This window comes from Aquarana catesbeiana, linkage group LG13 (genome assembly GCF_042186555.1).
Source record: "Aquarana catesbeiana isolate 2022-GZ linkage group LG13, ASM4218655v1, whole genome shotgun sequence".
NCBI lineage: Eukaryota > Metazoa > Chordata > Amphibia > Anura > Ranidae > Aquarana > Aquarana catesbeiana.
In genome coordinates, this window is record NC_133336.1 from 165,779,236 (window position 1) to 165,851,324 (window position 72,089).

At 43.2% G+C, this 72,089-nt stretch overlaps 1 pseudogene; it reads left to right on the plus strand.

Moving 5' to 3' along the window:
* The first annotated feature begins 1,708 nt into the window (after positions 1 to 1,708).
* LOC141116572 (C-reactive protein-like) lies at positions 1,709 to 36,926 on the plus strand (annotated as a pseudogene).
* The last annotated feature ends 35,163 nt before the right edge of the window (positions 36,927 to 72,089 follow it).

Sequence of the window (72,089 nt, forward strand, 5' to 3'; positions counted from 1 at the left end):
TGAGTGTACAGTTTGTATAACAGTGTAAATTTGCTGTCCCCTCAAAATAACTCAACACACAGATATTAATGTCTAAACCGCTGGCAACAAAAGTGAGTACACCCCTTGGTGAAAATGTCCAAATTGGTCCCAATTAGCCATTTTCCTTCCCCAGTATCATGTGACTCATTAGTGTTACAGGGTCTCAGGTGTGAACAGGGAGCAGGTGTGTTAAATTTGGTGTTATCGCTCTCACTCTCTCTTACTGGTCACTGGAAGTTCAACATGGCACCTCATGGCAAAGAACTCTCTGAGGATCTGAAAAAAAGAATTGTTGCTCTACATAAAGATGGCTTAGGCTATAAGAAGATTTCCAAGATCCTGAAACTGAGCTGCAGCACGGTGGCCAAGGTAATACAGCGGTTTAACAGGACAGGCTCCACGTAGATAGAACAGGCCTCGCCACGGTCGACCAAAGAAGTTGAGTGCACGTGCTCAGCGTCATATCCAGAGGTAGTCTTTGGGAAATAGACATATGAGTGCTGCCAGCATTGCTGCAGAGGTTGAAGGGGTGGGGGGGTCAGCCTGTCAGTGCTCAGACCATACGCCGCACACTGCATCAAATTGGTCTGCATGGCTGTCATCCCAGAAGGAAGCCTCTTCTAAAGATGATGCACAAGAAAACCCGCAAACAGTTTGCTGAAGACAAGCAGACTAAGGACATGGATTACTGGAACCATGTCCTGTGGTCTGATGAGACCAAGATAAACGTATTTGGTTCAGATGGTGTCAAGCGTGTGTGGAGGCAACCAGGTGAGGAGTACAAAGACAAGTGTGTCTTGCCTACAGTCAAGCATGGTGGTGGGAGTGTCATGGTCTGGGGCTGCATGAGTGCTGCCAGCACTGGGGAGCTACAGTTCATTGGGGGAACCATGAATGCCAACATATTCTGTTGAATACTGAAGCAGAGCATTATCCCCATCTTCGGAGACTGGGCCACAGGGCAGTATTCCAACATGATAACGACCCCAAACACACCTCCAAGACGATCACTGCCTTGCTAAAGAAGCTGAGGGTAAAGGTGATGGACTGGCCAAGCATGTCTCCAGACCTAAACCCTATTGAGCATCTGTGGGACATCCTCAAACAGAAGGTGGAAGAGTGCAAGGTCTCTAACATCCACCAGCTCCGTGATGTCATCATGGAGGAGTGGAAGAGTACTCCAGTGGTAACCTGTGAAGCTCTGGTGAACTCCATGACAAAGAGGGTTAAGGCAGTGCTGGAAAATAATGGTGGCCACACAAAATATTAACATTTTGGGACCAATTTGGACATTTTCACTTAGGGGTGTACTCACTTTTGTTGCCAGCGGTTTAGACATTAATGGCTGTGTGTTGAGTTATTTTGAGGGGGCAGCAAATTTACACTGTTATACAAGCTGTACACTCACTACTTTAAATTGTAGCAAAGTGTCATTTCTTCAGTGTTGTCACATGAAAAGATCGAATAAAATATTTTTAAAAATGTGAGGGATATACTCACATTTGTGAGATACTTTATATATATATCTTAAGAAAGTTGTTTATTACCATTGAAACAAAAACATGTAAATACCAGCAAACAAAAAAACACAAGTGAACCATAACCAAATGACAAAATAACTAACAAACAACCTAAGTAACAAAAAGCCTAACTTGCAAACTAACTATACATACAAAATTTATACAAAATGGAGAACACGGATCAACAGGGTAATACTGGAGGAGATGCAATCAAGGTGGGAACCAGGCCTGGGATCAGGAAAAAGGAGAGCAGATACAAGGCAGAAGGGTACAAGATGCAGAGTAAGAGCAAGATCAACAGCAGGGTCAGGATAAATTAGCAAGCAGTATCTGGCTAGAAGATTAAAAAATACTGAAGCATGAGGTGCTAGTACAGGGGTGTCAAACTCAATTTTATCATGGGCCGCATCAGCATTATGACTACCCTCAAAGGGCTGGCTGTATCTGAAAGACTAGATGTCCAGAGCACCCCACCCCTCCTTAAATCAGATGTCAAGAGCACCCCCACCATCAGAAGTCAAGAGTCCTCCACCCTCCCTTACATCACAGCTCTCCTCACTTACCTTGTGCTGCTGTTGGGAAGAAGCTGAGGGCACTGCTGGGAAGCAGAAAGTGCAAGTTCTGGAGGATGACCAGAGGAGGGCTTGAGATGTCCTGCAGCTGCAGGAGAGGTGCGAGGGCCACATGAGATGGCCTGGAGGGCCGGATATGGCCCGTGGGCCTTGTGTTTGACATATGTGTGCTAGTAGAAGAGGGGCTAAAAAACCTCCCAGCAGCCAGCATATAGTGAAGACTTATTACTGGAATCTGCTGGCTGGGAGACACCCGCTGGTGGACACCAGAACTACAACCTTTCACTCTGGGAACCACATGCTGCCTGTGCATTCCGGCACAGGTGAGAAAAGGATTTTGAAACTAAAGAGCAACTGTCTAGATGTGGGATTACCGTCATTAGAGGTAACTTGTTTGTATAAAGCACAAGTCAAAAATGTTTTTGTCCTAGCCACTTTATTAGATCCACCTAGTACTGGGGTTGGACCCCATTTTGCGTTCAGAACTGCCTTAATTTTTCATGACATACATTCAACAAGGTGTTGGAAACATTCCTCAGAGATTTTGGTCCATATTGACGTGATAGCTGAACACAGTTGCTGCAGATTTGTTGGCTGGGCATCCATGATGCGAATCTCCCATTATATCACACCCCAAAGGTGCTCTATTGAATTGAGATCTGGTGCGTGTGGAGGCCATTAGAGTACAGCAAACTCATTGTCATGTTCAAGAAACCAGTTTGAGCTGTGTGACAAGAAAATATCCCCCACATCATTACACCACCAGCCTGAACCGCTGATACAGGCAGGATGGATCCATTCTTTCATGTTGTTTACGCAAAATTTTGACCCTATCATCAATGTCACAGCTGAAATCAAGACTCATCAGACCAGGCAATGTTTTTCCAATTTTCTATTGTTCAATTTTGGTGAGCCTGTGCTAATTGTAGCCTCAGTTTTCTGTTCTTAGCTGCCAGGAGTGGCACCCGATGCGCTCAATGTGCTCAATGTGCTCAACCCGATGATCAACGAGAAGCCCTAGCCTTTTACTTCCTAGGTATCTGGTAACCCTGCACATCTACAGATTTGCTTCAGTGTAATTACTTCTAGTACAGATACTATTAGTTACTGTTCCTATGTATCCTAAACTGTTTGTACCGTATATTTTGTGAAGTTACTGCATTATTGTATGTCGCATACCACTAAATAAATAATTAAAAAAAAAAAAGAAATAATTTCTCATGATATTTTTTTTCTCAACAACTAAACTAGTCCTAGTTAGCATGCCTTATGCTCCCAATACACAGTGGAGTAGGAGGAAAAGAAGCTGGAGATAAATTGGAGATCTGGTGGGCTGGTGCTAGGTTTGGGAGCTGAAAATGTACCTTGAAACTTGTAGGTGGAAGAGGAGATTGTGGTCTTGTTGATGTTAGGTTGTGTGAGCCTGTAAGTAGCAGTAGGTAACATAAACTTCTAGCTAGGCTAGGTGCTGCCCTTGGCAGTCATGCCATTCTAGGCCATGGCTTAGGTAGCCTAGTAAGGAATGTGGCCATGGCCACTTCCTGTCTTATTGTGCTTGCTTTAGCACTCACTGTACATCGTTGCTTTGGATTGGCTTCATGATGGTAGACCATGACTGGGCAATTTGTACTGGTGCATCTACTTGCAGAAGCAGAATTTTCACTCTTTTACCCCAGTAGCAGGAAGTACCTCGAAAGGACCTTAACTGCAGGTTAATCAGATATTCTTTTAATGAAGGCTCAGATTTATAAAGACTGAAAACTTTTTTTGGAAATAATATCAACATATCTTATAAGATATTAGTGCTTCAGCCCCGGAAGATTTTACCCCCTTCCTGACCAGAACACTTTTTGCAAATCGGCACTGCGTCGCTTTAACTGACAATTGCGCAGCCATGCAACGTTGCACCCAAACAAATTGACGTCTTTTTTTCCCACAAACAGAGCTTTCTTTTTTTTTTTTAGTTCTGAGGCTCCATGACGCGATCGCCGGGAGACCGGTGGACATCGAGTCCACCAGTCCTGCGGGCACGGTTACACTGTACGCGGAAAGCAGTTGAAACCTAATAGTGGTTCTAGCCCTTTCTTATTCTACTAAAAACTAAAAAAAGTTTTGGCTCGCGTTACACTTTAAAGAAGTATAGCCAAAGCTTGTTTGGCTGTACTTCTCCTGTGGATCACAGAAGTTCAATTTGCTCTGTACTCCCGTAAACCGTTTTCAGCAGACAGCAGGCTGAAGCTGTTGGCTGATGTTACAGAGCTGGTCCAGGCTTGGGAAAGATCGTGACCATATGGTCCGGATCAGCCCACATGCAGGATTGGCACCTAGCTCAGCCTCTCAGCAGGCCACTGAGAGCCTGAGCTGGCTGCTCCTGCCCCCTCCACAGCCCAGCACTTCAGTGAGCACAGGGGAGCAGAGCAGAGAGCCAATGACGGACAGTCACCAGCTCTCTGCTTAGGGGGCTCAGAGAACCTAGCAGTCACTGTTGTTTGATCACTCGGTTCTTGACCTTAGAGCATGGGACCGATCCACCTAGGTAAGTATAATAAAAAAAAAATTAAATCTTTTAAACTCATTAATATAGTAACTTTATATAATGATGATGGAGTCGGTAAAAAATGACAGCAATAATCATGATTCTACTGATGAATCTAAATGTATGGATTATTATGTTTACATGGTTTTTAACTAATAAAATATAATTGTTTTACATTTTTTTATAGATATGAGTGGTAAAGTGTTCTTTTTCTCAAAACCAACTGCAACTGTTACTTTGAAACCTTTGTAACGATCCGAGGGGGATTAAGCTCTAGTGGTGCATCCGAGTTGAAGAAATCTGCATTTTCGAGGGCATGGCACCCCATTTTTATTCAAAAGAAACAAAGTTCAAAAATAAACATCAGATTCCCTCACAGGGGTATTCAACACCACAGGCCTTACACCTTAGGCCTTGGTCTATCTTCCCCAGACCTTACATTCAGCACCTCTGTGCTTGCAGCTTTGTGCTGCACTTTCTCCCTCCTGACCAGTGGTGGCTGGTGCTCAAAATTTTTGGGGGGGCTCAAACAAACTGAAAAAATAGGAAAAATAGCTAAAAAAAACCCCACAATTGCAGCCTCAATGTGTCTATCAAATTCAGCCACTTTGCCCATCAAATGCAACCGCTGTGCCCATCAAATGCAACCACTGTGCCCATCAAATGCAGCCACTGTGCCCAGCAAATACAGGCACTGTGCCCAGCAAATGCAGCCACTGTGCCCATCAAATACAGCCACTATGCCATCAAATGCAGCCACTGTGCCTATCATATGCAGCTACTGGGCTCACCAAAAACAGCCACTGTGCCATTAAATGCAGCCACTGTGCCATCAAATGCAGCCCCCTGTGCCCATCATATGCAGCCACTGTGCCCATCATATGCAGCCACTGTGCCCATCATATTCAGCCACTGTGCCTATCAAATTCAGCCACTGTGCCCATCATATGCAGCCATTGTGCCCATCAAATATAGCCACTCTGCTATGAAATGCAGCCCCTGTGCCCATCATATACAGCCACTGTGCCCAGCATATACAGCCACTGTGCCCAGCAAATACAGCCACTGTGCCCATCATGTGCAGCCACTGTGCCCACCAAATACAGTCACTGTGCCCACCGAATACAGCCACTGTGCCCATCATGCGAGCCACTGTGCCCATCAAATACAGTCACTGTGCCCAGCATATGCAGCCACTGTGCCCACCAAATACAGTCACTGTGCCCATGATATGCAGCCACTGTGCCCAGCATTTGCAGCCACTGTGCCCACCAAATACAGTCACTGTGCCCATCATATGCAGCCACTGTGCCCACCAACCTCCCCACTCACGGGCTCTCGGCTCTGGCAGCACCCCCAACCCCCCCATGTGCAGCTCTGACAGACCCCACAACGTCACACAATTGGGTGGGATCAGGGCACACCCTGCGCCCCAAACCCACCCTATTTTGAAGCCTATTGGAGCCTCTGGCTCTAATCAGGTGCTTCAAAAATGACCACCCCCTCCTGCCCCCACCATAGGAATCCATGCGTCCGGCATCATGAAAGGTCCAGGTGCATGGATGGTGGGGCGGCGCCCATGCGCCCACAATGCACGGGCCGCCGCTGCTCCTGACTCCTAGGCCAGAACTCCTGTCTGCCGGGTGGAGTTGTCTCCAAGGATGAGCACTGACTTCTATTCATGGGATGATTATGAAGCCAGCGCACAGGTGTGCAATTAGCAAGCCTAACAAAATCAGGCATACACTGCTCATAAGCACCTGTGACATGGGGTTGCATCTCCACACCTGACATAAGTAAACCAATAGAAAAAGTCAGTATCTGCTTGAGATCTTACACAGAGCTTACACAGCACCATAGTCTCTTTTCTCTGGCAATGAGTTATGTTAGGTACAACACTTTTCAAATTTTTCCAAATCCGCCAAATGCCTACAATGTGTATGTTAATGAGGACGAAACTACATTCAGGATAGAAACTGAGATGCTACACTGGAAGCAAACCTGTGTGACCTGGGATTCCACTGCTGAAGTCATTCAAGTAACTTTGGATCAATGGAAAACTCTACCCTAGACAAGTTTCAAAAAAAGGTTTTACTATTGGTCCTGAAACAAGTATAGTTTTGGGACAGGAGCAAGACTCATTTGGGGAGGCAATAAAGAAAAATCAAGGCAGAAAAAAAACAGAAAGAACACCACATCCCAATAAACGTATATAGTAAAAAGGAGGGGAGGAGGGGTAACAAGCCCCGGGACTTTAACCACTTCAATACCAGGCACTTAGACACCTTCCCGCCCAGGGCAATTTCAGCTTTCAGCACTGTCGCAATTTGAATGACAATTGCGCGGTCATGCTACACTGTACTCAAACTATTTTTTCATCATTTTGTTCCCACAAATAGAGCTTTCTTTTGGTGGTATTTAATCACCTCTGTGGTTTTTATTTTTGAAAATTTTGAAAAAAAACAAGTTTTTCTTTGTTTCTGTAAAAAATTTTTGTGAATAAGTACGTTTTTTTTTAAACAATAAGCTTTTTATTGATGTTAAAATATAGCATTTGTACAATCATACTAACATTTGTACATGAGTATCATATAAAAATATAACTGTAAATAATTGAATTGAGTATTTTACTAGCGAAACCAACAAGATGGCTTTGTAATCAGCCTATCTTCACATCAATTGTTTATTTGAAATACTCTGAATTTATGTATCAAAATCTATTATTTAGGTGTCCTTTTATGAAAGTGCGGTAAAATACCGCTTTTCAGTTCTCAGGCATTCTCAGAGGAGATCGCTCTCCTCTGAGTGCCTGTTTATGAAAGTGTGTAGATCGCTTCTCATGTTGAGTTGAGGAGCGATCTACAAACGCCGGGAACTCCTGAGAATGGCTCCTCTCACTGTAATCTCGTGTGATATAGCGGGATTACAGTATGAGGAACCATAAAATACAAAAGTTTAACACAAATCAGCACACATTATTCCCCAACATATTAATAAAATAATAAAGATAAATTCCCCCTACATTAACCTAATTATAAAAAAAACATTGTTTTTATCAATATTTAAAGATCATACATGTTCCTATTTAAATGTGAATGGTGTATAGTAAATGAATGTAATGCACATATGTAATGCAGCTATACACCATTCATATAAATGCAAAATACATTTATAATCATTAAAAAAATAATTTTAATAAAGTATACAAGTATAAATATTTATTAATAAATTAAAATAAAATATATTTCATTATAGATAAACATAAAAATTGATAAACTGGTGCGATGCGAGAACACTGCGAATCCACTGCGGGCTCCTGCATCGCACCGACTCGCATGTCAGTTCACACTGCCATATGCGAATCGCTGGGGAGTGTCAATACATTGTTAAGGACACCCCCAGATCAGCTTGCATATCGCACTGCAAACTGACAGTTCGGACATGAATCGGATCGCATATGTGTGAACACACATGCGATCCGATTCTGGTCCGAACAGAAAAAAGGGTCCTGTGCGTGTTTGCACCGAATGCGGTGCGATATCAGCCATACTATCTGTACAGCTGATATCGCACCGCACAGACATCGCATGTAATGTGAATGGCAGTGTGCTGCAAATAACATGCGATGCCTGTGCGATGTCCGGCATCGCACAAGTGTGAACTGGGCCTAAAAGTTAACACCCCCAAATCAGTTCGCATATCGCAGTGCGATCTGCAAACTCGGACAGTAATCGAATCGCATGGGTGTGAACACCCATGCAATCCGATTCTGCTGTGGACCAAAAAAAGGGTCCTGTAAGAGTTTGGTCCGAGGGCAATGCAAATTTAGCAATACTATCTGTATGGCTGAAATCGCATCGCACAGAGATCGGATGTGATTTTGCACTGCGGTGCGAATCACATCCGATCTCGGACACCGCAGCAGTGGGAACTGGCCCTAAATCATATTGCATTTGCACCAAAATGGTACAGGACCCTTTATTTGGTCCGCACTGGAATCGGATCGCATGGGTGTGAACACCCATGCGATCCGATTCCTGCACCATTACATAGTTCGCACTGCGATCTGTGAAATGATCTGGGGGTGTCATTAACTTTACATTGACACCCGCAGTGGTGCGCAGATGTCAATGTAGGTGCGATGTGAAAACCCGCACAGGAATCACGCTGGTTCACGCATCGCACAAGTGTGAACCCAGCCAGAGACGTGAACATCTAAAAAAAAATATATATATATATATCTATATATAGATACATATATAGATATATATATATCTATATATGTATCTATATATAGCTATATATATATATATATATATAGATGTATATTTACATCTATATATATATATATATATATATATATATATATATATATATATATGTATGTATATATATATATATATATATATATATATATATATATATATATATATATATATATATATATATATATATATATATATACACTATAAATTCCTATCCTGCTGGTTTTGGGGTGTGTAATGGTGGGGAAGGTGTGCTCTGACTGTTTGGTGAAAGAAAGAAGTCAAAAGACTTCTTTCTTTCTCCAGAATATCAGCCAGTTTCAGGCTTCTCACTCTGATTCTCCACTTCTGAAATGGTGAATCAGAAAGTGAGAATTCTGTCACAGATCGCCAGTGAGGTGTGGAGATCGCACCTTCATAAACTGGCCGTTTCTGTGAATTCTCACTGTGCTGAGATAATCAGCGGAGAACATGTTCTCCGCTGATTATCTCAGTTTCATAAACTGGTAAAGTGCTGAGATCAGCGGTGAGACTCGGGATCGCCGCTGATCTCAGTTTCATAAAAGGACACCTTAATTCAAGAGAAAAAATAGGTCTCTAAAAATACCCTTCTAAATATATATAGTAACAGAAATGAAAAGTAAAGAGAGGAAAAGCAGAGTAAATAAAATATAAGAGAGATGTAATTATTCACATTTCTTTATGTTAAGAGGTATATCCCTATGTGAAATTGTTATAAGAATCAGAAAATTTAAAGATGATCCACGGCTGCCATATTTTATTTAAATTTTCTGTATTCCCTTGTGCTGTTGCCCTGATCTCCTTCATACCTTTGAGGAGATGTATCTCTTCCAACCATTCTTTATTTGTAGGTGCGGCGGTGTTTCTCCAGTGTCTTGGTATTACTGTTTTTGCTGTTGTGATTAAGAATCTGGTCAGGGAGTTTTTGTATTTTTTTAGGGTGCAATTGGTAATATTTATAAGACAGCAAGCAGCGTCTAAATGAATGTTCGTTTTTGTGATGTGTTTTATGATCTTGATTACTTGGTTCCAAAAGGGTTTAGGTGTCCGTTTATGAAGCAGTGAAATCTATTCACTGCTTCGTTCTCCGGCATTCACAGTGAAGAATCTTCTCCTCTGTGTGCCAGTTTATGAAGCGGTGTAGATCGCTTCACCTTTGGAGGAGTGAAGTGATCTACAAATGCTTCAAATAGTGGAGAACGTCCCCTGATACTGGAATCTCGTGAGACTTTACGAGATTACAGCACCAGATGTCAGTTTATCAAGCAGTGATAAATTATCACTGCTCAACGGCGTGGATTAATGTTAATAAAATAATGTGTCCCCCTACATTATACACATATGTATACACACACACACACTATATATACATGTATATACACACACATGATATATATATACATATACACATTATATGTATATATGTATAAATATGTATACACATAAATATGACAGGGGGACATGCTTACAGTGTTGGGGGGTCTGAACGAGGCATAAGGAAGTTAAAAATCTTCCTCCTTCCCTCTCAGATCCCCCCAGATTTCCTCTTCACTCCCCGATTCACCATCTCTGAGCTGGTGAACCTGGGAGTGTGAATTCTGACTCAGATCACCAGTGAAGCGGTGAGATCACCGCTTCATAAACTGGCCGTTACTGTGTCATTCAATGAGGATTCTCCGTGTGTAGAGATAATCGGCGGGAGAACAAGTTCAAACATGTTCTCCCCCGATTATCACTGTTTCATAAACTGTTTATGGACTGTGATCAGCGGTGATCCTCGGGATCACCGCTGATCACTGCTTCATAAACGGACACCTTAATCAAATCACATTCCCACCAGATGTGGTATAGTGTGCCTTCTTCCCGATTGCAGCGCCAGCAATGTCCAGGTATTGTCAGAAACCATTTGTGTAATTTATTTGGTGTAATATACCAATTTGTTAGGATTTTGAATGAAGTTTCCTGTAATTTCACACTGATTGCACACTTGTGTGCGAACACACATGCTTGTAGCCGTTGGTCTTTTGTAATGGGTTTGTTCAGTGTTGATTCCCAGAAAGTTTTGTGTCTGTTAGATTCCTGTAAATCGCTGGACTGCAACCAAGTATATGTTAATGAAATGTTCTTAGTGGTCGTACTAGCCAAAAAACATATAGTTTCAAAGGGTGTTAAGGGTCTAAAGAAATGTTTTTGTCTCTGAGTGTTCATGATGAAGTCATGTATTTGTTGGTATTCCTTGAAATGTAGTGGTGTTTGTCCTATTTCTTTTTGTAGATCTGCTTGAAACTTGATTTTGTTGTTCTTTAAACAATGTGCGACTAGAAGTGGCGTGTTTCTGTTGTAAAGTGATTGGATGGAACCATCCATTCCTGAGGGGAAGTCAGGGTTTGTTGTCAATGGAGTTAGTGGCCCTAGTGAGGAAGTAAGTAAATGTCTCTGATTAATTGTTTGTAGGGTTTTTAATGTAGCCCCTATGAGAGGATGTTGTTTTAATTGTTTCGGACACAGGTTCCAAGGAATCCATGGAGCATATGATATCGGAATAGGTCCTATGTTATTTTCCAGTCCCACCCAATCTTTATTCTCTTTGTGGCATGTCCAATCTATGATTCTAGTTAATTGTGTAGCTAGGTAATTATTTTTAAAATTAGGAAAACCCATGCCTCCATTTTGTTTGTTCATAGTAAGTAAATTTAGACTGATTCTAGGTTTTTTGGAGTTCCAAAGGAATTTTCTTAGCAGGGAGTGTAGGGATTTAAAGAAGCTTGAAGGTAGTATTATGGGTACTGTTTGGAAGAAGTATAGTATTCTGGGTAAAACTGTCATTTTAATTATAGCTGCTCTACCAAACCACGAGAAGTACTTCATTGTCCATTTTTCTAAATCTTTGGTGATATTTTTTAAAAGTGGTTGAAAATTGGCTTTATGAGCGGAGCAGACATGCATTGTTAGAGCTCCACACCGCTGAGGAGAGAAGAGAAGGACAAAGCGGAGCCTGCAGGCTCAAAAGGTATCCATTTGAACCTTTTTGCCCCAGGGAACAAACTGTGAAAGTTTGGGCAGGAAATATGGTACTGGGAGGAAACCGTGGCAGAAATAAAAATCACCTCACAAAGAGCTCACAGGCACTCACTGCAGCTGAAGCAGCTCCAGTCACCTCACAAGATACAGCATCAGGGCGCTCTCACAGACAGAAAATGTCACAGCAAGACTCTCCATTTGAGTCAGATACAGAACAAATCCTCTCACAAACTTCTCCACAAGCCTCCTCAGTATCCCCAGTAATATTATTACAATTTGAAAAGATGCTTCATAAGGCTTTAAAACAAACCTCAGACCAAATAACAAAAAGCCTAACCAAAGAAATAAGAGAGCTGGGAAACCGCACCGCAGCCTTAGAAATAAAAATGGATGAAATTGAAATTACAACCCAAGAAAATATAACAGAATTGGAACAATTAAAAAAAGAGAATTTAATACTTCAAACTAAGCTCGAAGATTACGAAAATAGAGCCAGACGTTCAAACTTGCGCATAAGGGGAATACCTGAAACTGTGACAGACCTGCAATCTACTATTACTGCTCTATTACAAGAACTAAAGCCAGATATCCCTATTGAACGTTTAGAACTGGACAGAGTACACAGAGCCCTCACAGCCAAAAAGAAAGATGGACCCCCACGTGATATAATCACAAAATTTCATTATTACAGAACGAAAGAACAAATACTAATTGCTGCAAGAGAAAAAAAGGAACTTAATTTTCAAGGACACAATTATCAAATTTTTGCTGACCTATCCCAACTTACTATTACTAAAAGACGATCCATGAAACCCCAACTAATGGAACTGCAACGCCACAACATTATGTATCAATGGGGCTTCCCCTTTTCAGTCAGATTTAACTACCAAGGTACAATTTACAGAAGCAGATCAGCAGATGAACTACAACAAACCCTTTTAAAATCTGACAGAACCCACAAGCAGCAACACTCCCACACGCAGAAGAATGGCGTCATCTTCACCTTCAGGCAGCACCCAGAAAATTTCAGAACAAAATGGGAATCATCATTCTCACAAAAGAGGCCGTTATGCCACATCATCCATGGACCAAGAAGATTCAATGGACTGACATCCTAATTCCTGATATCTCTTCATTTATTATACTAAGAGATGGTTCTCTATAAAAAACCTATGTTTATAACTGAATGTAACTGCATTCTGATAGTCACACACTGTGTGGAATCATGTTACATTCCAGTTATATTTCTTATTACTTCTGATTCATAGGTGAAATAAGGAAATTCTTGTTCAGTTATATATTATCAGGTAATAACAATAGATTTATTACTTTTTAGGACAAATATGTTCAATAATCCAGAAGTAATGGAAGCTTTTTCTTTCTTTTCTTAAAACAAATATATTATTACCTAACTAGTTCCTAGAATTATGTTTTTGTTTATTCTAATCTGAAGCAATACAACCTCAATGTTATGAGTTAACATATCTAAACAGTCACATATGAATAAAATATGTAATTGTTTACTCTAAAAGGGTTAAAATCCCAAAATAATTCAAACTATCTTCATCAATACCAAAGTTATTAACAGTACCTTTCTAACTGAATTATTTAGCCTAGGGCAAGACTAACCATATACAACCACCCTGGAATAAATAATTTCAACAAAAACTATATTCTGCACTCCAATTAATGAAACATCATTTTGATGTCTTTTGACATAGCACTTCTCTCCTGTAAGCGGAAGATCCGTGTACCCCCATTAGCCCTCCTCATTCTCCCAACCATATTATGTGGGAGTGTGACGAAGGCACTTATTCCCCTGAGAGAGATATTTATTCTCTTTCACGGGTAAATTGTGATTACTTGCAAAAAATAATTTATACAATGTATCATCTAATCTCATATGTTTTTTGTTTACTCTTTACTCCAGAATTCACTGATTTCTTTTCTATCTATTCATCTCTTCAGTCCACACAGGTTGATCTGCGCAGTCAGCTCTGCATAACAAAAAGTAAGTCAAAACTGTTTGATCTATTGCCATGGCACCACTGAATATACTTTCCCTGAATGTTCAGGGAATAAATGTCCCTCAAAAAAGGACCAAAGCCTTCCGTACTTTCCATAACAAGAAGGCTCACATAGTATGCCTCCAAGAAACACACTTCACCAAAGATTCTACTCCAAAATATATTTCTCCTTTTTATCAACAAATTTACACGGCTTCTGCCTGTACCAAGCAAAGGGGAACTCTAATTGCATTTCACCGATCCACACCATTCACCTTATCATCAGAAATTAAAGACCCAGAAGGTAGATACCTGATACTCATGGGTTATATAATGGATACAGCAATCACAGTGATTTCCTACTACGCTCCTAACAAACAACCTACACCATTCCTCTCACATATATTACAAGTGATTAATACACACAAAATAGGAACAGTGATAATGTGTGGGGATTCGAACCAGGTCCTCCTCCTATTTCTAGATAAATCACCTTTTACACCATCCAAAATAACCTCTAGATTACCTTTTTCTCAACTTCTTTCCAAATACAATCTGGTAGATTCATGGAGAGAAAGTAACCCAATGAAAAAGAAATTCACTTATTTCTCGCACCCTCATCAAACCTTCACCAGAATAGATCATATTTTTCTAACAATAGGAATGATACCAGAAATTATTGCATCAGATATAATTCCGATTCCGTGGTCTGACCATAATGCAGTATACACTACTATAGCCTCAGCCATACCAAAAGCGCATGACCCAATGTGGTACTTACCGGACATAATGCTCAAACACCCACTACATCAGATGGCCATTGAACAAGCTTTAAAGGAATACATATCAATTAATAATACAACAGACATCTCCCCAATAACACTGTGAGAAGCTCATAAGCCTGTCTTGCGTGGTACAATACAAAGACAAATGGCACTATTTAAACGGGAACGCAAAAATCTAGCAAAAAAACTAGAACTCAATTTTAATGCAGCCTACATATCATTTCAAGATAATCCATCTCAGAGTACAAAATCTCATCTGGAAAAATCTAGATTGGAATACGATCTATTTCTCACTGAGTCAGTTGATAAATCCCTCAAACGCTCCAAACACAATTTCTACATGAATACAAACAAACCAGGTACATATTTGGCTCGGGCATTAAATTCAACTAACAAATCTTTCAAACCAATACGTTTGAAATTATCAAAAAATGTTTACACTTGTAATCCAGTTAAAATAGTCCATAAATTTCACTCACATCTCGCAACTTTATACAAGACAAACAATGAATTTAATCCTACAGAAGCTGAATCCTTCTTCTCAAAAATAACCTTACCTGAGTTATCTCAGAATCAAAAAAGCAGTTTGGATGAGCCTATAACTATAGATGAAGTTGCTAACGCCATAAAAGACCTAAAACTTAACAAAAGACCAGGCCCAGACGGCTACTCGGCTTTATACTATAAAACATTCTCAGAAATACTCTCTCCCATTCTCACTGAAACTTTTAACAAACTTTTAGATGGACATTCTTTTCGGCAAGAAACACTAATGGCAATTGTTTGTATGATCCCAAAACCCCTTTCTGATGATACTTCCTGTGTGAATTATCGGCCTCTCTGTTAAACCTCGATATTAAATTATTAGCAAAAATAATAGCAAAACGCCTCAATAGCATTATAGGAAAATTAATACATAGAGATCAAGTAGGCTTCATGCCAAATAGACAGGCAGGCGATAATATACGCAGGGCAGTGTTATTGGCACATATTGCTAAAAAACGGAAAATCCCTTTATGTTTTCTATCTCTCGATATTAAGAGGGCATTTGACACAGTATCCTGGCAATATATGCAATATTCATTACAAAAATGGGGTTTTGGACACCACTTTTTAACATGGATCAAAGCATTATATAATAAACCCAAAGCCTATATAAAATATGCTGGATACAAATCTGAAGCCTTTAATATCGAAAGAGGTACCCGACAGGGTTGCCCATTATCTCCCTTATTATTTGCCCTTATACTCGAACCCATGGCCCAATACATCAGAACAAACCAAACTATAACTGGCATTGAAGTAGGAGGTATTACACACAAATTATGTATATTTGCAGACGATATATTACTTTTTCTATCATCACCACAGGTCTCTGGTCCTAACTTAATACCAGCTCTTGATGGATTTGCAGCCCCATCCGGCCTTATGATTAATCCTAAGAAATGCCTAGTGCTTAATATTTCACTCACAAACATGGAATTGATCCCGGCTAGGGCTGCACTCCCAATCACATGGGCAGAAAAATCAATCCCATATCTTGGAATTCATTTAACAGCATCTCATTCTGACTTATTCTCAACCAATTATCCTCCTGTATTAAGACAGATCACAAATCTAATAAAACAATGGTCGCAACTTCCTTTATCCTGGATAGGGAAGATTAATGCAATCAAAATGACTATTCTACCCAAATTGCTTTATCTATTCAGAGTCCTCCCTATTCCAATTCCTTCCTATTTTTTGAGAATAGTACAAAAAAGAGCAACTTCGTTTATATGGGGCTCTTCTAAACCACGTATACCTATACACACACTACATCTTGCCAAAAATAAAGGAGGCCTGGGATACCCTAATTTTACTAACTACTACAGAGCAGCACATTTGGCCAGTCTGTCCAAATACCATGCAAAACAGGAAATCCCATTATGGGTATTTATAGAGGCTTCAGAAAATGACCCTCTATTAATATCAAATTTATTATGGCTTGATCCTAAAGACCGCTTTAAAATTCATAATCCCATAACTAAACACTTCTTATCTCTCTGGGATAAACTAAAAACCAAATATCAGTTACAATCTCCACACAATCCTCTCCTTTCTTTTATCAGAAATCCGGCCTTTTATCCGGCATGGATCTACCCAAATTCTTTTAAAGCTTGGACAACATCAGGCATTCAGACACTAAATGACTTCATAGCATCTAAATCATTCCTTTCATTCCCATCGCTTAGAGAAAAATATGATCTACCATCTTTTTCTCCAAATCAAAAATTTCTATACACCATTCCTAAAGGGGGATACACCATTATCCCAATTATCCATTTTTGAATCAATCTGTACAAAAGATCCATTTGCTAAAGGTACAATTTCATCACTTTATAATCAATTATATGGAGTAGCAAATCTTAATAGACCCTCTTACGTTCAGAGGTGGGAGGAGGACCTGGGACGTACTTTAGAAGACACGGACTGGTCTAACATATGACTCACATCTAAGTCATCTTCACCCAACATCTTAGCACTGGAGACAAATTATAAAGTCCTAACTCGCTGGTACCTTGTACCCGCTAGAGTGGCAAAATATTCACCTAATACCTCAACTCTTTGTTTTCGAGGATGCCCAGAAATAGGCACATATTTACACATATGGTGGACGTGCCCAGTAATCCAAACCTTCTGGAAGGAAGTCTTCGTGATTGCATCTAAAATATTTAAAAATATAATACAACCAGATCCATATTTAACTTCACTTAATCTAAAACCGAAATGGTTAACACTCTCTCAATTCAAACTTATGATCCAACTAATAACGGCTGCAAAACAAACAGTGGCCAAGGCATGGAAATCTCCTACATTGGTACTAGCAGAAACAATTCACAGAATGAATAATACAATGTCCCATGCTAAGATGGTAGCCATCGATCAAAATCAAATTCCAAAATCTGAAAAACTTTGGCATCCTTGGATAAAACAACAGTTCCTGTCAAACTTCAATGACTCTGTCCTGTTGCCATGGTAAGAGATTAAATGACTTACAGAGACACCCATTCTAAGGCTTCAAAGAGAACTAAAAAGAATAATAAACTGACGAGCGGGACAACCTTGTGGACCATACCTCTACCTTTCAACCCTTTTTCTTCTTTCTCTTTCCTTTTCTCCACCTTACGATTAAAGCTCATTATCAGAATTTATTTGACCTATATACACTCTACTTGTAAACAATATGTATAGTAGGTATAAATCATTTAAATACCTACAAAAGTAACTAAGGAAATGATATATATCTTTAATTTAGGTTTACGTGAACCCAATGTTTAATATTTGAAATTTCATGATATTTACCTATATAAACCCTACTGTAAAACAATGAGCTTACTTTATAGATCCTTGTAAACTTACTTTATGTATCTTTATAACATTGTATACTCAATAAACTTCTTTTGACAAGGAAAATTGGCTTTATACATGGCATCCAACCTTGGGGTTAATTGTATTCCCAGGTAGGTGTTGTTTCCCATTTAAATTTGCAGTTGATTTTTGTGTTCTTTAATGTAGCCTCCCTAAGTGTTAGGTTCAGCGCTTCAGATTTGTTGTAATTTATTTTGAAGTTTGATATATAGCTATATTGGGAAAATACATTACATAGGTTGGGCATGGTAATGTGTGGTTGGGATATGAAGAATAGTAAATCATCAGCGTAAGCTGCGCATTTATATATTTTGTTTTTGACATTGAAACCATGAATGTCAGGTATTTTATTTATAATGCGAATTAGTGGTTCCAGGGTGAGAATAAATAGTAGGGGTGATAATGGACATCCCTGTCTTGTCCCATTTTGAATTCTTACTTTGTCAGATAATGTTCCATTTATTTTAATTTGGGCTGTCAGGTTTTAGTATAAGGCCTTTATCCAAGCTAACATATGGGTTTTTAAACCGATATGGGAACATACGGCAAATAAGAAGTCCCACGACACTCGGTCGAAGGCCTTCTCCGCATCGATTGATAACATGCCTTCATGTTTATCTATGTGTATTCTATGTATGAGATTCATGGATTTAATTACATTATCTTAGGCCTCTCTGCCAGGCATGAATCCCACTTGTTCAGGTCCTATTAATTGATTCAGTAATGGTCTTAATCGGTTTGCTAATATTTTCGTATGAATTTTTAGAGCAAGGTTAAGTAGGGATATCGGTCTATAATTGGCACAGTCTGTTGGATCTTTATTTAGTTTGGGCAGTACTGTTACATGTGCTCTCAGAAAGTCTTCAGAGATGTCATGTGAGTTTTTTAGGGAGTTCAATGTTTTGAGAAGATGTGGTATCAAAATGTCGGAGAAGGTCTTGTAATAATGGGCTGTGAGGCCATCTGGTCTGGGGCTTTTCCCCGATTTGAGGGATTTAATGGCTTCAATCATTTCCTGTTCTGTTATCGGTTCTTCTAATGTTTGTGTGTCTATGTCTTTCAGAATGGGGAGGCCACTGTCTGTAAGGAATTTGTGAATTATTTCTTTTCTTGATCCTATAAGGTCTTTGGGTTTATGTGTAGAAGGTAAGTTGCATAGGTCTGTATAGTATTCTTGGAATCTTTGGTCAATCTTTTGAGCATCATTAGTAATTTGATTTTGTTTGGTCTTAATGGCCAATATGTTTGTAGATAATAAGGTTTCCTTCAATGCTTTTGCTAAAAATTTACCTGATTTGTTTCCATGTTCATAAAAGAACCCCTTTAGTGAAAAAAGGATCCTTTGGGCTTTGAGGTTCAGGATGGACTGTAGTTTTTTCCTTAATTCAAGTAGAATTGTGGCTGCTTCAATCGCTAAAGATTGTTTATGTTTGTTTTCCATATCTCTTATGGCCTTTGTTAAAGCCATGAGTTCCTTTTCTGCTTCTCTCTTTTTTGCAGCCCCCAACCTGATAAATTCCCCTCGGACCATGCATTTGTGAGCTTCCCATATGTTCATAGGTATTATGTCTTCTGACTCATTTTCTTTAAAGTAATATTTAATTGTTTCTGATATTTTGTTTGTGTCTGCCAAATCAGTAAGCAGAGAAGGATTTAACCTCCAATTTGTAGTTCTGGGCCTTCTCGCCTTTTTATGTAGGGTCATCGATATGGGTGCGTAGTCCGAGAAGGTCTTTATTCCAATCTTAGCTGATTTTAGGAGGGGTAAGTCTCTTTGTGAGATAAAAGTATAATCAATACGTGTAAATGTGTTATGTAATGTTGAAAAATATGTAAAATCCTTCCCTGTTGGATTACATGTACGCCACAAGTCTATTAATGTAAGAGAGGCAAGGAGTGTTTTGATTTCTCTCAATTTTTTATATGGCACACTAGATTTGCCATCTGAAGTGTCCTGTAGGGGATTCAGTGCTAGGTTGAAGTCCCTTCCAAATACAATACAGCCTGTCGCGAAGCTTTTTAGTTCATCAATTACTCGTTGGTAAATGTGATTTGTGCAGAGTTAGGAAAGTACACGTTGGCCAACGTAATTGGAGTCCCTGCCCAATTTCCTTTGAGGAAGATATATCTTCCTTCTGTGTCTGTCAGTTGTTGTGAGATAACAATCTCTGAATTCTTGTGTAATAGAATGGAAACTCCTTTGGATTTGGATATGGAATTGGTTGTGTGGAACACTTGTGTGTATTGTTTGTCGTGTAGTTTGGGGATGTTACCTGTCCTGAAATGAGTCTCCTGGAGAAACACCACCGCTGGTTTAGCTTTATGTAGTTCTCGAAGTAACGACATTCTTTTTTCTGGTATGTTCAAGCCCCTGACGTTGTGAGATATTACAAAAGAATGATTATTGATCATTGTATATGGCATTTTGATATATTATAGGTTATTGCCTATTTGTTTGTGAAACAACCGTGGATATTCCGATGTCGGATCAAATTATATAAATAAAAGTAGAAAGAAAAAGAAAAAAAAAAACTAAAAAAATTAAAGAAAGGAAAATTAAGTTTAGTAACTCTCTAGATGAGTGTCACGAGTAATAAGAGGTAGTAAACACGTCTCCAGGTGTTAGCCTAGGGAGAAAAGTGTAGTGGATGTGTGTTGATAGATGCCAACGCACATTCACTGGTGGGAGCAGTGGGAGGTAGTTACTATAAGGGATCAGGAGGTAACTAAATCTTAAAACCTGATCAGTTAACCTGTTGTAAATACTAAAGTGAGTATGGAATCCCGTGACTCAGCTTACAGCATATAAAAATGGGAGTTATGACCCCCTTCCAGCCATTGGGCGGTATCATGAATTTATATAACCTTGTAACGAGAGCAGTGGTGCACAGCAACATACATGCACCATTCCTCTAACAAATCCACACCGGGACCCCCAAATGCCCCCTAAGATAGTTAATTCTTATAGAGGCGGGCATGTGTCTGTATATCTAAAGTAAATAAAATAACATTAATTATGTAACTCTATAAATAATTCTATTGTATGGCCGTTCTCCGGGGGGCAGCCCGAGTCTCCCCCAAGAATGCGCCACACAAGGCATCACTACACATCTGTCATCGTGCTACTAGAACTGTCTTAATTATTGACAATCTGTCAGAAGTCAATCGGTTGAATGCCTCCCCAGCAGCTCATGGCTGACCCGAACCATAATGAGTTCATTTTTCCGCTCACAAATTTTTGTTCAGACATATTTAAATTTTCAATAAATGTCAAATATGTCTTAATGTTGGTCTTCTATTTATATCTTTCTCTAAATGCTTATGTATTGTGTACAGACCAACATGGAGTCTAATACTAAGTAAAAGGATGAACAGTGGGTGAAAGAAACTGAGGACCTAAACCAATGCACTTCGAATTTTGTTCTGTAAGTTTGTTGTTAAAAGCAGAACATACTTCATAACCTATAAAGGTTTTTTTTAAACACCTCTTTTGTATTAGTTGTTGAAGGGAGGTAAAACAATTTTTATCATCAATTCCTTCTAGTCGTGCCTTAAGCTCAAATGGTCACATGGTTATGATAACAACAAAGGAAAAAAGAAAAAATGAAAAATAAAAGACGGCAGTCATTTTCTACCAAAAACCTTCAGGGTAATGAACCTTAAATCGCATTAGATATGTTATAGGCGCAACATGCTATATGTATGTTTGCTTATAAGGGAGTTTTTGTTGTGTCATTCCAAATCCTTCCATTAGGTGTCGCCCTTGTTGAAGAGATCTTATAAGGATTCAAAAGCGTCTATAGCAATCCTATTGAAAAACTCCCAGAGTCAGGAGATTAAACGTTGATATGATGAAGTCGGGTGTTCACAACTGCCATGAGGTGTCAAAGTAAGTTCTTACTCCTATTATGGCTGGTTTTGTGAAGAAGAGAGCTGCATATGTCAGATCAAATATTCTGGTAGATACTGGAGAGTCAGACAGAGTGTAACGTGGTGTAAAACACACATTATCCTGTAGCTTTATGCCTTGGAGGTGTAGAATGATCTGTTTGAACCAGATCCTGTGTATTTGTCAGCCTTAGCTTTTTTGGATGATGAGGGTCTGGAGGGTAATGCTTGTGGAGTTGTGGGTGGAGATGATCCTTGTGGTGGGATGCGAAATTCCTTGTACCATTCTGGTAAATCAATCAAAGGAAGTTGTAGCTGCTCACAAAATGCTGGTATATCTTCAGGCATTCTTAGGTAGTGTTGTTTCCCTGCATATGTGGCATTCAAGGCAAAGGGAAAACGCCAGCGATATGGTATGCCTTTTTCCTTTAATGCAGTAATCATGGGACCATAGTTGCTAACATTGTAAAAAAAAAATGTGGGACACTTTTGTGGCTGTAGGCGGAGCCGTAGAATAATTAGGGGGCGGGGCATTCATTTATAGGCGTGGCTTAGGAAAAATATACAAGTGCGGCGCGCGAAGCGCGCCATGGCGAAAAATGGGTGTGGTTTACGCGTCATAGTGGGCGTGGCTTAAATGGGTGTGGCTCAAGAGGGTGTAGTTAGAGTCTGAGATGAATGAGGAATGAGAGGGAGAGAGGGATTAGAGGGGGAGAGGGATTAGAGGGGGAGAGGGAAATGACGGGACAGCAGCCCCAGATCCTACACAACAATAGAAATATGTGTATTCTAGAAAGTTTAACAATCAGCAGATAAAGATACTCCAAACACCTGGTGTTAGCACTTCAATCATCCCGGCACCATGGTTGTTTTGGTGACAGGATGATTGAAGTGCATTATTTCTATTATTACATTGTAATATAAAATGAAATCATTCAACTCACTATAATGCAGAATCAGTGGGATCCCTGAGCGTGTCACTAGCCATGTCGCCTGTCACCAGCCGTCCGTCCTTGTGTCAGATGTCCCAGCAGAGTCCGTCCTTGCATCAGGTGCCCCCAGCGGAGCCCCCCTTACATCAGATGTCCCCAGCGGAGCTCCCCTTCACATCAGGAGTCCCCAGCGGAGCCCCCTCTCACATCAGGAGTCCCCAGCGGAGCCCCCTCTCACATCAGGAGTCCCCAGCAGAGCTTCCCCTCACATCAGGAGTCCCCAGCGGAGCTCCCCTTCACATCAGGTGTCCCCGGCGGAGCTCCCATTCACATCAGGTGTCCCCGGCGGAGCTCCCCTTCACATCAGGAGTCCCCAGCGGAGCTCCCCCTCACATCAGGAGTCCCCAGCGGAGCTCCCCCTTACATCAGGTGTCCCCGGCGGAGCCCCCCCTCACATCAGGTGTCCCCGGCGGAGCTACCCCTCACATCAGGTGTCCCCAGCAGAGCTCCCCCTCACATCAGGTGTCCCCAGCGGAGCCCCCCCTCACATCAGGTGTCCCCAGCGGAGCTGCCCCTCACATCAGGTGTCCCCAAAGGAGCCCCCCTCACATCAGGAGTCCCACAGCGGTGCGCCCTCCCCCCCCACCTTAGAGGTGTCCTAGTAGTAGCATGGCTAGAACCCCGCCCCTTTCCTTATCAGACAGGAAGACGGCTGGGGGGCTAGATGGAGCTCCTGCGTCAATGCCCACCCTCCGCCTCGCCCCGCGTACCCCCCTGCCCCGCTGCCAGTCTGATATGGAAAGGGGCGGGGGGTAGGCGGGGCAAGGTGGAGCGGGGCGGAGGGTGGGCGGCGACGCAGGAGCTCCGTCTAGCCCCCCCAGCCGTCTTCCTGAACTTCACCAAAATGGCGGCCGGCGGAGACATCGTCTCCGCCGGCCACGGACCTCTAGCGGCGGCAGCGGCGAACCGCGAACAACCGGATTTCTCGGGACATTTCCCGGGACACCTGGAATTCGGGAATGGTGTCCAAGTCCCGGGAATGTCCCGGGAAATCCGGGACAGTTGGCAAGTATGTGGGACGCATGGCTCGTCTGTTCTGCAATGTAACGTGTGATAGATCTTGGAACAGTGTGACAGCATGTGCTTCAAACAGGATCCTTTCATTGCGTCTAGCTTTGTTTAATATCTCCTCTTTCAATGGGAAGTTCTGTAGGCAGCAGATTATGTCTCTTGGAGGAGCTGTGTCTGGGGGATGAGGTGCTAGAGCCCTGTGTGCTCGGACAAACTCAATATCAGTGTCCTTAGGGCGATCTAGCAAATCATTTAGGCCCCTTTCACACGGACGGATAGAATGGTGCTTTTAGCTGAGGATTTTCTAATTTTCTATCGCAGCTAAAAGCACACAATGCTTTCCTATGGCCCCATTCACACACTGCGTTTAGCTGTGAATTAGATACATGCGGTTCTGTGTGGATAGAAAAAATAGAATTGACTGTATCCAGGAGCGATTTAGCGCAGCTATCCGCACATAACCGCAGGTAATCGCAGTGCACTGTGTCAGCTGCGGATAACAGCACCGAGCTGCTCATTGGGAAAGGAAAAATGATTTTTCCTTTCCCAATGAGCGACACGCACGGGGATCCAACTCGGATCCCCGCCAATGCCCAGCACTGTTTGGTATGAATCTTGAGGAGGAACTCCACGCCAAATTTTAAATTAAAAAAATGGCGTGGGTTCCCCCTCAGGGGCATACCAGGCCCTTCGGTCTGGTATGGATTTTAAGAGGAACCCCTACGCCGAAAAAACGGCGTGGGGTCCCCCCCAGAATCCATACCAGACCCTTATCCGAGCACACAGCCCGGTCGGTCAGGAAAGGGGGTGGGGACGGGCGAGCGCCCCCCCTCCTGAGCCGTACCAGGCCGCATGCCCTCAACATGGGGGGGTGGGTGCTTTGGGGGAGGGAGCGCCCTGCAGCCCCCCCACCCCAAAGCACCTTGTCCCCATGTTGATGAGGACAAGGGCCTCTTCCCGACAACCCTGGCCGTTGGTTGTCGGGGTCTGCGGGTGGAGGGCTTATCAGAATCCGGGAGCCCCCTTTAATAAGGGGGCCCCCAGATCCCGGCCCCCCACCCTATGTGAATGAGTATGGGGTACATGGTACCCCTACCCATTTACCTAGGGAAAAAGTGTCAATAAAAAAAACACTACACATATTTTTAAAGTAATTTATTAGACAGCTCCGGGTGTCTTCTTCCGGCTTCAGGGTCCTCTTCCGACTTCGGGGGTCTTCTTCTGGCTTCGGGGGTCTTCTTCCGACTTCGGGGGTCTCTCCGGTTCTTCTCCCCGCTCCCCGGGTCTTCTGCCGGGCTCCTCCGCTATCTTCTGCTCTTTTGCCGCTCTTTTGCTAGCAGAGGAGCCCGGTCTGCTGCCTTCTGCCTTCTTCCCTCTTCTCTTCTTCTGATGTTGACACGACGCTCTCTCTGGCTGGAATGCACTCTGGGCGCTCCGCTCTGACTTATATAGGCGGTGACCCCGCCCCCTTATGCCGTTACAGTCCCTGGGCATGCTGGGACTGTGACGTTTTATGGGGGCGTGGTCCGCTAGCAAAAGAGTGGCAAAAGAGCAGAAGATAGCGGAGGAGCCCGGCAGAAGACCCGGAGAGTGCGGAGAGTGCGGAGAAGAACCGGAGAGACCCCCGAAGTCGGAAGAAGACCCCTGAAGCCAGAAGAAGACCCCCGAAGTCGGAAGAGGACCCCGAAGCCCGGTAGAAGACCCCCTGAGCTGTCTAATAAATTACTTTAAAAATCTGTGTAGTGTTTTTTTTTAATTGACACTTTTTCCCTAGGTGAATGGGTAGGGGTACCATGTACCCCATACTCATTCACATAGGGTGGGGGGCCGGGATCTGGGGGCCCCCTTATTAAAGGGGGCTCCCGGATTCCGATAAGCCCTCTGCCCGCAGACCCCGACAACCAATGGCCAGGGTTGTCGGGAAGAGGCCCTTGTCCTCATCAACATGGGGACAAGGTGCTTTGGGGTGGGGGGGGCGCAGGGCGCCCCCTCCCCCAAAGCACCCACCCCCCCATGTTGAGGGCATGCGGCCTGGTACGACTCAGGAGGGGGGGTGCTTGCCCGTCCCCACCCCCTTTCCTGACCGACCGGGCTGCGTGCTCGGATAAGGGTCTGGTATGGATTTTGGGGGGACCCCATGCCGTTTTTTCGGCGTAGGGGTTCCTCTTAAAATCCATACCAGACCGAAGGGCCTGGTATGCGCCTGAGGGGGAACCCACGCCTTTTTTTATTTAAAATTTGGCGTGGAGTTCCCCCTCAAGATTCATACCAAACAGTGCGAGTCGGCACCCTGTCGGGTTGCCATGGAAATGGCAAACCACAGCCAAATGCGACCGCAGCTAATCACACTGTGGAAATGCAGCTGATCGCAGTGCCTGGAGTCTTGAACTCCACAGGAAAAAAACATGCTTTTAACTGCGGCAGAATAGCCGTCCGTGTGAAAGGCACCTAAAAACTGCTTGTAGTGTTGATTTAATTTGCGCAGTTTCTATATGTTCCGGAATTCCCCTGACTCTGATGTTCTGCCTGCATCCTCTCTTATCTAAATCTTCTAAATGCCTGTTGATAAGGATTAAGTGTGTGGCATGTGAAGAGACTGTGGATGTCAGCCTCTCCACCACTCTATCTCTCTTAGCCTTGGCTCTTTCAGTGTGAGATAAGCAGTCTGACAAGGCTATAACATCTGCTCTTAAGTCAGTAATAGCTGTGGCAAATGAATTTTTAATGTCTGCTGCGAATTTTGTCATTTTTGAGAAGCGCAGAGGATGATCAGGGTGCTCTGAATCCCTTCCCATATCTTCTGAGGCTGACATAGAATCCTCACTTTGTTACCTCATGCTCCAGCGGTGCCATCTTGGCAGCAGCACGTCCCCTTGTCCTCTGAGCTTTTGGCTCAAATTTCTCTGCAATGCTGTCGGATCCTGGGGTGGATTGTGATATGTGTTGTCTTTGGTTTGTAAGCAAGCTGTCTCTTCTGCCCATCGCTGATTTTATCAATGCTGGAAGGGATTTCTGAGTCACGGAGGTGCAGAGCTCAGCTAAACAGCTTCCATTCCCCTCGAGCTCCAAGCCACGCCCCGAATAAGTACGTTTTCTTCTTCAATGACGGGCACTGATATGGCTGCACTGATGGGCACTGATACGGCAGCACTGATGGGCACCGATGAGGTGGCACCAATGAGATGGCACTGATGAGGTGGCACTGATGGGCACTGATAGGCAGCACTGATGGGCACTGCTAGGTGGCACTAATGGGCACTGATAGGTGGCACTGGTATGCGGCACTGATGGGCACTCATAGTTGGCACCGATGGGCACTCATAGGTGGCATTGATGGGTACTTATGGGTGGCACTGATGGGTACTTATGGGTGGCAATACTAGGTGGCACGGATGGGCACTGATCGGCACTGATAGGTGGGCACTGATGGGCACGGATGGGCACTGACAGGTGGCACCAATAGACACTGATGGGTGGCACTGATGACACTGATCGGTGACACTGATGCCCCTAAGGGTGGCATTGCTGGGCATCACTGCAATATAATGGTGCCAATCAGTGCCCATTTGTGGGCACTGATTGGCACAGATTGGGCACTGACTGGGCACATTGGGCACATGTGGATGGCCATGGGGTACATACCTGGCTATCCACGTGTTGCCCCCTTCCCTGGTGGTCCTAGTGGCGATCCTTGGTGGTCCAGTGTGGTCATCTGAGGGGGGCTGCATTGATAAACAATCAGCGCAGACCCCCCCTGTCAGGAGAGCCGCCGATCGGCTCTCCTCTACTCTCGTCTGTAAGACGCGAGTGAGGAAAAGCCGATCAACGGCTCTTCCTATTGACATCGTGAACAGCCGTGATTGGACACGGCTGATCACGTGGTAAAGAGCCTCCGCCACTCCACCGATCGCCGCGATGTGTGCCCCCGCGGGCGCGTGGCGGCATATTATCCTGCTGGACGTCATATGACGCCCAATCAGAATAACTGAAGCACCGCCCGGCCGGGCGGGAAGTGGTTAAAGGTGTTCAATAGGCGAAGCAAGGTAGAAACACATTAACATCAATAAAATTTGAATTGGTTTTATTATACAATTAAAAAACATGAGGAAATTATACCATCCATGTCAGGGCTATAGGTTCCACTTGATAGCATATATACAAAAGATACCACTCAACATGTTTTCGCTTTTGCAGCTTCTTCAGGAGTTTCTGGTAAGAAGTAAATTATGCTGGGAATAGTAAAGGACAGGGATGAGTTCTCAAGTTAAATTTGTTTGTTTAAAATAAGCAAACAACGTTGTTCAGTATAGAATAGGTACATTTAACACTGGTTACTAGTACACATATAAACAAAACAAAGCATATAATAATCATCTAAACGAACACCTTGAATACATAGGCATGCATAAACATGGAGGTAGCGAATCTCACCTAAGATGCCAAAGGGAGCCACGTATACACCTGATTTGATCATGGAGAAATTATACGTCCCATAAATGTTCAGAGCACCACCATCTGAATGTCTTGTTCAAATACGATCACAGGAGGAAAAGAATTTCTGTATCCCTAAAAGAGGGAGGATTGTACTTGAATGTAGGCCACCAGGAGTTTATACAAAACCCCCCCTCCTACCAGTCTGCTATCAGTATTGTATGGTAATAAACAAATAAATTTTACCTGGGCAAGAGGGTAATATCCAAATAGGAATCAAAAAATGACCCGCTGGGTTTCAAAGACCGACAGACCTGGATGCATGGCAAGCAAAGTTCAAACTAGAGCACAAGAATAAACTTGATATTGTAGTAATATGTGAATTAAGGACATAGACTTGCAACAAGCAAAATCTGTGATAAATGAAACAGAAAAATAGACTCAGGTAAGTGTAACAGTAAGTAAACTAAAGTTGCTCACTATCCAGTAAGCAGACAAAACAGGAAAAACTTACCAATCTGAATAGAGTATCCGAGATGCAGAGAGCAATTGAAGAGATATGCACTTTTCCTCCCAGTGACGGCCTCTGACAGAAAGTCACGGCATACAGCCACATTCTAATAAACCTCCCCATCCCAGCAGCGTCTGACGTCACTGCCGGGAGGCGGGAGCATAGTGAGCATGCCCGTACATAGGTACGTAATTGGACACAGAGGCGCTGGTGAAGTGACGTCAATTTAAGTACCTTTATCTAGGTGCCGTTGTATCCCTTTATTTATTATTCACATATGTTCACACATGTATAGATTATCAGTGACCGACTAATGCATAAAAAAGTGCTCCTGTGCATGTGCATAGCATCCAGTATTATATAGTTTATCAGTATTGCATTGCTGGGTTATTCAAAGAAGTGCTCCTGTACAAGTGTATGGTATCCAAAAACAGTCTACCCAGATGTAATAAAGTTCATGCGATTATAAAGTTCATGTGATTATAAAACCGCTAAGTGTAGTATAGAAAACTTGGTAATGGCACAAATAACATCACTAGACACGCACTAAAAATATGGGATCACATTCACAGAAAGGAAAAATGGGAATATAACTCACCACTAATACCACTAACAAATACAGAATATTTTATACCGGGTATGGAAGCTTGGTTTGGGAAATGGATAACACTAGTAAATGCACAACTGAAAGATATTATGGAACAAGGCAAAATTTACACGTACCACGAACTAAAGAGCAAAGGGGAGTGGAGATCGATAGATGAATGGCAATACAACCAACTAAAGCATTTTACAGAGTCCTTGCCCCAGCCAATAAGATCGGAAGCAAACCTGCTTCCCTTAGAGAAAATCTGTGTGGATAGGGGAAAGAAGAGGGTGATCTCAAAGATATATAGAGCACTTATGGAAAGGATTGGGCCGGAGATACCACCGTATATTGTAAAATGGGAGAATGAACTGGGAATATCCCTGAAAAAGGAAGAGATCAGACAAATATTGCGCTGGGTATTCGCCACTACAGTAAATAGTAATATGATAGAGACAAACTATAAATGTTTAGTTAGATGGCATATTACCCCTGATAAAGCACATAGATATCTAGAGGAAAAGTCACAATACTGTTGGCGAGGGTGTAAATAAATCGGGACGATGGCCCATATATGGTGGCAATGTCCGGAAATTAAAAAATATTGGGACGAGATAAGGCAAATAATAGGGGAAATAACCAAATAATGCTCCCAGACGACCCGTGGAACTGCCTATTTCACGGGATAAACATGCCAAACAAACAATATCTGAAAAGCTTATTGCCGCCACTCTTAAACGCAGCTAAAAGTCTTATTCCCAGACATTGGAAGGAACCAATAAGACCTACAACGAGGAATTGGTGTAATAAAGTTAATGAGATCCAAAATCTAGAGTATTTAAGGTTTGGCGATGGGGAAGGTCTGGAAGCTTATGAGGAAAAATGGCAGGAATGGGACAAATACAAACAAACTATGAGATACGCCGAAGCCATGGGAGCATAGGGAGCAGTAGAACGAGTGCACTAAGGGAATAGGAGAAAAACAGCGGTGGTTGATAAGCGGAATATAGAAGTGGAACTGAGAGTAAGGTCCGGAAAAGTGTCTGGTAGACAGGGGGGAGGGGGGGGTGGCGGGTGGGAGGGATAAGCTGCAGGGTGGGTTCGGGAGAATAAAGGTATTTACATATATGACATAAATCATTAAAATACAGATAGAAGGGGGAAAGGGGTGATTGCATAATTCAAATAAAAAAAAAAAAAAAAAAAAAAAAGCTACCATGATGTGATTTGAGAGGGGAATAAAATGAACGGAAAAGTTGATTTAAGTACCCCAAAAAAAAAAAACTGAAGTAGCTTGAAAATAAAAAAAAGAAAAAAAAAACAAAAACCGCTAAGTGTAAAAGTTTATGCAATTATACAATCTAGAGCATGCCGTGGTGTTCTTCACTCTGTTCACCACCCTTAGGTATTTAATGCTCACCTCAGAGCGTGCGACCTTGCAACTAAGCACAGTCAAAACACGCATATGAACCACCTCTGGGCTCTTGTAGTTACACAGGAATCATGGACTCGTCAGTATGGTACCTCAGTGAGTGTATAAAATAAAGACTTGATAGTGTAAAAGAGTTTAACAGTTTAATAAACAGAAAGCAAAAAAGGCCCCCAACTGGGGTACTCACATAGATTAGGTGTGCCAGTGCACCGCTCTATATCAGGTAAAACAATGGTAAATACCGGACTGGTATCGGGATGGTATGTTGTTCCTCTCTGTCAGATCACCTGTGCAAACTTGCTGTCCTGTCCCCTTCCCCTACGCGTCTCGATACAGGGGTTTCCGTATCTTCTTAAGGGGGAAATCAGGGCAAATATAGCCCTGACATGGATGGTTATATTGGGACAAATGGTATTTTGCAAAGTATATTGAGGACACTGTCTCCCCGTGGGGTCTCACGATACAAATTTTCCCCACAGTAAGCAAACTTGATCCCAATTTTAAACTAGAATGGGAAGACAACCTCCAGTCTTGTTCTATGAAAATGATGGATTTACTTTGCAAACAATATACCATTGAACTAATATCCCTTGACAAGGAAATTGAAAAACTTTATAAGGAGAATGAATTGATTACCTTGAATGAGCTCTTTCCATCTCGAGAGAGCACTTTGAAGGCTAATCTTGAGACATATGTTGCTGAAATACTTAAGACCAAAGAAAAAAAGTTCATCAGGGACAAACTGTCGTATGACAGTAACCAGGCCTATAACTGGGCCCAAACAAAAAACAGAAAGCATTATGATAAAACACGCAACCCTAAAGAATTCATTTATGAACCAAATGATTCTGATTCCTCTGCCTCTTCTGTTTCCTCTTTACAGGCAATGGATCACACTCAGATTGCCAGAACACAGGGTGTCTCTAAACCTAACAAAGGCAAAGATATCAGACCATCGGGTACCTCTTCTACATTTGTTAATGCACCGGTTCACTTGGAATCAATACCTAGCGCTAGCACTTTAAGCTCTTCACAAGCACTTTCATCTAATTCCCAGGTAAGCAATGCTACCTTCACTATGTCACAATCGGATTTTCGTCCGGCACCGATCTTCACCCAGCCGGTGTTCAACCAAAGGGAAACAGGGAGTGTGCATTCTTTGAATCTGAAATTAGTGAAAACCAATTTGAAGTAATTAATTTATCTTCCTTTCCACCTACAAAAGATCAAATATCTGTCTTGAGTCTTGGCCTCACCTTTTCCCCACACAAAGGGTGGATCAGTTTGAGTTAATTAGGGATTTAAATCTTTTTTCTTGCAAGCTGATGTTCAGGATTCTGCCTAAACAAGCCTAAACCATCTTCTCAAACTCCTTCATTTGATAATCCCCTTTGGAAACAAATGACCATTAGTGACATCAAGGCCATGGAGGAATTCATGGAACTATGGGAGGAGGATAACATTGATGAGACTGAATATTTGGAGGTTGAACGTATTTGGTCAGATTATGATAATCCATGTTTACCCTCCCCTCCGCCATCTATAATATCTATTTCCAAGTATTAGAAACCCAAATCCAGAGTTTTTCCAACACTCCAGGGAAACCCCAATGTTTAGGCCTTTACCAACCAGGTAACAAAATAAATTTGTCAAACCAAATGGAAAAAATTATCCCAATCCAACTTAATTCCATCTAAAAAAAAATGCTTTGTTTTTTTTTACAACAAAACAAACAGGTGACTATAAAACCCTCCGATAAAGAAGGTAACCTGATTAATGGACAATAATCATTATGAATCAATGGTTTTGGCTGTCTTGCGGAATCATGAATGGTACCGTAAAGTCTCAGCAAGTCATTTGGGAATAACTACAGTTTGATACCAACAACTTATTGGCTCGGCCTATGATCAAGGCCTAATCAATAAGAAAAACCTGGGAATTTTTAAATATACCCTCACCGCGTACACCAACTCTGTATGCGCTTCCTAAGATCCATAGAAATCCTCTCAACCCGCCTAGACGTCCCATAGTTTCAGGAAACGGGTGCCTTACCGAAAAAGCCAGTCAACTTATTGATTATTTCCTCAGGCCCCATGTGGAAGGCCTGGCGTCCTACCTCCAGGACACCAGTGACCTCCTCAGGATCCTGGATGAAATTACTATCCCAAAGGGGTCCTGGTTGGTTGCCCTTGATGTTGAGGCCCTCTACAACTCTATCCCCCATGACTTGGGGGTGAGAGTTGTAGAGGGCTTCATCTCTGAGAACAATGAGGCGCCCAAACTATACAATCAATTTATTTTGAATCTGCTCAGATTCATCTTAACCAAAAATATTTTTTATTTGGTGGCTCCCACTACCTCCAGATACAGGGGGTGGCTATGGGGACCAATTATGCCCCCTCCTATGCCAACTTGTATCTGCGGGGGTGGGAGCGAGATCTCTTTTTTAGAGACAATATGCAAATATTCTTTGAGCAGATACCAGTTTGGAGGCGCTTCATCAACGATATTTTCTTTGTCTGGACAGGGACCAAGGATCATCTCCTTGTTTTCCTCGATAGTCTCAAAATCAACCAGTATAATTTAAAATTTACCTTTGAATTGAACCAACAGAGATTGAGATTCTTGGACATTCAAATTTTGGTCAGCGAGGATGGAAGCATTCAACTCACTCTTTTCCACAAACCCTCTGCGGGAAACTCATTTTTGCATGCAGCCAGTTCTCATCCCGCCTCTCTCCTAGCCAGTGTGCCCTATGGGCAATACTTGAGATTGAGGTACAACTGTAATGAAGACCATCTTTTTGAAAAAGAAGACAAAGAGCTACAGCTGCGCTGAAGAGCATGTGGTTATAGCAACAAATGCCTCTAAAAGGCGTATATTAGGGCCAAAAGCAAAAATCGTGCCTCTCTAATACATGGATCCAAATCTGTCAAAGTTAATCTCGGGGTAAGAACGATAACATGTTTTTCTGGCCAGCATAGTCAGATAAGTGACATCCTACAAAAACATTGGTACCTCCTAATGGGAGATGACAATGTTTCCACACATCTTCAAAAATACCCTGAGATTACGAGGAGAACTCGCTCTCTCCATGATAGTTTTGTACATAGCCACTACATTTCCCACTCTAATATCTCCACTGATGCTAAAGGTACCAGGCCATGCCACAAATGTAATTTCTGCCGATACATCTATTCCATAGCATCACCCTCCCAAATGGGCGTTCACATAGACCTAAATCTGTGGTAATGTGCCAGTCGGTTGGAGTGGTTTATATAATGCTATGTGAACGCCACGCTTTTTACGTGGGCAAAACTAAGCGACCATTCTTTCACCGCATCAGGGACCATGTCTCCCTGGTCTCAAAAAAAAAAATGGAAACACCAATAAGTCGCCATATTGGTTTATTCCACAATTTTGATTGCTCAAAAATGCACTTTTTTGCCTTAGAGCACATTCCTCTAGGAGATAGAGGTGGTGACTACGACAAAATGCTTTTACAGTGTGAAGCACGATGGATACACAAATTATCTGCCCTAAAGTATCCTGGTTTGAATGACGCCTACAATTTCAAATCTTTTCTGTGATTATTTAATCACTTTCTGTACTACGGTATTTTCAATTATTATCATTTTCTTTTTTCTTTTTTTTTTTTCTCGATTAAATTTAACATTATTTTATTCATTTACAATATACAACTTTGGATCATTATTTATCATGACTGTTGTTATTTATACGTATGTAATTTGCCCTAATATATTGCATTATATAGGTGACTTGTGGGTCCCTGCCGAGATGCCACGGAGATGTCCAGTATTTCTAATCGATTTTTAAGAGTATAGAACTTTCTAAATATCGAACACATTTTCTATATATTCAATTTAGCTATATGCATTTGATTTGTTTATTTAAATTATCCTCATTTATGTTTATAATTCGTTCCTATTTTGACATCACCTATCTGTTTTGTAGTTCAGTTCAATGATCATACGGGCACCCCGGGCACTAATACAGCCTATGTTTGAATCAGCAAGTCTGTTTATTAGAGCCCTAGAGCTTTAAGTCCCTTTATCTAGGTGCCGTTGTATCCCTTTATTTATTATTTACATATGTTTAGTACTACACTGCATGCTGATATGTTCCGACATCTTTGATTGCCGTGACACTCAAGACATGCAGCGTTGAATCCCCTCTCGGGGATATAACCAGTTCCTATGAACGGCTTCCCTTATTCAAAATGGCACTGCGGATTCTGACGCCCATCGGCGTCATACTCTGTGCGCCATTTTCCATTTTGGCACATACACATTGTGGTTGGCGACGCGATTGATGTCACTCCACATGCGCCTCTGTGTCCAATTACGCACTTATGTATGGGCATACTCACTATGCGCCTGCTTAGTGAGTATGGGGAGGTTTATTAGAATGCGGTTGTATGCCGTGGCTTTCTGTCAGAGGCCATCACAGAGAGGAAGAGCCCATATCTTCAATTGCTCTCTGCATCTCGGATACTCTATTCAAATTGGTAAGTTTTTCCTGTTTTGTCTGCTTACTGGATAGTGAGCAACTTTGGTTTACTTACTGCTACACTTACCTGAGTCTATTTTTCTGTTTCATTTATCACAGATTTTGTTTTCTGCAAGTCTATGTCCTTAATTCACATATTACTACAATATCAAGTCAGTTCCGCTGCGCATGTTCATTCTTGTGCTCTAGTTTGAACTTTGCTTGCCATGCATCCAGCTCTGTTGGTCTTTGGAACCCAGCTGGTCATTTTTTGATTCCTATTTGGATATTACCCTCTTGCTCGGGTAAAAATTATTTGTTTAGTACCATACAATATTGATAACAGACTGGTAGGAGGTTTTTTTTGGTATAAACTCCTGGTACTCCGCCTACATTCAAGTACAATCCTTCCTCATTTAGGGATACAGAAATTATTTTCCTTCTATGATCATTTCTGAACAAGACATTCAGATGGTGGTGCTCTGAACATTTATGGGACGTATAATTTCACCATTATCAAATCAGGTGTATACGTGGCTCCCTTTGGCATCTTAGGTGAGATTTGCTACCTCCCTGTTTATGCATGCCTATGTATTCAAGATGTTCGCTTAGATGATTCTTATATGCTTTGTTTATATGTGTACTAGTAACCAGTGTTAAATGTACCTATTCTATACTGAACAACTTTGTTTGCTTATTTTAAACAAATTTAACATGAGAACTCATCCCTGTCCTTTACTATTCCCAGCATAATTTACTTCTTACCAGAAACTCCTGAAGAAGCTGCAAAAGCGAAACATGTTGAGTGGTATCTTTTGTATATATGCTATCAAGTGGAACCTATAGCCCTGACATGGATGGTGTAATTTCCTCATGTTTTTTAATTGTATAATAAAACCAATTCAAATTTTATTGATGTTAATGTGTTTCTACCTTGCTTCGCCTATTGAACACCTTTAACCACTTCCCGCCCGGCCCATAGCAGATGACGGCCGGGCAGTGCTTCAGTTATCCTGACTGGGCATCATATGACGTCCAGCAGGATAACATGCCGCCGCGCGCCCGCGGGGGCACACATCGCCCCCTGCTGTTAATGTTTCTACCTTGCTTCACCTATTGAACACCTTTAAAGTCCCGGGGCTTGTTACCCCTTCTTCCCTCCTTTTTATCACTTGGGGGAGGGTTTGATATTCATCAGTCATTTTCTGGAGAAATAAGTGATGTCCACATGTGGGATGATGTTTTGATACCAGCAGATATACAGAAAGTTATGTCTGGGGTTCACAATGGAAATATTATTAACTGGAATTCTCTTACCTATGAAATTAAAGGAAATGTTCTTGTTGAACCCAAGCTCCAATGCAGGTCTTGGGTGGAAACTAGCTCATTATATATGCCATGCCACTAAATATAACCTCCAAGAAAAAGATTAATAAACAGTCGATAAACATGTGTGGACTGTTTTTATCTGCCAAACATTTATAATTGTATTTGAGAATCCTTGTGATCCAGGCACTTCTGCTTCCAGCCAGATCATTGTTTGGTTGCCAGCATTGTTTTACTTAGTTCAGGGGTGCAACGTCAAGGGTTGCAGTGGTAGCAATTACAACCTGGCCCCATGCTTCCCTGTGCACCTAGATTGGAGGGGCAGTGGGGTGGAATATAGAGGAACCATTCCCTACTTTTTCCTCCTACAGCTGCTGAATGTCTGTGGGAGGCATTCAGCAGCTGCAGGAGAAAAATAGAGGGTATCAGTTCCTCTATATGACACGCCGATGCCCCTCCTATCCAGCTTCTATCTGCTGCCCTCAGGCCCCTGTGCTCTCTTCCGGCCCTCCCGTGCTCTCTCATGGTCCCCCCTCCTCCCCACACAGTGCTAAGGTTTCCCCCCTCCCCTTTCCTGCTGGCTGCTGCGGGGGTTGTCCCAGGCTAGAGAGCGGGGAAGGGGCCAGTAAATATGTCATTTACTGGCCCCTTTCTTGCCTGAATGGACAAAGTCGGTGATTGGTACCGATCGCTCACTGTGTCCATTTATAAAAGAAGCATAGTAAACTGTTTACTACACTTCAGTTTGTGAAAGAATGGGAAGCTCTGTACAGGCATACCCCACTTCTAAGTACACAATGGGGTTTATTTACTAAAGCTGGAAAGTGCAATACCCCCGGCCTCTCTTCGGTGGATCTTGTTATGGATAGAATGCTGAGGTAAAGGACAAGGAAGTAAGGTACAAGTTGGAAGGGCGCAAACTCTGAAGCACTCACCATAGGCAACTTTGAATGAGAGGCGGACAAAAGTAGAGCCAAGCTACAAAGTAATAATGCCTGCATTGGTTAGGATAGATTGGTATAGAGGGTTGCGAGAATTGATTGTATATGCCTCTTGTAAGGTTAATTGCACTTGTATTTTATGACAAGATTATATGCTTGAGATGTGAGCTGTAAAATATGTTTATGTGCTTTGTTATCTAATAAACATCTTTGATTTAAAAAAAAAGCTGGAAAGTGCAAAATCAGGCTCACTTCTGCATAGAAACCAATGAGCTTCTAACCCCAGCTTGTTCAATCAAGCTTTGGTGATAAAACCTGGAAGCTCATTGATTTCTATGCAGAATTGAGCCTGATTTTGCACTTTCCAGCTTTAGTAAATAAACCCCATTGCGTACTTAAAAGTGGGGTATGCCTGTACAGAGCTATTTCTGTCCATTCATTCTGTGTAGCTGAGGCTGTAGAGATGGAGACTGAGGGCTGTGTCCTCAATCGCCTTTGTCTGTCTCAAAGGTGGAACATCAAAGGTCTGTTTAGACCACTGATATGAAGTATTTTACTGTATATAGAAAAATTGTATAATACATTCTTCAAGATGAACCCTAATGTAAACCTACTGTAATAGAACCTTAAAGCGGAGGTTCGCTGAAAAAAAAATATTAAAAGCCAGCAGCTACAAATACTGCAGCTTCTGACTTTTAATATATGGACACTTACCTGTCCAGGGCGCCCGCGATGTTGGCAGCCGAAGCCGATCCGTCGTTTGGCTCTCGGCTGCTGCCGCCGCCATCCTCGGTAAGGGAATAAGGAAGTGAAGCCATGCGGCTTCACTTCCTGGCTCCCTACTGCGCATGCGCGAGTCACGCTGCGCATCTTCACAGGTCCCTGCTCTGTTCTGGGACCTGTGTGTCTCCCAGAATAGAGCGGGGGAGGACGGGGTAAGTGCCGGAAGTGGCATAGATCACCGCAAGTGCCGCGGTGATCTATGCCAGAAAGTGGGAGCAAATACCTGTATTAGACAGGTATCTGCTCCCTCCTCCCCCCTGAAAGGTGCCAAATGTGACACCGGAGGGGGGAGGAATCCAAAAAGTGGTAGTTTCATTTTTGGGTGGAACTCCACTTTAACAATAAAACCCATATATTGTGGGACTGTTAAACTAAGTTTAGTGGTAGGTATACTATATCAATCAATAGTGGGCATGCTTTTGGCATTTTCTCTTAGCAGACCTGTACTGTTTACAATTACATACAGAACGAGAGTCAGAAAACCATAGTTATTTTATATGATTTTTGCGAATACATTTTTTTACAGATATAAAGCCCCACTTCAGCCTGCCATATGTTTTTTCCAGAGATGGGCTTCATTTTTATGTAAATATACCGTAAAAAGAACACCTCATTAAAATAATAATGCCAAACTGGATTTATAAATTATAAAAAGAAAAAAGAAAAAAAAAGAAAAATGTGTTTAGAATTTGACAGATACAACACGTCTGCAACTGTGACATTGCTCTGTGGATCACTTGTTAGCCAGGGTATCAATAGCGAATTTGAGCCTCTTCCATGATCTTAACAGTTTTTAGCTGAACATTTTTTTTAACTGAAGTCAAGCCATCAGACAGTTGCAAATCAGTGGTCTTGCTATCAGACGAGTATTTTTTGGTTGGATTTTAAACACACAAAATCTAAATATAACATAATGGATGTGTGACAGCTCTGTATAATCATTATATTATATGTTACATCACCCTCTCTAACATTTACAATACGGTAAGATTTTACTGTGGAAATTTAAAGATACAGAGCCCCAAATATCAACCCATTGGCTACATAGTGACATTTTTCCAATACTTCTAAATGGGTAAAAAAAAAATTCTCCCATTGGACCAATACGTTTACAATGCAGATGTGTCATACACACCCCCCTCTATGATATCTTACAATACGGTAAAATTTTACTGTGGAAATTTAAAGATACAGAGCCCCAAATATCAACCCATTGGCTACATGGTGACATAATTGCAATATTTCAAATTGGGTTCAAAAAATTTTTTCCCATTGGACCAATACGTTTACAATGCAGATGTGTCATACACACCCCCCTCTATGATATCTTATAATACGGTAAGATTTTACTGTGATGTTTGAACCCAATTTGAAATATTGCAATTATGTCACCATGTAGCCAATGGGTTGATATTTGGGGCTCTGCATCTTTAAATTTCCACAGTAAAATTTTACCGTATTGTAAGATATCATAGAGATGGGTGTGTATGACACATCTGCATTGTAAACGTATTGGTCCAATGGGAGAATTTTTTTTAACCCATTTAGAAGTATTGGAAAAATGTCACTATGTAGCCAATGGGTTGATATTTGGGGCTCTGTATCTTTAAATTTCCACAGTAAAATTTTACCGTATTGTAAGATATCATAGAGGGGGGTGTGTATGACACATCTGCATTGTAAATGTATTGGTCCAATGGGAAAAAAATTTTTGAACCCAATTTGAAATATTGCAATTATGTCACCATGTAGCCAATGGGTTGATATTTGGGGCTCTGAATCTTTAAATTTCCACAGTAAAATTTTACCGTATCGTAAGATATCATAGAGATGGGTGTGTATGACACATCTGCATTGTAAACGTATTGGTCCAATGGGAGAATTTTTTTTTAACCCATTTAGAAGTATTGGAAAAATGTCACTATGTAGCCAATGGGTTGATATTTGGGGCTCTGTATCTTTAAATTTCCATAGTAAAATCTTACCGTATTATAAGATATCATAGAGGGGGGTGTGTATGACACATCTGCATTGTAAACGTATTGGTCCAATGGGAGAATTTCTTTTTTTACCCATTTAGAAGTATTGGAAAAATGTCACTATGTAGCCAATGGGTTGATATTTGGGGCTCTGTATCTTTAAATTTCCATAGTAAAATCTTACCGTATTATAAGATATCATAGAGGGGGGTGTGTATGACACATCTGCATTGTAAACGTATTGGTCCAATGGGAAAAAAATTTTTGAACCCAATTTGAAATATTGCAATTATGTCACCATGTAGCCAATGGGTTGATATTTGGGGCTCTGTATCTTTAAATTTCCACAGTAAAATTTTACCGTATTGTAAGATATCATAGAGGGGGGTGTGTATGACACATCTGCATTGTAAACGTATTGGTCCAATGGGAGAATTTTTTTTTAACCCAATTTGAAATATTGAAAAAATGTCACTATGTAGCCAATGGGTTGGTATTTGGGGCTCTGTATCTTTAAATTTCCACAGTAAAATCTTACCGTATTATAAGATATCATAGAGGGGGGTGTGTATGACACATCTGCATTGTAAACGTATTGGTCCAATGGGAGAATTAGTTTTGAACCCAATTTGAAATATTGCAATTATGTCACTATGTAGCCAATGGGTTGATATTTGGCGCTCTGTATCTTTAAATTTCCACAGTAAAATTTTACCGTATTATAAGATATCATAGAGAGAGGTGTGTATGACACATCTGCATTGTAAACGTATTGGTCCAATGGGAGAATTTTTTTTGAACCCATTTAGAAGTATTGGAAAAATGTCACTATGTAGCCAATGGGTTGGTAATTGGGGCTCTGTATCTTTAAATTTCCACAGTAAAATTTTACCGTATTGTAAGATATCATAGAGGGGGGTGTGTATGACACATCTGCATTGTAAACGTATTGGTCCAATGGGAGAATTAGTTTTGAACCCAATTTGAAATATTGCAATTATGTCACTATGTAGCCAATGGGTTGATATTTGGGGCTCTGTATCTTTAAATTTCCACAGTAAAATTTTACCGTATTGTAAGATATCATAGAGGGGGGTGTGTATGACACATCTGCATTGTAAACGTATTAGTCCAATGGGAAATTTCTTTTTTTACCCATTTAGAAGTATTGGAAAAATGTCACTATGTAGCCAATGGATTAGTATTTGGGGCTCTGTATCTTTAAATTTCCACAGTAAAATCTTACCGTATTGTAAATGTTAGAGAGGGTGATGTAACATATAATATAATGATTATACAGAGCTGTCACACATCCATTATGTTATATTTAGATTTTGTGTGTTTAAAATCCAACCAAAAAATACTCGTCTGATAGCAAGACCACTGATTTGCAACTGTCTGATGGCTTGACTTCAGTTTTTTTTAACGGAAAGTGGCTTAATGTTTCATAACATCTAAAAGTTGGGATTCTTCCAAAAGGAACAGAAGAGCTGAAAACACCTTTCGGCAGCTATCACACTTAGATCCGCATAATGAATATGGTATAGCATATTATTTAACCCACTTCCACCCACCCTAACATTCCCTTAAAAGGTTCTTAACGCCCAGGGGGTGAGAAGGAGTGGCGATCATGTATATGTGCGGTGTGTGGGCATTAAAGCCAAGCTTTTTGCTGCCGCACATATGGGTTACTGGGGCATAAAGGGGTAAAAAAGCATGCAGAGTAGCATGCATGAGTAAAATAAACAATTCTATCCAAACGTGCATTTTTATGCATTTTTGGTGTTCCTTTAATGGACAGTTGAAGTACCTGAATATGACCTGTTATCAGCCTCTTGCAGTGTCTGTACAGCAGGACTGGAGCATGAGAGGAAGTAGCAGCACAAGAACCAACCAGGTCATGTGCTGGTAGGAGGAAAAGCAGAGTGACAGACAATTGAGTTAATCACTGTGCTGCTTTTTCTTTCCCTAGTCAATAACAGGGTAACATGCTGGGGTTGGTCCGGGATGACCTAGGCTCAGATGAAATGGGTTGATGTTGTGGCAGAAAAAAAATACTTTAGGAGAAATCTCTGGATTGAGACTGAACTGCAACAAAATCTGTTTTGTTATTATATCTATAACCACTTGCCGTCCACCATATCGCAGAATGACGGCGGCAAAGTGGTTGCGATATCCTGACCGGAATTCATATGACGTGATCAGGATAACAAGCCGCCGCACGCCCCCGGGGGCGCGCATCGCACGTGATCATTGTTGCGGCGCAACTCCGATCTAGGTAAAGAGTCTCTGAAGGAGACTTTTTACCACGTGATCAGCCATGTCCAATCACGGCTGATCACGATGTAAACAGGAAGAGCCGTTTATTGGCTTTTCCTCACTCACGTCTGACAGACGTGAGTAGAGGAGAGCCGATCGGCTGCTCCTCTGACGGGGGGTCTGTGCTGATTGTTTATCTGCGCAGCCCAACCCCCCCCCCCCCCCCGAGGATGCCCACCCAGGATCATCAAGGATGCCACCAAGACCACCAGGGATGGCCCCCACTGATGACCATAAGATATGGCATCTCTGGTGGCCATGGGTGGCAATGTGTGCCCACACATGATGCCAATATGTGCCCACACAATGACAATCAGTGCCCACCAGCAATACCTGCCAGTGCGTCAATAGCAGCGATGCCCATCAGTGCCATCTATCAATGTAAATCAGTGCCACTCATCAGTATCCATCAGTGCCACCTATCAGTGCCCATCCATGCTCATCAGTGCCCACCTATCAGTGCCCATCAGTTCCACCCATAAGTACCCATCAGTGCAGCCTTTCAGTGCTGCCTATCAGTGCCCATCAATGCCACCTATGAGTGCCCATCAGTGCTGCATATCAGTGCCCATCAGTGCCACCTATCAGTGCCCATCAGTGTTGCATATCAATGCCCATCATCAGTGCCACCTCATCTGTGCTCATCAGTGCCACCTGATCAGTGCCCGTCAGTGCAGCCTCATCAGTGCCCACCAGTGAAGGAGAAAATGTACTTATTTACAAAATTGTATAACAGAAACAAAGAAAACCTTTTTTTTTCAAAATTTTCGGTCTTTTTTAATTTTTTTAGCAAAAAATAAAAACTCCAGAGGTGATCAAATACCACCAAAAGAGAGCTCTATTTGTGGGAACAAGATGATAAAAATTTAGTTTGGGTACAGTGTAGCATGACCGCACAATTGTCATTTAAAGCTGAAAACTGGCTTGGGCAGAAAGGGGGGAAAGTGCCCTGTATTGAAATGGTTCAATGTGTTATGTATTTTAATCTTGTTATTTTTGGCTGGAGTTCTTCTATAACCACTTCAGCCCCGGAAGGATTTACCCACTTCTTGACCAGGCCATTTTTTGTGATATGGCACTGCATCGCTTTAACTGACAATTTCACGGTCATGCGATGTTGTACACAAACAAAATGTGAGATCCTTATTTTCCCACAAATAGAGCTTTCTTTTGGTGGTATTTGATCATCTCTGCGGTTATTATTTTTTGCGCTATAACCCTTTCATGACTAAGCCTATTTTTGACATTTGGTGTTTACAAGTTAAAATCCGTATTTTTTGCTAGAAAATTACTTAGAGCCCCCAAACATTACATATATTTTTTAGCAGAGAATCTAGAGAATAAAATGGTGGTTGTCGCAATATTTTATATATCACACGGTATTTGTGCAGCGGTGTTTTAAACGCAACTTTTAGGGAAAAGTGACACTTTCATAAATTTTAAAAAACCAAACAGTAAAGTTAGCCCAATTTTTTTGTATAATGTGAAAGATGATGTTATGCCAAGTAAATAGATACCAAACATGTCACGCTTTATAATTGCACGCACTCGTGGAATGGCGACAAACTACGGTACCTAAAAATCTCCATAGGCGACGCTTTAAATTTTTTTTACGGTTACCAGGTTAGAGTTACAGAGGAGTTCTTGTGCTAGAATTATTGCTCTCACTCCGACGATAGCGGAGATACCTCACATATGTGATTTGAACACTGTTTACATAGGCGAGCGCGACTTCCGTATGCGTTTTCTTTGCTGCGCGAGATCGCGGGGACGGGGGCGCTTTAAATTTTTTTTTCTTATTTATTTTATTTATTTTTATATTTATAAATTGTGTTTAAAAAAAAAAAAAAATGATCACTTTTATTGCTGTCACAAGGAATGTAAACATCCCTTGTGACAGTAATGGGTGGTGACAGGTACTCTTTATGGAGGGATCGGGGGTCCAAAAGACCCCCGATCCCTCCTTTGCACTTCAAAGTATTCAGATCGCCATTTTCAATAATTCTGAATACTGTATATTTTTTTAAAACCGGCGCCATTGGCAGCCGAGTAAACGGGAAGTGACGTCATGACGTCGCTTCCGTGTTTACAATTAGGAGGCTGGAGCGTAGTAGCTTACGGCTTCGTTCCAGTATGTCCCTAGCCGTCGGAGCTAGCGGATTGGCGATCGGGCCTCCTGGTGGAACGGGAGGCTCGGTAAGAGCAGCGGGAGGGGGGGGGACGTCCCCTCCCGCTCCTCCGGTATAACAGCTGAGCGGCTTTTAGCAGCATTGGTTGTTATACCTGGAAAGCCGGTCACATTTCTTCATCAGTTTAGTCCAATATGTATTCTTGTACATATTTTTGGTAAAAAATCACAATAAACGTATTTTGATTGGTTTGCACAAAAGTCATAGTATCTACAAAATAGAGGATATATTTATTATTTATTTTTATTATAAATTTTTATTAAAAATTTTTTTTTTTACTAGTAATAGCGGTGATCAGTGATTTTTTGCGCAGCCATGCCAACCTACCGCAGTATAATGACGGCGGCTGGTCGGCAAGAGGTTAAGTATAGTATAATTTGGTAAAATCTTGGGAAAGAAAAGAAAAACTCCTCTTTCATTTAAAAGATAAAGTAAAAAAAAAATATGTTCTTAAAATTACCTTTACATATCCATCCGACTATCTATAATTTTGTGTACAAGATCCACAGAAATGAAATCCTCCCTAATAATGTCTGTTCTCTTCTTAGGTAGTGGGGGTTTTAGGGTAGTGTCAGGAATCGGTAGCAGGGATGGCCAAATCTTCATAGCTACACTAGGAAACCGTGAGCAGACTATATATAGTAAAGTAAATGTATTTATAGTAAAACAAAAGACAACTAAACACCAACAAAAAGGAAACACAGCAAACATGAAGATATACAGTAAGTGAACCACAACCATATAGCCAAAATGCCTAACTAGCCATCTAAGTAACAGGAAGCCTAATGAATAAACAAACTATTTGTAGCACTATCCCAAAGGAGCTGCTTGAGTTCAGGCCTATTTCCCCCTCACAGCACCCGCAGCCAAGCAAAAGAAATTTCCACACTCTCTCCAATGGCTCAAAAGGTCTAGGGGTTTTGGTTTTTAGTGTTTATTATTGGTAGATGGAAGCTGGATAGGATTTGGGGGTACATGCAATGCTCAGAACTGAAGAAATCACAAAACTCCAAACAGTTGAGGACCTGCTAAAGTTACTGGCTGCTATGATCCAAACTGAACTGTGATGCACACCAGTGGGAGTAATGGTGCAGCTGAAACAGGGGGTAAAAGTCCCCAAAAAATGTTGAAGACACAGCACCTGGCTGCTCTAGGCTCAAAGTTAGAGGTGCTAAGGTGCTCTTGGCTGTCTTGCACTGCCCTTAAGCATCCCCCAGTCCCAGACATGTAAGGTATTGCACTTCACTGTCCTCTCTTTGCTTTGGGTAAATGGTTGGCTTGTACTTACTCAGACTCCTTAAGTAGCTTCCAGAATCCACAAGGTTGCTGTGCTGGCCTTTTGCTGAACAGGCTGCTTCTGGCTTGGCTTGAAGTTTGCAGCTAAGCCTAGCTGAAACTGCAGCTGAGTGATGTAGTGGAGTCTCCTTTCTCTCTCCTTTGCTCTTGCTCCTTCTCTTCTGCCTCAGGGGGTCAGAGACCCAAGCACAGGGGTCACTTCCAGACAGCTGGACTCTGCTCCCAGACCGCCAGGCTAATTATGGGCTGTTTCCCCACCTTTTTGGGCCCGCCTCCTCAGGGATTGGTGGAAACTCCATAAATATCCAGGCTGCAGCCTCTATCCCTCTGCTCACTATGTTCTGGAAACATCCAGTGAGTTCCAGAAATCAGGGGAGGTAACAGAGTCACAGCCTGTGAAGGACTGCCCAGTCTCTGAAACACAATTAACACATGCTGTTTTGCTTACAGGGGAGACAAAATTTACATGTCAACTCCTCTACTGCTGTTGTATCGCTGTTTGTGGTGCTCCTCCATTCTCTTAGATCCCCCATCACTGCATTCATCATCATCATCATAAGTCTTAAAGCTTCTTCTGTGGTAGAAGCTACACTGTGTTTAACCTCATTGTTGAGGTATGTGTAACTGAATCTCTTATCCATACAGAATGCCTGCTTTATGACTCGGGTACATATAATTCAAGTCTGATTTTGAAAGGAGATTTGGACATTAAAACCAAATATTATATTAAAAATGATGAATGTTTTGCACTTGTTTGTGTATTAGATGGATTCCTGTCAGCTGTAGTATTGGTGCGCAATTGCCATGAGTGCAGTAAAAAGGGCTCATTTTGTAGAGTGACTTATGGCAATCCCACAGCATTGCTAACATTGGATGCAGAGTCTGTGACTAAGTTGTTTTGTACATGGGTACATGGGTACAAAATTTACAAAATTTACATTTACATGTCATCTACATTAGCGATGATGAGGGTGTTTTATATATATATATATATATATATATATATATATATATACACAGGGCTTTTTTTCAGCGGGAACGCGGGGGAACGCAGTTCCGGCACCTCTAGCACTTAATGTATGTAATAGCATGGGGTCTGGAGTGTGCTAGAGGGTCTATTGATGTTGGCTGCTGGGGGATCTATTGTCACTGGTGGGGATCTGATTTTGTGTGAGGGTCTATTGTTGCTGATGTGGAATCTATTGTTGCTTGGGGGGGTCTTATGTTGCTGGAAGGGATCTACTGTTGAGGGAGAGGTCTATATTTACTAGCTGCTGGAGGATCTATTGATGCTGGCTGCTGGGAGATCTGTTGTTGCTGCTGGGGGGTCTAATGTTGCTTGGGTGGATATTTTGTTACTGGATGTGATATTTTGTTGTGGGTGGTTCACTGTTGCTGCAGGGAATCTATTGTTGTTGGGGTGGAGTCCATTGTTGCTGGCGGAGTCTATTGTTGTGTAGGGATCTATTGCTGGCATTTTATTGTTGCTGGCTGCAGGGGATCTATTTTACTGCTTTTCTTTTTATCATTAACATGTTCCATACAAATCATTTAGTACCACAAAATGATACTTGGTTCTGTATTCTCTAAAAGGGGCAGTACTGGTAGGTGGGTAGGGGGGTGGAATCAAGGGATGGTGGTCAGAGGTGGGTAGGGGGCAGAGACAAGGGGTGACTCAGACAGGGGGAGTTCCTGCACCTATTCTCTGAGAAAAAAGCCATATATATATATATATATATATATATATATATATATATATATATATATATATATATATATATACACAGGGCTTTTTTTCAGGGGGAACTTGGTGGAACTCAGTTCCACCACCTCTGGCTCAGACCCTTTGGTGCCTGCTCACCACAATCACTTGTAAACACAGAAGTGACAGCTCTGCACTCTGTATGTAATGCAATCCTTGTATTTAATGCCCCTTTAAGACCCTCCTACTGTTTTCGTGAAATTTGACTGAACACACCCACTATTTTATGTGATTTGGGGGTGTGTGTAGGGGGAGGAGTTTTGTGGGGCCGTGGTTAAGTTCCAGCACCTATTGCTTGAGAAAAAAAGCCCTGCATATATATATATATATATATATATATATATATATATATATATATATATATATATATATATATATATATATATTAGGCTCACTTCTGCATAGAAACCAATGAGCTTAAATGTACTTAAATGAACCAATGTACTTAAAAGTGGGGTATGCCTGTATCTCACAAAAATGAGTACAGTAGGCGCGCCGATATTGTGTTTCCAGCGCGATCAAATCACCGATGCGAGGCTGGGCTTCTCGCACTCGCCGCCCGCGAGACCTTCCACGATGGGCTCGCGCTGTTAATTAATACATTCTCAAACTGTTGTTGCTACATGCAACTGCGGGGTGGCGCTGGACAAAAACCTATGTGCGCATGTCAGCTTTAGTTCAGTCCTCCTCTGAGACCCTGGTTGGATCCCAGCCATGGCCAATCTTTTTTCAAATCCAAAACTTACAGTAACTTGTTTGCAAAGTCTATTTATTGTCTAATTGTTATAATTGCTGTTTTGTTTAATTGTTAATTGTTATTTTCTTACTGCAGTGCAGTATTATTAGTCTATTGCGTTTCCTTGTGTGCATGTCAGCACTCTCTACAGTACAGATTATCATGCATATTCTTTGCTCTATGACTACTGTACTGTACTTGGAGGCAAAGCAGCGACGCAGCTACTGTACTCCTGCAGGTGCCTGGGCGCAGGGCACGTGGGAGTTGGGTGAGGCTCTGCTACAGTACGGTAATGTATGTGGTCCTGCGTGTGAATGTTTCACTACTGTACAGTACTGTATGTACTGTACCTGTACTCCTGCAGCCCTCCCTTGCCAGCTGAAGTCAGTGGGCACGGTACAGCACACATTGCACCCTGGCCGGGGGGGGAATCTGCACGGACCAATTAAATTATGTCTGCTCCGTGCTCTTACACAACTGCTGCAAAGCCCGTTCACTGTACAGTACTGTACAGTACATGTGTGCCACTCCACGCTCATGAACCCTTCAGCCGGTGTGGGACGCCATTCGGCAACGCTGTGAATTATGGTCTTTGTAGTTCTGCCATGCAGTGATGTGTTCATGGTCTTTGTGGTGGACAGGCTGTTACCCTGTACAGTACTTGCTACAGTATACTGTACTAAACACTGTTTCTATGCTCTCCTGTAGCAGAATCGGGAGGCATGCCCATAGGATTATCATGGGTGGAATTCCGCTTTAGTTACAGTATAGTGCCAGGACCTGACACTGTCCTCCATGCAACTAGCCCAAAGGACTAAGGTGCACATGTTGTTTGATTTTAAATCTCAGTGTTCACAGAAAATTATCAGCAAGTCAGAAGATTTTTGTGATCATTAACAAGAACTACTTTCCCCCCCTTTACTGTAAGACAGTCCTAGGCAACCTACTGTAATCCTTGTTCAAGCCTCCATAGGGGTTGGAATTGGGCCATTCATGTTCACACTCAGCAGTCCTCCAATGGGTATCTCTAGCCAAAATCATTTTTTTTGGGTCATACTAGGAAACACTTTTGTCAAGTTTTTATTGCTGCCTACAGTTTGTCCCTATTGGGAAGATTAATTCTCTCCTTATACTGTACAGTAGGTAATAGCGACCATTCTTTCAATGGGGATACCTACAGTACAGTACAGTACTGTATGTCTCTATTGGGAAGATTAATTCTCTCCTTATACTGCTTATACTGTACAGTACTGTACAGTAGGTCATAGTGACCATTCTTTCAATGGGGATACCTACAATACAGTACAGTACAGTAGTGTATGTCCCTATTGGGAAGATTCATTCTGTCCTTATACTCCTTATACTGTACAGTACTGTACTGTAGGTCATAGTGACCATTCTTTCAATAGGGATACCAAAGTACAGTACTGTACAGTACTGTATTCCAGTGTTAACTATTTATGATGGATTTCCCTTCACTTTGGAGAGAATTCTGTTCACTCTCTGTTGTGTATCAAGGACAGGAGGTTTACGGAAATTTACTAGACAAACCACAAAATAAATCTTGACCAAACACTAAAATGACCAAAATGTTACAGTATATTACAATGTACTGTATACAGTATATTTTGTTAAGGAGATTTTTATAGCTATATTTTTAGATGGAATTCCTGTTAAGACTAGATCATTAATGAAACTCTATTGTAGAGATTTTCTATTGTTTGAAAATAAAATGAAAATGAAATAAATATACTGAATATATATATATGCAAAAAAAAAAAAAAAGATCCCAAAAAGATCTTTACCGCTGTTCACCAAGTTGGTGGCTAGTACTGTACTGTAACTCTCCTGGTCCAGCAAGTACTGTAACTTCCTTATGCCCTGATGAAGTTGGGGGGTCTTCAGGTTTCTCAAACGTGTTGAATGTCTTTAATGCAAGCCAATAAATCAATTTGGACTTTTATCATTGGTCTGGCACTCCTATTAGTACTGTACTGTACATATTATTTTTCTGGTAACCTTATGGGCACCCACTGGAAGTTATCGCTGTCTTTTAAAAGCAGCCTAACCTAAGCCAGTGAGCAAACTGAATGTTTTTTAAATTTTTTATTCTTTTCAAAACCTTATACTGTATAAACTAAGAGTACAGTAAGTCCCAGTGCCTCTTGGATGCTTTTTTTTCTTCGTCACAGTCATAGAACAAATCTGACAGGGCTTTTACTGGACCTTTTTCGTACTCTAGTTTTGTCATACAGATCCACCTTAATCTACAGTACAGTATAGTAATGTACAGTACAGTGCTGCACTCCAGACTCATAATGCATTTCCCAGATCCCCCGCATGCTCTCCACAGGGAGCGGTGGAGATGTTTCCATTCACCAATTATATAAAAACGTACAGCATTGAAGGCCTGAGATAAGGCTGTTTCTGGGATATGTGTGGAAAGGTTTATCTGTACAGTAAGTGCATTTACAGGTAACAGGCTTAATGTTATTTACTATTAAAGTACAATCCATAAAACCCTTCGCCATTTGCCTAGGGTGTACAGATTGCTTTATTTACTGACCGGAGAAGGTCTACTGTAACAGAACGGATGATGGAATTCGTTGCGACCTTTGTCTATGTCCTCCGCTGCCTGTAGTGTTGCCAAACAGCCCTTTCCATGCTGTTTGCATTAAGGGTAAAAAAGTTTTAGATTATCATGCATATTCTTCGCTCTATGACTACGGTACTTGGAGGCAAAGCAGCGAAGCAGCTACTGTACTCTTGCAGGTGCCTAATAAAATAATGTACTGTATTCGCTTTTACGGTATTTTATTTGTTCACGCACTTTTTGGGGAGGGGAGAGGGTGGTCTATGGCCAAGGATGTGGCAGGACAGACTGTTAGACCCCTTTCACAATGGGTCATTTTGCAGGCGTTATTGCGTTAAAAATAGCGCCTGAAAACCGACCTGAAACAACCGCTGCTGTGTCTCTTTCACACTGGAGTTGTGCTCTAGCAGGACGGTAAAAAAGTCCTGCTAGCAGCATCTTTGGAGCGGTGAGGGAGCGGTGTACAGTATACTGTATACAGCTCCTCCACTGCTCCTGCCCATTGAAATGAGTGGGCCACCGCGGCTATACCGCTGGCAAAGCGCCTCTGCAGAGGTGCTTTGCGGTGTTTTTGAACCCTTTCTTGGTCGCTAGCGGGGGGGGATAAAACCCCCCCGCTAGTGGCCGAATAGCGCCGCACCTCTCGCCCCAGTGTGAAAGGGGCCTAAGCGATAGACTGGAAGATGTGTACTGTACTGTACTCTAGATACAGTACAGTAGATTGATTTTTGATGCCATACTGTTCAGGGTTTTGTTAAACTTTACCCATTCACTGTATTCTTACTTTTTTTTTCTTTCAGAAACCATTCAGCCTGTTCAGCTGCCCCAAAATCAAGCGTGTTTCTTTTGAATTTTTTTGGGGTGGTGGTGTCACTTTGATGTTCTAATTTTATTAATTTTTTTATTAGACAGATTTCATTATAGACTGATTTTTTGTATAGTAATTTTATTATTTTGTATTCAGATTTTAGAGACAGGTTTTATTTAGGTATTCTTTTTCTAAAAAGTAAAGCAAGTAAAAGCTATATTTTAAAGATACCTGTACTTTAGAGTATTTGTGTTTTTTTATTTATGTTTAATGTGTACAGTAATTTGGTGTAAGTTTTTCCACCTGACAACAGGTTCAGTACAGTACTCTGCCACTCGAAAGGTTTGCCTGTGCCCCAAGGTCTGGCTCATGACATACTGTACTGTACAGTACTGTAAGCTGAAGGTTAGCCAATTTCAAATAGTAAGGTTGGCAAAGAGAATAAATACAGTACATGTTCTCTCATACTCTCATACTCCGCTTGAGTGCTTCCGTCAGTATACCGCTTCCTAAGTTCTGGAACACGAGTCCAATGGATCTGGCTATAGGAACCCCCAAGAACTAGACAACACCAGTCTTGGAGTACATCAGGACTAACTCTTTATTTGAGATCTCACACACATTTATACAGCAGGCTGACTCAAATCTAACCTAATTAACATGAGCTAATTTACTAAAACATTTACCCAGACCAGATGACAGACTTGTGGGCACCGAGCTTCTCACACAGTAGTATAAACACAATAGCTGGAGCTAATTACAGTTACCAATACAAACAACAATCTCCCCCCTCCTCAGCCTAGACCATTCGTCTCCTAGCCAGTGCTGGTGGCTAATGTGATCAGCTCATTCAATTAACATAAACACAGGTAGTTGGAGTTGATGACACCAGCATCTCCTCACAGGATGTGTCCCAACAGTATAATTCAGTCTTATCATTCTAATATGGCATATAAAGGGTTCCCAGAGTCTGTGTGTTTTGGGGGGACATGGAGCTGAATCCAAAGTAACGCCAACCCCAGGGTCCCCAGGCATACAGCTCACAGAGAGCACCATTCCCCCAAATGCTAGGGCCCATAATCGGTGGGCAAGAGGCTTGCGTTCAGTCCCCTCCAATAGCCTCTGTCCCAGGTGAGTCTGTCACATTTCTCCCCCATCAAAGGTTGACTAACAAGGTCCCAGACCTCCACCTGGTCTGGACATACGTTAGTCAGGCAGAGTGAACTCAAATAGTCTTCCCGCATGATCTCCTTTCTTGGCTGTAAGGAATAGTTGACCTCAGTAGGTGTGGGGCAGAGGTCATTTACTCTCTGTCTGGCTGCCAGGGCTTCAGCTGGATTGTTTTTAACATTCCTGGGCTTGGTCTGCTGCTGGGCAGAGGGGCTGATCACCCCAGCTTCCTGAAGCTGTAGAGAGACACTAGGTGCTAGGCAGAGGCCAGCGGAGCTCTGCCCTGTTGCCAGCGATTCATCTGGGAGTAGCAGCTCCACTACATCAGCTTGTCGTCGGAGAGAGGGGCCAACTGTCCCGGCTCCCTGGAACTCCACAGTTGTTGCCGGTGCTGGGAAGAGGTTGGTAGCACTCTGCTCTGTTGCCAGCACTTCTGCTGGGGACTCCGCATCCTCCGCTCCAGTTGCCGTTGGGGCAGGAGGCTGGCTTCCTCCACTCCCAAACTGTGTAGTTGCCATTGGAAAAGGGAGCCGGCTGCTTCCTTTTCCATTCCCTCATCTGGCTGCTGGGACGACATGTCGATGGTACTGTCTCCCAGGTGCACGGATCTTTGCTGGGGAGGAAAGTCCGCTTCCTCCACCCTGGCCAACTGTTGGGGAGGGACAACACACACCTCCTCTCCCTTCTCCCCCTGTATCTGCTGCTGGAAAGTGATTGCCACCTTCTCACCCTGAGCCTCCAAAACTGCCACAGGTGTGGGGCAGAGGTCTTGGACCCTCTGTCCGGTTGCCAGCACTTCTGCTGGGGGTGTGCTAGGTGGTTCCTCCTATACAGAAACGTCTATTAAATCCCCAGTCTCTGGAATTGGTAAAAGTGTGGGACAGAGGTCTTGGACCCTCTGTTCAGTTACCAGATCTTCAGCTGGAGAAGTTTGTTTTAACTCCATAGATGCTGCTGGCAGAAAATCACATGTCCCTGTCTGTGTTGTGGGAGAAAGGCCAACTACCTCTTCTCTCAAGAAGGCCGAAGCCACTGTTGGTGCTGGGCAGAACACAGTGAACTTTGACCCTGATAGCAGCTCTTCTGCTGGAGGCTCATCAGGTTGTTCTTCCTCAGCAGAAAAGTCTATCAAATCCCATGTCTCTGCAACTGATGTCTGGGGATAGAGGTTCACCATCTCCTGTCCATGGAACCAAGAAGATGCTATCATTTCTGGGCAGAGGTTAGCAGAGCTCTGCCCTGTTGTCAGCACTTCAGGTTTGGGGATGGCAATCTCCGGATTTTCCACTGCCGATTCTCTGGCATGCTGCTGAACTTGTTCTAGCAGTTTCCTGTATGCCCTTTCCAGATGCTGTTCCTTCCTTAGCAAATGGTCCAGATCAGGTTTGAGCTCTGAGACCCCTGCAAGACCGAGCATAGACTCTCTATATTCTCTCAGGTCCTCAAGGTCAGGTTCCCCTTCATCGCCAAACATAAAATGATCTGTAAGACTCTCCCACAGCAATCCAGGGCCGCCAAAGTCATATCCCTCCGGAGAGCATTCTGTTGTCTCCCCTAAATATCCCTCCTCTGCGTGCCATTGCAGAGCCTGATAACGATTGTCCAGCTCTATCTCCTGCTGGACCAGCCTGTCCAACTCAGTCACCCATTGCTCCTGGGGCTGCTCTCCCAGGAATGCCATCCGCAATGCCCGTTGGTCACTGGCCTGTTGCTCTTGGGTTGGAAAGCACTTGCCCTGTTTTATACCAGCGAGCTGGAGGGCTCCGATCCAGAGCCCCACCCGAATCTGCTGCCTGAGCTCCAGGTATTCATCCTTAGACACAGTCCTGGTGTATGTTGAAAGGATGATCTGCAGCAGCCCCGGGAACTCTGATGCCAGGTCCATATTTCTGCTGGGGTGACTGAAGTCTGCTATGCTGATCTTGGATCCAGTTGGAGGTTTGGATGTCCCAGACTGCAGGAAGCTTTCCCGCTGCTTGCCACCAATGTCACAGAACGTCCCACACTCCGTTTGAGTGCTTCCGTCAGTATACCGCTTCCTAAGTTCTGGAACACGAGTCCAATGGATCTGGCTATAGGAACCCCCAAGAACTAGACAACACCAGTCTTGGAGTACATCAGGACTAACTCTTTATTTGAGATCTCACACACATTTATACAGCAGGCTGACTCAAAGCTAACCTAATTAACATGAGCTAATTTACTAAAAAATTTACCCAGACCAAATGACAGACTTGTGGGCACCGAGCTTCTCACACAGTAGTATAAACACAATAGCTGGAGCTAATTACAATTAACAATACAAACAACAATCTCCCCCCTCCTCAGCCTAGACCATTCGTCTCCTAGCCAGTGCTGGTGGCTAATGTGATCAGCTCATTCAATTAACATAAACACAGGTAGTTGGAGTTGATGACACCAGCATCTCCTCACAGGATGTGTACCAACAGTATAATTCAGTCTTATCATTCTAATATGGCATATAAAGGGTTCCCAGAGTCTGTGTGTTTTGGGGGGACATGGAGCTGAATCCAAAGTAACACCAACCCCAGGGTCCCCAGGCATACAGCTTACAGAGAGCACCATTCCCCCAAATGCTAGGGCCCATAATCGGTGGGCAAGAGGCTTGCGTTCAGTCCCCTCCAATAGCCTCTGTCCCGGGTGAGTCTGTCACACTGTTCATAAACTATTTTTATTTAACGGAGTCCAGCAAAAATAAACTGTACATATTGGGATGTTTAATAACAGTAGTACGACACTTGTACAGTATACTGTAGGTACAGTACAGTCATGTGCTGTAGCTTACAGTAGTACCACGCCATCTCAACGCCATCTTACTCAGAGGATGTCTGCAACCATTTAACCCCATTACTGGCCATAAATGGTGCAGCACAGGAATGTTTCGGATCATTGTCCATTATCACACGGCATCCGTCTGGGTATACTTGCTTTAGGTACTGTACAGTATGGAACCAGCGCGTTGGTGACTATATGCACTTTGTTTTTTTGTGGAAATCCAATAAAAAAAAGGCGCAGTTTAGGAATACTGTACTTTACAGTATTTGTGTTTATTTATTCTGTTAAATGTGTATTTTTTGTAATGTTTTGCTCCTGCCAGGAGGTTCTGCCGTCTAAGCGGCGCCAGCAATAGATACATACTGTATGGTAGAAAAACTACATTAAAAGTACCATAGACATACAGTACATTATAAAGTACAGTAGGAAACATACTTCCCACCGTCCACCCCCCCCCCCCAACAATTCAGCCAGTTGGGGTGTTGGGCCAGTTTACAGGCACCCCCAGAGTATTTATTTTTTTACTGTTTTTTGTTTTTTTTTTTTACAATTATTTCTAATTAATTTTTGTACATTTGTTTTGATATTTTGAACATTTGGTCTCCGTGTTTCATTTGCCACTTTTATTTTTTTAACCAATATTTATTACAAATATTTTTAGATGAGAATTACATACAAAACATACTATACAGTACAGTACAGTACTGTGTAGCAAGGGATGTCTATCCAACGGTTAGGTTGCAAAGTGCATTAACAGTGCTAAACATACTGTACTGTACATGTCATGTGCTTACTGTACAGTATATACAGTAGTGAACCATTCCCAAAACACAATACTGTACTTCAAGAGTCCAAAGACACGTGCAACACTTACAGTAATTATTGACAACCTTGCTCAGTCATTTTCCACTTTTGACAGCATGAGGAGAAAAAAAAGCCGATCACCGGCTTATGTTAAAGGGACATCGGTCGCGAATAGGAAGGAGGCACATATGCCTCATCTGTGCCTGCCAGTGCCCACAGTGCCCAGCAGTGCCACCTATCAATGCCCACAAGTGCCACTTATCAATGCCCACCAGTGGTGCCAATCAGTGCCACCTAGCAGTGCTGCCATCAGTGTAAGCAATCAGTGCCCATTATTGCCACCCATCAGTGCCCATCACTGTCACCCATCAGTGCCCATCACTGCCACCTATTGGTGCCCATCAGTGCCGCCTCATCAGCGTGCATCAATGAAGGAGAAAAATTACCTGTTTTCAAAATTTTATAACAAAATATAAAAAAAATACAAAATTTTTTTTTAAATTCAGTCTTTTTCAATTTGTTTAACAAAAAACTAAAAACCGCAGGGGTGATCAAATACCACCAAAAGAAAGCTCTATTTGTGGGAAAAAAATGATAAAAATTTAATTTGAGTACAGTGTTGTATGACCGCACAATTGTCATTCAAAGTGCGACAGGGCTAAAAGCTGAAAATTGGTCTGGACAGGAGGGGGGGTTTAAGTGCCTAGTAAGCAAGTGGTTAATGGCTGTGTGTTGAGTTATATTGAGGGGACAGCACATGTCACATGAAAAGATATAATAAAATATTTACAAAAATGTGAGGGGTGTACTCACTTTTGTGAGATACTGTATATATATATATATATATATATATATATATATATACACACACACACACACACACTATATGTACAAAAAAGTGGGGAACATGGATAAACAGGGAAAACTGAAAATGTGGGGAACAGATGGGAAGGTGGGACCAGAACTGGGTTCAGGTAAAAGGGGATCAGGACAGAGGCAGCAGGGTTCAGGATGCAGGTCAGTAGTAGTAATATTAGAGGAGGGACTAAATACCCTCCCAACAGCCAGTATCAGATGGAGACTGATTACTGGAGTCTGGCAGACATGTGCAGTTCGTTTTGTACGAATTTCTATGCTTTCAAATTGTATACGAAATACGAAATTTAGTTGACGAATTTCAGATCCCAATTCCGTTACAACGGAAACGTGACTGGTGTTTTGTTGACCATTCAGAGGTTTTCTTCTGCTGCTGAGTGAGGGTTGGGAAAATTACCTTTTTTAACCCCTTCCCGCCGACCGTACGCAGATATGCGTACTCGGCTTTCCGGGGTTATACCGGGATGATGCCCGCAGCTGCAGGCATCATCCAGGTACCGTTGTTTACAGTGGGCGATCAGCTACCCGTGTATAACAACCTATAACATCCCCCCCTCCCGCCGCCTCCCGCCGCCTCTCGCCGCCTCTCGCCGCCTCCCGCCGCTGTTACCGGGCCTCCCGTGCGATCGGGAGGCCCGGTGTCCATTCGGCTGCCTTCGGCGGCTGGGGGCGGGCTGGAACGAAGCTGCGAGCGGCTTCGTTCCAGCCTTCTCGTTGTAAACGCGGAAGCGACGTCATGACGTCACTTCCCGTTTACTCGGCTGCCAATGGCGCCGAATTTAAAAAAGTACACAGTATTCAGAATCGCCGTTTTCGGCGATCTGAATACTTTGAAGTGTAAAGGAGGGAAGGGGGGTCTTTTAGACCCCCCATCCCTCCATAAAGAGTACCTGTCACCACCTATTACTGTCACAAGGGATGTTTACATTGCTTGTGACAGCAATAAAAGTAAAAAAAAAAAAAAAAATTTTTTAAACACAATTTATAAAGTACAAAAATAAATTAAATAAATAAAAAAAAAAAAATTTTTAAAGTGCCCCTGTCCCCATGAGCTCGCGCAGCGAAGAAAACGCATACGGAAGTCACGCCCGCATATGTAAATGGTGTTCAAACCACACATGTGAGGTATCGCCGCGATCGTCAAAGCGAGAGCAATAATTCTAGCCCTAGACCTCCTCTGTAGCTCAAACCTGGTAACCGTAAAAATTTTTTAAAGCGTCGCCTATGGAAATTCATAGGTACCGTAGTTCGTCGTCATTCCACGAGTGCGTGCAATTATAAAGGGTGACATGTTTGGTATCTATTTACTCTGCGTAACATCATCTTTCACATTATACAAAAAAATTGGGGTAACTTTACTGTTTGGATTTTTTAAAATTCATGAAAGTGTCACTTTTCCAAAAATTTGCATTTAAAACACCGCTGCACAAATACCGTGTGATAAAAAATATTGCAACAATCGCCATTTTATTCTCTAGATTCTCTGCTAAAAAAATATATATACTGTTTGGGGGTTCTAAGTCATTTTCTAGCAAAAAATACGGATTTTAACTTGTAAACACCAAATTTCAAAAATAGGCTTAGTCATGAAAGGGTTAATATGGGAGTAGGAGACTGGTACTGGTAGTTGATGGGAGATTCAGAATTGGACAAAAAAAATAAGAATGTTCGTTAATATCGTTCTATTATTGTCATAATAATTACGATTATTTGTTATGATGAAGTTAAAAACCCAGGAAGTCAGCACAGCACAGGGATGGTGGGAGCCCCTCATAATGAGCACAGCAGGGGTACAGCCCCAGGAGTAAGTCAGTCCAGCACAGGGATGGTGGGAGCCCCTCATAATGAGCACAGCAGGGATACAGCCCCAGGAGGAAGTCAGCATAGCACAAGGATGGTGGGAGCCCCTCATAATGAGCACAGCAGGGGTACAAACCCAGGAAGTCAGCACAGCACAGGGATGGTGGGAGCCCCTCATAATGAGCACAGCAGGGGTACACTCCCAGGAGGAAGTCAGCACAGCACAGGGATGGTGGGAGCCCCTCATAATGAGATTAATGAGTCGACGACTGCCATATTGAGAAAGGTAGTTTTTGCTTTTTAAATTCATCATAACGAACGTTCGTAATTGTTACGAAAAGTTAACGAACCTAATGAAAATTCGTATTTCGTACGAATCCAAATTGAATTTCGGACACGAATTATGAAATATGAATTAACAACTAATTCAAAACGGAATGAAACTAAACAAATTTATTGACGGTGCACATGTCTAGAGTCTGGTGGCCGCTGGGAAACATCCGCTGGTGGACACCAGAACTACAACCTCCCACTCTGGGAAGCACAGTGATCACAGCAGATGGTTCTATTTATTACCCCTATCATCATAACATTATACTGTACTAGCAAGTGTGTGCTTTTTTAAATGAGTATGGTGTATGTACTTTTAACATAAGCCTAAATGTTATAACAAAAGACAATGACGTATACATTTTTATTCAAAGAAAGTTTAGGCCATTCCTGTATCCTTTGACAAAACCTTAATTGTTTCATGAACAGAGGTCATCGATACCTAGATGTCCAGACAGACCAAATAAAGCAGCATCAGTATTGGTCGGTTACTTGATAATTATTCTATGACTAATTTGTCTAGCTAAATATATTTTACATTACATTTTGGAGTAGTGGGAGGGAGATAGAAGGATTTTATTTAGAGAAATATTTTAATAAATACCATGCTCAGAATTTTTGTTATAGGCTGACCAATAGAAAAAAAAAAATTAAAACGATTTTGGTTTCTTTTTTTATTTTTGATATATTTTAATAAATGTTTAATTTAATTATTTATTTTTTAGAGGTTTTAATTCTTTTTTTGCATTTAGTATGTGAGTAGTGTGAACAGGCCCTTAGTTGTATAGTAGTATCACCCACATACTGGGATTTTTAAGTGCAATCCAGTAAATATGTTACATGGGTAATATAACATGAGACAAATAAGGGAATTCATAAAGAGATGTCCTACAAAATCAATTAGTGCAATCAAAATATACAAACTGTGCTCAAATATTCAAAATAAAGTTGCCAGCTGACTCCAGATAAGTCAAATCACAACACTTAATACTGACATTAAAAGATGCTGCTTCTGACCCCCGGCGCCTCTACACTGAGAACCGTGTGATCAAACACCGCCAATCGCTCGGTTTTCAGAGCTCCCCGAGCAGAGAGCTGCTGACTGTCAGCAGGTCTCTGCTCTGCCTCCTCCCTGCTCACTGGAGCACTAAGCTGTGGAGGGGCAGGGAGCGGCCGGTTCAGTCTCTCAGCGGCTCGCTGAGAGGCTGAACAGGGTGTCAGTCCAGGCACCTAGCAAGTCCCGACTTCAGCCCGCTCTCTGCTGAAAATGGGTCACAAATGAGCTTTGGCTATACGTCTCCTTTAAATAACACAAAACAGTACCTTACACTGAAAAATGTGCAAAAATAAAATATACTGCTACAATATAATAATAATATTCAGTGTAAAATAATAATAAAAGTTGTAGCCCAAAAAAATTGTATATATTCAAAAGATAAAGTCCAATTAATAAATAGTGCAACCACCACAGTGACATTGTGATCCAAATGATAAATGTGCTCCGTGTCTCCACCACCCATATAAATTGGCTGCTCACCTCAAGGCCATGACCCCTGCATTATCAGAAAGGAAGGCTGAGCCTTAGGCGTGATCCCACAGCCATCTTAGTTTGGAGCCAAACGCTAGCATGTGTTTGACACATGTTTTTAGTTAGCACTGGTGGCAGTGCTATATTTATTATCATGTTTTTCCAATAAAATCTCTAAAGAGAGAGAGCATTAGATCTTATGTGCTTCCCTTTTGCTTCCCATATGCTTCTGGTGTTCCAGAGCTTTTGAGGACCATTTAACCCAATTCTGAGGGAAAATGAGTGAGGATTTACCAAGTGTCCATCAGAGTCATTATCCCTAAAGGGGAACACAGCTTGCTTTGACCTTTCTGGTAATGCTGGGATCATGGCCTTGAGGTGAACGGCCAGCTTATATGGGTGGTGGAGACACTGAGCACCTTTATCATTTGGTTCACATTCATTGGACTTTATATTTTGATTATATTTAAAATGGGAAAAGGGACACTGTCACGGAACATCCCACACTCCGCTTGAGTGCTTCCGTCAGTATACCGCTTCCTAAGTTCTGGAACACGAGTCCAATGGATCTGGCTATAGGAACCCCCAAGAACTAGACAACACCAGTCTTGGAGTACATCAGAACTACTCTTTATTTGAGATCTCCCACACATTTATACACCAGGATGACTCAAAGCTAACCTAATTAACATGAGCTCCAATAGGAGTCCTCCCGTCTCCTACATTGTATAGAGGACAATGTGATCCGCTCATTCAATTTACACACATTACCATAAACATCAACACAGGGTTAATTAGAACAAACAACAATGAGTTGAATACCCTTAGAACCTAGACTAAACATATTTACATTAAACACATTATAGCTGACATCAGACAGGTGAGTGGAGTTGATGAAATTAGCGTCTCCTCACAGTATGTGTCCCAACAGTATAATTCAGTCTTATCATTCTAATATGGCATATAACGGGTTCCAGAGTCTGTGTGTTTTTGGGGGGACATGGAGCTGAATCCAACGTAACACCAACCCCAGGGTCCCCAGGCATACAGCTCACAGAGAGCACCATTCCCCCAAATGCTAGGGCCCATAATCAAAAGGCAACAGGCTTGCATACAGTCCTCTCCAACAGCCTCTGTCCCGGCTAGGTCTGTGACAGACACAATCATGAGATGTGCTAAGGAGCAGACCTGTACAGCTTGGTTTGGGTGAACAGCAGTGAAAAATGGGACTTGTGTGTCCCTTTTACATTGTATGAGAATCTTTATGATCCTTGAATGAATTCACCCCTGCTCACAAGCAAGTGGAACTTGATGCAGTCATCGTGAGAAGTGGTAATATTTTTTTGGAAAACTGAAAGGCATTTAATCATCCCCGAGGAAGAGATTAATTAATAAATCTAGAAACACGTTGGATGTATGATGCCCAAGCAAATTATCTGCTGAACATCAAATCCTTCAAAGAGATATGTAACATTGCCAAAGTATCAATTGTATATTGATGTGTACAGTGGATCTTGGCCTAAATATGGCCACTAGGAATGGGCTGTCTGTTCAAATCGACATGAGTTCGACTCGAACATCGGCCGTTCACTTGTTCGCCGAATTTCAAACATTATGGTCTGTTCTGTTCAAATTCGAGCGGCGCGTCACAGCCGCCCATAATGCAGTGCATTGCTGGCTGATGATTGGCAAAGCATGCACTATGACCCGCATGCTTTGGCCAATCACAGCTCCGTCAGCGATGAGAGCCATAATTGGCCACAGGCAGGGTGCCTGTGGCCAATTATGGCTCAAGGGGTTAAGTACATGCCCCACACTACATAAGGCCGCCCGCACGTTGGCCTTGTGTAGTGTGTTGGTGGCACTTGTTCAGAGAAAGACAGAGAGAGTGTAATTTCATTAAGTTTGAGCAGGCAGGCAATTCCTGGTGTTCTGTTGCTAATATACTTCAGGCAGGCAGGCGAGACAGTTGGCTGCACAGTGTATTTAGTATATATATGCATCACGGCTTTGTATATATATATATATATATATATATATATATATATATATATATATATATATATACACTGTATACAGTTTAATATATATACACTGTATAAAGTTTAACTTCATCTCACTGCAGACCGTTCCTGGTGTACTGTCGCTAATATACTTCAAGCAGGTGGGCGAGACAGTTAGTTAGCTGCAGTGTATTTAGTATATATATATATATATATATATATATATATATATATATATATATATATATACACACATCCCGGCTTTGTGTATATATATATATATATATATATATATATATATGTAGCGGGCACCTACTTTTAGGTAGGTGACCCTTCCTGGTAGTTTCTATGTCAGGTAAATTTAGACAGGCTATATTACAGCAGGCCTGTCTGTTGTTAATTTCCATTTGAGTGACAGGTAGTTTGTATGCTAATCTCGGCCAATCATTAATTTGCTTGGTAACACCCAGGACTCTCATATATAAGGGGAGTCACGTGTTTTCCGGGAGAAGTTCGGAGTTTGGGTTGGAGTTGAGGTCCTGCTCTGAGGAGCGGGGGAAGCCAGCCAGGTTCCCGGAGGGGGAGGTGGAGGTTTTCCCCTCCGGGGAACCGACGGAGCTTCACCCTTGCAATACAGGTGGAGAACCGGTCCTCATGGAGCAACAGACGACATCTTACAGCATGCTCTACGAGCAGGGCCCTCCTGTACCTTTTGTATTGAACTGTACTGTAATTGTGTTGTCCCCCTTATACATTGTAAAGCACTGCGTAAAATGTTGGCACTATATAAATCTCGTATTATAATAATAATAATAATAATGTAGTCGCTGGTGTCGATGGCCGCCCCTGTGGGGATGGAAGCGGGCCATAAAGGATAAAGGGAACTAAGAATCATTGCGGAAGAAGCAGCAACAAAGCAGAAGGAAACTGGAAAATCGATCGTTTATGAGTGGCACATGGACTATTGATCACGTGAGTGAAAGCCCAAGGGAAGGGTACTACCAGAGGCTGAGGGTTGTTGGTATGCAAGTCAAGTGATATGGGCGGTGATGGCCTATGACTTTGGGTTCAGCAATGCCTCAGGATTCCAATCAGTCAAGCGGGAAGAGTTATTCAGAGTGACTTTTTTTTAGCTCAACTTGGAAGTACCATGTAGATGGGAAGTAGTGGTAAAAAGGTAGCGGTGAAGCTGCAAGCACACATAGAGATACAGACTGTTCTTTCGTCGTCGGGGATATCTGTTTCATGTTTGCCGCTAAACCATCTCCCATAGCAACGAAGTCTGCATTTCAGTAACTGTTGCCAAGTTAGCCTGCAGTATAACAGTACCTGCCACCAGGGGTCCCTGGGGAGGACTTCTAATATGTGCAGCTACAGTTCCTCGCACGCTGAACCAACAAGTGGGGGGTGGAGCCACGCCCCAGAGGAAAAGTTTTCAGTGTGCCATGCGCCAGAGCGAGAAAGACGGAGGAAGATGGCGGAAGGTGTTGGGAATACACTTGCCATGCAGCGGTTACCTGATCTGCAGGACCGGGTTCTGATTGACACCGGTGTTCAATTGGAGCTGACTGGAGGACTGGCATTGGGAGTGATTGACGGAGTAGAGAGGCTCTGTATGTTGTGTCATGGATGTCGGAGGCTTACAGTTGGAGTCACCGCCTGGGCTCAGTGTGGGCATTGTGGTATCCAATTGACGCGATTGGGTCCTGTTCAACAAGAGGTCAAATACTATGCTGATAATATTGGAACGGGACTTTGTCTGCCACAAGAACAGGTGATTCGGAAGGCCGGAGAGGGTTGTGTATCGCCTGCAGCAGCAGTGGAGGAGCTCCCGTCTGATTCGGCTGAATCGGAGTCACCAAAAGATCAGGTAGGATCTGTGGGAAAAGCCTGTAGCCTGGCTGGGGACCCAGGGACTGTTGAAGTTGTTGCCCAATCTTTGGAAGATACCCCTGAGGAGCCCGTTAGCAGTAAGCCCTCTGATTTGCCCGTCCGGAAGGAGCTTACGTTAGAGGAGGGGGATCCCTCGGGTGAGCCGGACAGGGTATACGGAGGCCGGGCTGTGGATTGGGGATCACCGCAGATTCTGCAAAAGTATGGATCGATGGACAATCTTTTTGAGTGGTCATCTCCAGAAGAGTTTGATTCAAGTAGTGAGGAGGAATATTTCTTGGAAAGTTCAACTTTAGTGGAGGCTTCCACAGGAGCGTCAGGAAAGTTGTCTGGTACAGATAAAACTCCAGTAACCCCATTTAATGTGTCAAGTACTACCTTTCCTACTAGGCCAGCTACGTTTCAACAATGGGTCAGCAGGGCTACTGACGCTTGTGTTTTGCCTGGTAGAGGAAAGGCTAAGAACTTGCCTATTCAAAACTAGAAAAATACTGCGCTATCCCAGAAATGTCAATGTAAAAATGAGAGCTGCAACTATAAAAGTGAGACACAACCACTTACTATACAATAAATCAAAAAAATAGCTGCGCTGCAATTAGTGGAAAATAAAAAATAAAACAAAAATACATTGATGTGATCAATTTTAAGAGTGAAAATAAGCATCCACATGTGATGAATTCATAGTGAAAAATCAATATTCCTTCTCATAATGCAAATGAATCTGTTGAAATAAATAAACAAAAAATTGTCCAATCGCAAAGTGCATAAAGTGAATAGTTCATGAGGGAAAATTATCCTTTTGCACAGAGATGCATAACAGTCATCCAAAACGTGAATGGCATGCAACTTTATCTTCAAGCCTCAGGTAAAGAGCTGCCAACGGATCCCTACTACATAGAAGATTCCTGTCAGGGAGGCCTTAAATTGGGATCCGTTGGCAGCTCTTTATATGAGGCTGGGGTTGACAGCCATCCGCCGTATGATCTCCTAAATAGAGATCAAAGGAGTCGGTAAGGGGCAGTGCATTTATAGGTGGAGGATACTTTCTGTCATCACAATTTCCTTGAAGATAAAGTTGCATGCCATTCACGTTTTGGATGACTGTTATGCATCTCTGTGCAAAAGGATAATTTTCCCTCATGAACTATTCACTTTATGCACTTTGCGATTGGACTATTTTTTGTTTATTTATTTCAACAGATTCATTTGAATTATGAGAAGGAATATTGATTTTTCACTATGAATTCATCACATGTGGATGCTTATTTTCACTCTTATAAAGGACTTGCCTAGACTCTCAAGATTCCAGAGAGAGGTTCAGCGAAAAGGTAGCTCAAGAATGGGGCTTTGACTACCCCTATGTTCTGGAACATGTTATGGATGTTATTGAAAGTTCCCGAGAAACATGGGAGGATGAACTTGTGTGGGACTATCTTCACGTTCCTAAGCCAAAAAGGACACCTGACAGTGAGGTTTGGGTCCAGTTCAAGGATATTCATCAAGAGTGGAGGCTTGGAAGAGCGATTCACAAAGATAGAGTATTAGTGGTAAAGGCTGGACAAAATACCCGTAGCTACTCTATCTCGGTGAGAGGACCAGGGGACAGTCAAAAGAGGTTGCCTGACCCGAGGTACTATTTGTGAGGATTGTATTCACAAATGTATTTTTTCTACCCAGTCCAGTTTGACTGCAGGATGGCAGATGGGTTAGGGTGGGTTTTCCCCCAAGTAAACTGTTAAGCAGGAGACTTGCATACATGGTGCCTAACAAGGACAAAGTTAAGGACACTAGAGTGCGCTGTTTCTGCTAAGTCCCTTTGTAGCACAAGTACTTCTCCAAGGACTCTTGTTTAAGAGCCAAACAGAAAGTTTATTTGCCAACGGGCAGACGGATTCATTTGTTGAGCATGCATAGTTGCCAACATTGGGAAAAAAAATTTCAGGACACTTTTTTTGGCCGTAGGCGGAGTCAGCCTATAATTAGAGGGCGGGTCATGCGTTAGTAGGCGTGGCATAAATTAAAAGAAATATGTGGCGCGCAAAGCGCAAAAAATGGGCGTGGTTTACGTGAAATAGTGGGCATGGCTTACATGGGCGTGGCTTACATGGGGTGTGGTTAGAGTCTGAGATTAATGACGGATGCAGGGGGAAAGGGGGGTAGAGGGATGGAGGGACAGCAGACCCAGATCCTACACCACAATAGCAATGTGTATTCCAGAGTTTAACCTTCAGCAGATAAAGATACTCCAAACACCTGGTGTTGGCGCTTCAATCATCCCGGCACCATGGTTGTTATGGTGTTGTCAGGATGATTGAAGCGCATTATTTCTATTATTACATTGTAATATAAAATGAAATCATTCAACTCACCATAATGCAGAATCAGTGGGACCACTGAGTGTGTCACCTGCTACGTTGCCTGCCACCAGATGCCATCAGGTTCCCCCAGCAGAGTCTGTCCTTACATCAGGTGCCCCCAGCAAAGTTCATCCTTACATCAGGTGCCCCCAGCAGAGTCTGTCCTTGCATCAGGTGCCCCAGCAGAGTGCCTTCTTCCATCAGGCATTCCCAGTGGAGTGCCTCTTACATCAGGTGTCCCCAGTACAGTACCTCTTACATCAGGTGTCCCCAGCGGAGTGCCTCTTACATCAGGTATCCCCAGCGGAGTGTTGGCTGCAGATGGAGTGTTGGCTACAGTCTAGCTACATCTCCTCAAGAGTGGTGACAAGGGGAGAGAGGTGTGTGGGTGGAGGCATGGTGACTTGGGGTGTTACAGGCTGACTTGGGGAAGGGTTGAGACAGGGTGGTGATTTGGGGGTGCCGGCATGATGGTGACCTGGGGGGTGCAGGCATGGTGGTGACTAGGCCGGAGGGGGTGCAGGCATGGTGGTGACTAGGCTGGAGGGGGTGCAGGCATGGTGGTGACTAGGCTGGAGGGGGTGCAGGCATGGGGGGAGGGGGATGCAGGCATGGTGTTTTGTTATGGGGGGAGGCGGGTGCAGGCATGGTGTTGACATGGGGGAGGGGGTACAGGTATGGTCGTGACATGAGGGGGAACAGGTATGGTGATGACATGGGGGAGGGAGGCAGGTATAGTGGTGACATGGGGGGAGGGGGCTGCAGGTATGGTGGTGATATGGGGGAGGGGGTGCAGGTATAGTGGCGACATGGAGGGAACATGTATGGTAATGACATGGGGGAGGGGGGGCAGGTATGGTGGTGATATGGGGGGAGGGGGCCAGGGTTGGACTGGGACAAAAATGTGGCCCTGGACTTCATCCAGACCGGCCCAGGGCACAACACATCAGGGTACGGTACATCAGGCCACATCAGGGCACAAGGCACATCAGGATACAAGGCACATCAGTGCACAGCATATCAGGGTACAGCACACCAGGCCACATCAGGGTACAGAGCCCAGCACATCAGCGTATAGGGCACATCAGGGCACAACACATCAGGGTACAGAGCCCAGCACATCAGCGTACAGGGCACAGTACATCAGGACACAGTACATCAGGGTACAGCACATCAGGGTACAGCACATCAGGGCACAGGACATCAGGGCACAAGTCACAGTAAATCAGGGCACACGACATTGAGGCACAGGACATCGGGGCACATCAGGGCACGGGGCACCGGGCCACAAGGCACATCAGGTCATGGGGCACATCAGGGCATAGGACATCGGGGCACAGCACATCAGGGCATATAGCACATCAGGGCACGGGGCACATCAGGGCACATAACACATCAGGGCACATTAGGGCACATGGCACATCAGGCCACGGGGCACATCAGGGCACATAGCACATCAGGGCACGGGGCACATCAGGGCACATTATGGCACATCAGGGCACATTATAGCACATCAGGGCACATGGCACATTATGGGCCACATCAGGGCACATGGCACATTATGGGGCACATCAGGGCACATTATGGCACATCAGGGCACATGGCACATTATGGGGCACATGGCACATCAGAGCACGGGGCATATCAGGGCATATAGCACATCAGGGCATGGGGCACATCAGGGCACATAGCACATCAGGGCACATGGCACGTCAGGGCACATGACACGTCAGGGCACGGGGCACATCAGGGCACGGGGCACATCAGGGCACGGGGCACATCAGGGCACATGGCACGTCAGGGCACGGGGCATATCAGGGCACATTATGGGGCACATAGCACATCAGGGCATGGGGCACGTCAGGGCACATAGCACATCAGGGCACATTATGGCACATTATGAGGCTCATCGGGGGACATGGCACATCAGGGCACATAGCACATGGCACATTAGGGCACAGGGCACATCAGGGCACATAGCACATCAGGGCACAGGGCACATTAGGGCATGGGGCACCTCAGGGGGCACATGATCGGGGCACATTATAGGGCACATCAGGGACACATCACCAGCATCTTACTAGCCAGTATGCAGAGTAGCGCAGGAAGCGTGTGTAGTAAGTTCTCTCTCTCATGTCATGCGCGGCTGCTCCCGGCGGCCCCTCCTCTCTTCTCGTCTATCCCAGATGATCTTACAAGCCAATGGGGATAGACGAGAAGAGAGGAGGGGCCGCCGGGGAGTGAACAGCGCTGCATGACATGAGAGAGAGAACTTACTACAGACGCTTCCTGTGCTACTCTGCATACAGGCTTACGATCTACCCATCAGGTGACAGCTGTCAGCGGTTGACGGGTAGATCCCTGCGCACTGCAGATGCAGCAGAAACTGGCCCACACTGAGCCATCGGCCCACCGGGAATCTCCCGGTAGTCCCAATGGCCAGTCCATCCCTGGAGGGGGCTGCAGGTATGGTGGTGATATGGGGGGAGGGGGCTGCAGGTATGGTGGTGATATGTGGAGGAGGGGGTTGCAGGTATGGTGGTGACACGGGGGGAGGGGGAAGCAGGTATGGTGGTGACACAGGGGGAGGGGGGAAGCAGGTATGGTGGTGACACGGGGGGAGGGGGGAAGCAGGTATGGTGGTGACATGGGGGAGGGGGGAAGCAGGTATGGTGGTGACATGGGGGAGGGGGGAAGCAGGTATGGTGGTGACACGGCGGGAGGGGGGAAACAGGTATGGTGGTGACACAGGGGGAGAGGGAGGTGCAGGTATGGTGGTGACACGGGGGGGAGGGGGAAGCAGGTATGATGGTGACATGGGGGGAGGGGGAAGCAGGTATGGTGGTGACACAGGGGGGAGAGGGGGGTGCAGGTATGGTGGTGACACAGCGGGGAGAGGGGGTGCAGGTTTGGTGGTGACATGATGGGAGGGGGGGTGCAGGTATGGTGGTGACACAGGGGGGAGAGGGGGGTGCAGGTATGGTGGTGACACAGGGGGGGAGGGGGGTGCAGGTATGGTGGTAACACAGGGGGGAGGGGGGAATCAGGAATGGTGGTAACATGGGGGGAGGGGGGTGCAGGTATGGTGGTGACACAGGGGGAGGGGGGAATCAGGTAGGGGGGTGACACAGGGGGAGGGGGGAATCAGGTAGGGGGCTGCAAGTATGGTGGTGACACAGGGGGAGGGGGGAATCAGGTAGGGGGGTGCAGGTATGGTGGTGACACAGGGGGAGGGGGGAATCAGGTATGGTGGTGACATGGGGGGACAGGGTGCAAGGGGGAGCCAGGACCATCAGTGCACTGTCCTCAGGCAGCGGAGCCCAAGTCCTTCCATCAGTGACTGTATACCTTGTCATTGTCAGGGGGGAGCCAGGACCATTAGGGTACTGTTCCCAGCCAGCGTGCTCCGCTCCTTCCATCAGTGCCGCTCTGTCACACACGTGGCAGAGCGGCGGCGGTGACTGAACATTTTCTTGTGTTCAGTGGAGAGGGGGGAGGGGTCGCCAATCCCTGTAGCCAATAGGCTTCAGTGTACAATAGAATTTTCTATTTGTACACTGAAGAGACAAGCCGATTGGCTGCCCCTCTCCCCTGCACTGAACACAAGGGGAAACAACTCATTGACTGACTCGTGGAGGCGACGGCGGCCATTTTTGTGGAGCCATTGCCGTTTTTTGAGAAAAACACTCACGATTTTCTCGGGACAAACCCAAAAATTCGGGAAAACACTCAGGACAAGATTAAATTGGGACGAGGGTCCCAAAATTGGGATTGTCCCGGGAAAATCTGGACTGTTGACAACTATGAGCATGTCTGTTGGGATGTGCTTTGCAGGAAGTACTGCTGGACTCCTTTTGAGGGAGCAATTATCCCAACAGGAACACACATGCCATAAAAGATTGTGTATTTGTTCAATTACCTGGTAGAGGATGATAACTCCCTCTGTTTGGTAATGTTTGTATAATAGTCAGTATAAGTTAGAAATATTTTGTGTTTTCTTTTAGGTATATTGAAGATATGACGGCTGTCTATCTCACGGATGAAGGCCTGTGGTAAGCAGAGTATTCCTCCTACGGGAGCAATGCTTTGGTTCCACTTGTATGCATAGTTGCCAACTGTCCCAGATTTCCCGGGATATTCCCGGGACTTAGACTCCATTCTCGAATTTGTGGTGTCCCGGGAAATGTCCAGAGGAATCCGGTTCTTCACGATTTTCGCCGCCGCCGCTAGAGGCCATTTTAAAGAAGATCAGGAAGATGGCTGGGGGGGCTAGACGGAGCTC